At 35.0% G+C, this 72,089-nt stretch overlaps 2 protein-coding genes and 1 long non-coding RNA gene across 3 annotated transcripts; all 3 read right to left on the minus strand.

Moving 5' to 3' along the window:
• Nucleotides 1-130: 130 nt before the first annotated feature.
• On the minus strand, nucleotides 131-13,482 carry LOC121413206. The gene is made up of 3 exons (XM_041605960.1): nucleotides 11,423-13,482; nucleotides 2,820-3,008; nucleotides 131-2,575 (listed from the first exon to the last, which is right to left on the minus strand). Exons 1-2 carry the CDS (start codon nucleotides 13,439-13,441, stop codon nucleotides 2,991-2,993), a joined length of 2,037 nt encoding a protein of 678 aa, XP_041461894.1. The 5' UTR covers nucleotides 13,442-13,482; the 3' UTR covers nucleotides 131-2,575; nucleotides 2,820-2,990.
• Nucleotides 13,483-18,297: 4,815 nt separating this feature from the next.
• On the minus strand, nucleotides 18,298-23,817 carry LOC121412495. The gene is made up of 3 exons (XR_005969614.1): nucleotides 23,697-23,817; nucleotides 21,268-21,349; nucleotides 18,298-19,048 (listed from the first exon to the last, which is right to left on the minus strand). It is a non-coding gene; the product is annotated as an uncharacterized LOC121412495 (long non-coding RNA).
• Nucleotides 23,818-32,697: 8,880 nt separating this feature from the next.
• LOC121412411 lies at nucleotides 32,698-42,888 on the minus strand. The gene is made up of 5 exons (XM_041605221.1): nucleotides 42,216-42,888; nucleotides 41,235-41,444; nucleotides 34,781-34,830; nucleotides 33,615-33,754; nucleotides 32,698-32,828 (listed from the first exon to the last, which is right to left on the minus strand). The coding sequence occupies exons 2-5, from the start codon at nucleotides 41,409-41,411 to the stop codon at nucleotides 32,698-32,700; spliced, it is 498 nt and encodes a 165-aa protein (XP_041461155.1). The 5' UTR covers nucleotides 41,412-41,444; nucleotides 42,216-42,888.
• Between the last annotated feature and the right edge of the window lie 29,201 nt (nucleotides 42,889-72,089).

Genomic DNA, 72,089 nt, shown 5'->3' on the forward strand with positions numbered 1-72,089 from the left:
CCCTCATTACTGCATAACAAGTACAAATTAAATTAAATAAGTAAAATAATTGAACCAGGATAAATTTCTTTATAACTGTATGCTCCATTTCTTGAAATGAGCACTCAGCTTATTCTTTTTTTGAGCTATCTTATATTCTACATTTTGTTTTGTTTTGTGACTCTTCCCCTAACAAAGGAATATCTAAGGGTGCAACAAACTCATTAAAAAATTCCATATCATTCTGAGAAACTTTTGAAGAATACAAATTCTCATAAAAAGTATAAATTTCATGTAAAACTTTTTTAGGATTGACCACAATTGAACTACTATTAGTTTTCAATTGACAAATATTCTTTTTTCATAGCTACGCTTTTCCAAATTACAGAAGTACTTAGAGGTCCTCTCCCCATACTCTGCCCATGTCCCCTGCCTTTAAAACTCCATACAGTTTCTGCAATTCATCTTTATCAGTACAGACACCAATTTTTTCTTTTAGGGAAGAAATATTTTCAGTAATTTGGATTTGTTCTTAATCTTTTCTTTATGTTTTCTGCTGCAGTATTCAATACAGAGCCCCACAATGGTATATTTGAAAGCATCCCAGGTAGTGTGTGGATTACAATCTGAATCAGCATGTAATTCTTTAAATTCCTTAATTTTGTCTTTAATCATGGTACAAAATTCACTATGTTTCAAATATGATGTATTTAACTTCCAATAACCATTGCCTTTCGGAATTTCATTTAGTATAATATTTAAATTCACCATACAGTGGTCTGAGCATATACCAGTTACAATATTAGAATCTTTCACACAAGTCAACAAATCACTGGACACAAAAATATAATCCAATCTAGAGGAAACTAATGGACTTCTCTGGTGTCGTGTGAAAACCTTATCTCGACTGTGGTCTCTTCTCCAAACATCAACAAGGCTTAATTCCTCGACACACATGTTAAAACGACTTTTAGCCTGAATAATATGGTGAACAGGACAGGAGCCCTCGTAGTGCAAAGGACCTACTGTGATATTCAAGTCACCTGCTAATACAATCCTTGAGTTACCTACATCATCTACTTTTGCAAACATATTGACAAACAACTATGGTAAATCCTTGTTTGCACCATATACATTGACCAATATAAGATCGATATCTTTTACACTCATATGAAGGATAAGAAACCTTCCTTCCAGGTCAGAAAATGATGATAAAGATATTCTCAAAGAAGACTTAAATAAAATAGCTACTCCTCTGCTATTTGTTGTATAACTACTGAACATAGCCTGTCCAACCCATTGGGGGCGCCATAACATTTCATCACTTTAACTTGAGTGTGTTTCCTGAAGAAAAATTATACCATATTTGGATTATAAATTACTTTTTTCCTTTTAAAACCATCTTGAAGGCCTCTACAATTAAAATTGTTAAGGCGTAATGACATTAAAAGCAAGCATACAGTGAAACTCTTGATAAACCTTTATATCAAAGTCTTGAAGCAAAATAAACCTACTACATTGGAAGACCACACTCCACAACAAGCATACACACACACACAAACACATCATCATCATCATCATCTGTACGGGAGAGTAGGTAATCCTGTGGATCTCCCAGTCGTAAACACTTGATGCATAATTAAAAGTCTAAACAGTATAGTGCGGGCGTGGATGTCAGACAATTTCAAAATGTTTGCTTGACCAAAAAGAATCTAATCCATGTTTGAACGAGTTGATACTGGAGGACATTACTAGTGTTGCAGGCAAACTATTCCAAGCTTGGATCACTCTTTTACTGAAAAAGCTACTGCGGACGTTCAACCGACAGTGAGTTGTGAACAGTTTGAAGGGATGACCTCTTGTTCCCTGGTACTGGGACCTAATGAAGAGAGACTCTGGGTTGATTCTGTCTATACCATGCAATATTTTAAATACTTGTATCATGTCCCCTCGTTCTCTGCGGTAATGTAAGGAGTACAGATTCAGTTTAACAAGTGTTTCACTGTAGGATAAGGAGCTAAATCCTGGAAATAGCCTTGTAGCTCTACGTTGAACAGATTCAATCCTTTTGTCATCAGTGATGAATCTAGGGCTCCAGACAACACTACAATACTCCAAATGTGGTTGAACAAGAGCCTTGTATAGGGGCAGGAATATATCCGGTTTAATGTTCACAAATGCACGTTTGATGATGCCCAACATTTGGTTAGCTTTTTGAATAGATGCAGATACATGTTGGTGAAATGTGAGTTCACTATCAATAAGAACACCAAGATCCCTCTCACAGTTGCCATCAACCAGTGAACGATTGTCCATAGAGTATGAATGATGCATATTGTTATTTCCTATATGAAGAGTCTTACATTTATCAGAGTTCAGAGGAAGCTGCCATGAGAGTGACAATTTCTCAATGCCATTCAAATCATCTTGAAGTGATTGACTACAGTCAGAGTTTGGTACTCTGGCATATATCTTAGCGTCGTCAGCATATAATAGTGTAGAGCTTGAAGTAACATTTGGCAGATCATTTACATACATAAGAGGGTCGGCCCGAGTACACTACCCTGCGGTATGCCACTAAGTACTTGTGTCCAATCTGATTTACGATCGAAAGAAAATAACTATTAATAATGAAGCTGAAAATGAAATTCCAATTACAAACTCTCACATCATTAAAAATTCTGTTACATATTTTGTGTAAATTAAATTTCAATATTAGCACCACAATTATAAAACTAAATGTACTAAAATGGTAAAAGCTATGTACAAGATTTTGAACTGTAACTTTTTTATAAGTCACATTGTGTTTGTCAATAAAGTCTACAAAAAAATCAACATACCTTTTATGAACTTGGATGCGCTGATAAATTCTGGAAAGAATCCTTATGCGGCACCAGTCCATAATGGAAACCTCAAGGGGCCTGGGAAGGGAGACCTGGGAAGTGAGATTCACTTCCCTCAGCAAAGGTTGACCATCTTTGACTCTCTGGATTACAGTAGAAGAGAGTCCCTCAGCCAGGAGCCAAGAACTGATAATATAATATCATAATATAGTTGGGTTCTTCACAATAACTGAATAAATGAATAACTGAATATTAATAAAAGAAATTTAAATCATGATATTCAATTTATACCCACAAAAAATATGGCCACATCAAAATTATCATCAAGCATATCCATGTTTCATCATGATATGGTCAATAGTACTTTAAAAGTGTATAACTCTGTATTTAACGAATGAATATAAAAACAAACTCTCAAAATCTCAAAATCCTTCTTTTTTGCTTGATATTGTTTAATCCTTCTATTATCATTTACACTAATCAATATTAAAAAAAAACATACATCTATATTATTAGCATGCAAAGCTGTAAAATGTTCATGGTAATTTATCAAATCTTGAAAATATCATACATATACATATTTATTTTAAATCCCATTTTGTGAATCATCTTCATAAATCTTTTTCAATATTACAAATCATAAAACGATGAATAGAAATGTAATTTATGTTACGCCATTTTTTTATGAATGCAAACAAAGTATATTTCATGAAAATTACATTGTCTTATAATGGAGAACAGTTATAAAAGATGAATAGAAATGTAATTGTAACAAATTACTAATACTTACGGAATGTTAAGACATTTTCTTTCTGAATGCAATCAAAGTACTGTATATTTCATGCAAATTACATGGTCTTATAATGGAATACAGCTGTTTCTTAAAATTTTCAAACATGATCATTTAGTAAAATACATGTATGTACATGTATTATTACTGTATATAAAGATTCATTCATTATAATCTATGATCGTTCAATATGTGAAAATTTTAGATTACATCACCTATGATTTGTGTATATTTTTATCACAAATAAAACAAATTGCAAAAATTTGAAAAATACAGTTGTATCGATGGATGGTCTGATGACAATGTTATTTAAAATGTCTTTAAAATCATCATCTTTTGTGCATCACAGATTACAAATTATTGTTGCCAATTAAACAAGGAATATAATTACCCCTTCGTAGATGCCCATCAGTCAATTATCTTTCATCTTGGAATATTTATCTTATTTAATATACTAAAACATTACTTTAATTCCTTCATGATAACTATAATACATTGGTATGATTTCCGTTTTCAATGAATCCAATCCTATACTATAAACATGATCTATCAATGTTCCATTTTCTGTTGTAGCATTCACAACATGTTGTGTGTAACCATGTAAACACATTAACTGGTGTATTTTTGAAGTTCCTTTTAATAAATCTTCATTAAAATCGCCTGTAATAATACATTTTGTGGTTTGTTTACTTAGTTTGTCTAATAAAGTACGTAAACTTTCACAAAACGATGTTATATTGTAAGATGGAGGTCGATATACCACTGAAATAACAATTGAAATTGGATCAGTAATAACAGTTGCAATAAATTCTAAATTATCTATACATATATCTAATCTACTTGAAGTTTGCTTTTTAGTGTAAATTCCAACACCACCATGTGATTGGTCTTTAAATTTGTTTAATATACCAGATTCATTGTATGAATGATGGCGTGGCTGATGATAAAATTTAAAATCCTGTATATTAACATCACAGATGTCGTCATCATTAATCCACGTTTCAGTCAAACAAATGATGTCTGCATTCATAAATTGACACTGTGACTGAAGATCTATGAAATGTTGTTTTAATCCTTGTATATTGTGTAAAATCAATGTAAAGTTATAGTTATCATCATTTTCATTCTCAACGTTTTCAATGAATACTTTCATGTTTTTCATTCTTTCTTTGATTTCAGGATTACAATGTATATTTTGTGGTTTGAAATTCTCCAATGTAAGTCCAGATAATGAAGAAACACGACTAAGGCCTACATATGCTTGTCCAGAGTCAAATATTCTTTTCAATGATACAACAGCTTTGTCTAACGTCAAACCCTGTACTTTATGTATTGTACATGCGTAAGCAAGTTTAAGTGGAAACTGTTTCCTTGCATATTTTTTACCCAAAAATTCTTCACATCGTTCAATAGAATGAATACCAACATTTTCTCTGTCAAAGTGTACTTTGATGCAAATTGTTTTAGAATTTGATTTGATTATTTCAGTAACATTTCCAAAACACCCATTTGTAAGACCTTTGCTAACATCAATATTTTTAAGTAACATGACCCTTGCATTAACAGCAATCCACAAATAATTAGGTAGCTGGCTTTTACAACGTGTGACGGGATTTTCACGAATTTTACTTCCATTCTTTGCATCTTTCTCAGTGTCTTCTGCTTTTAAACAAATTACATTAGCACATTTTTTATGCAATAATTTCTTATTCCATTCATCTACTTCTTTGTTACATGAATAAATGTGCAAAGCATCCTCACATTCTTCACCTGTTTCACAAGATTTTAGCATTGATAAGTCTCTATCATTAAGAACATCATCACGTTCTTTTATACGTAATCTATTCAATAAAAGCGCAAATTCTGTATCATCCTTTTGTCTCATTATCTGTTGTAGTTCTATTTTTTTGAAATTATCATTCCATAATACCCCTTGAAGACTATCTTTATATAAAGGATTTCCAAACACAGGTGGTAACTGATACATATCTCCAACAGCAATTACAGATACACCACCAAAAGGAGTTTCATCTCGAGATTGTTTGATTTGTCGTAGACGACTATGAATATAATACAGTAACTTCTGGTCTACCATTGATACCTCATCAATAATAAGAATTTGCAACTGTGCCAGTTTATTTCGGAGAGCACTTATTTTCTCTTCACTTAGCGGCTGATAAGGCATTTGAGCTCTAATTGGAATTGACAAGATACTGTGAATAGTATGACCATTGATATTATAAGCTGCTACACCTGTAGGGGCTATTTTTAACACTGAAATATCGTCAGGATAATGTAACATTCTGGCCAGTATACGAGTAGATTCATAATAAAGACATTTGACTAGATGACTCTTTCCTGTTCCAGCACCACCAGTAATAAATACATGAAAAGGTTCTATCATTTTTCCATTAACTTTATTTAAACACCATTCTCGTATTTTATAAAAGACAAGCATTTGTGTTTCATTCAAATTTCTTATCATACAATGTCTTTCTGTTTTAGATATTTTTGATGACCGTAATTCTAAACTGTAATTTTCTGATTTAGAATCATTTTTCAAATCAGGAATATCAAGATTTTCATCACAATCTTCCAGATCTATGTTTTGTTTTGGATGCTCAAGGCGTTCTACTTCACTTTCAGGACATAAAAGACTCCAGGCATCTTCCTGTACACCAAATTCTTCTAAATGTGCTTGAGCTTGATCTATTGATTCAGCATTTATTTCAAATTTCTTTCGATTTGTGCAGACAATCAAACTAACTTTTTGTACTGAGCCGTGTATCTTCACAACACCTGTTTCATAGAAATTCTGATATGACTCAAAACCTGGAGGCTTTAGATGTTCATCATCATAGTGTGGAAAAAAGAGCTGTAAGATGCTAAGGAAATACTTTTCAGGTGAAACAACAACAGAAAATCGAGGGTATCTTACAACTGCATCTTTTCCACGTGTACGTTTTTGAACATATCCCAAATTTTCATCCAATTTAAAGATATTTTCTTTGCATGTATTTGTAATTTGTGATTTTGTTAAAATTCGATATTCCGAACAAAACGTTGCAAGACACATGGCACTAAATCTTTTGGTTTTAGGTCTGGCTTTATATCTGTCAAGTTTGCTTGGCATCCAGATATTATCTTCATCATCATCACATTCTGGTCTGTTATTAATGACACTTAATGGTAAACTCATTCTAACTGGATCAGGTCCAACAGGTATGAATTCTACTTTTCTAGAGCTCTCTTTTAATCGAAGACTACAAACACGATAGACACTTTCTTGAGCGGACACTTCGCGATTATGCATGTAAGCTTGACCTAGTTTTTTCATACTTTGTTTTGCATCTGTATTTCCTTCTTCCATTTCCGATAAGGTATGACTCAAAAGCATTCCCATTTCACGTTCGGCCTTAGACATATAAGACACAATGTAAGCTACACAGGCATATGCATTAGTAACATATTGCAAATCCATATTTGCATTCCAAGCTCTAAGTAATTGTGGATTATATTGATTTACCCATACATCTTGTGGTTCTCTTTGGATGATCACACTTTCCTGTGAAGCAATCTCGTTGTGTGCACTTTCAAACTGGTTTTGTGTTATACCCAATTTTTCAAAAACACTGTTATATTCAGTCCCACCAGATAATGCATCTTTTACACTATTCAATAATTGTTTTGCATCTTCTATCCTCCTTGTTTTTTCAGATTTTTTCCCCTCGGTCTCATTGTTATTTTTTTGTTTTGTTTTTTTATCTTTCACTTCTGTATCCTCAACAGGTTTTATGATAAAGGTTTTCTCTGAAGGTGGCCTTGGAAAATTAAACCTACATGTAGTTCCTTTCTTTTTGCATGATTTAGAATGTTTTTTACTATGCTGTTGTACAGAGCTAACTATTTCATACAGTTCTGGATCTTCTTCCTTATCAGGTTTCCGGCAAGAAATGTATTTATCTATAAATTGTATAACATCATCGTCTTTATCAATTCCTAATTGCGGTGCTTGTTCTACCCACATCAATAAATGTACGTGACTACTTCCGCGACTCTGAAACTCGATTCTTGTAATATAGTCTATGCAACGACCTACTGGTGCAGCTGTAGACATAATGACTTTATTCATAAAAATATGGAATCTATGATCAAACATTCGTGCAACGGTTACTGGATTTGATCTTATAAGTTTACACTTATCTGCCCAATCTAATTCACTCAATTTTCTTGAGTCTCCAATCTGACATAAGAAAGTATTTAATAATTCTGGCCATCTCATATCTGCACATGAAAATGAAGCAAACCATGTAGGTTTTCCAAGTTGCCTTACCATTGCCAATACATCTTTTTGTGTCTTTTGCCAGTAAGGAGGTGTTCCACGAATTTGTTTTAAAAATTTATATCCTTTGTCTGCTTTTAAAATATTCTGAATTTTTTCTGCATCTTTCAAATCCTTGGCAGTTATCGGTGAAAGGTTATCTTTGGTATTCTTACTTTGTCTCAATGCAATAGAAACTTGCGACAAAACTTGTTGAATTTCATAAATATACTGTGCATAAAAGATAAAGTCTGTATTTTGTGCGAACCTGTTATCAACATGCATTAGTCGATTGTGTAAATATCGTCCCAATGTTAGCTTTTCATTTCTTTTATCATGAAAAGTAGGCTGACCTTGAGGAAACAATACAGGAAAACATTTGGCCTCATTGGTTTCATCTTGCAATACTGATACAGGGCTTTTTCCTTCACATGGAGCACAACATATTATATCGTCAAAATACTGATCTAAAATTTCCTGTCCAATGTCAGCTGGTTGCAAACATGAATTTAAGTGAATCCCATTTAATCTTTCTTCAACATCATCATCATCTTCATCATTTGGTTTATTATTGACTGAAACACTGTTTTCTTTCTTTTTTCCATGTGAACTTTCAACATCTTTTGGGAAGTATTCATCTAAACAATCCAAAATTCTTCTCCTAAATTTCTTTAAATTAGATATATCACACACTGATGATACTTCTTCACTTTCATTTTCTTCTTCATTCTTTTCCATTGAATTTTCCCATTCATCATTAACTAAAACATCACGATAATACTTATTATTCATTTTCAAATAACTTAATGCATTCAATAATTTCGATTTATCTACAAACTTATACTCATAATAACTTTTAAAAGACAACTTCCTTTTCAACTTTACACGTATCAGCTGATCTTCTGTCTCATGTCTAGGCAATATCTGTACAGTTTGAATGGTATTTGAAGGAACACAAACAACTGGGCCATGAACTCCATTTTGACCACCTTTCGGCAATGACATCATTTTCATGAAAGGAATATTAAGTGCAATCAAGTGTTGCTCTAGAGTGTTTAAATTAGCCAGTTCTTCTGGAATGTCATGTAAATGCAAATTATTAGTATGTGCTTCTGCCGGGACCTTTCCACATTGTAACTTTCTATGACAAGTGTAACATATCCACAGGGATGATCTCACTGATTGGCCTATCTGGCATTCCAGTCGACATGTTGAGTTGCAAACATGCAAATACTTTTCACTGATACATGTCTGTAATTTATATTTACTTTTATTGCATTTCATAACTTGGTTTTCAAAAAGAAGTTTAAGGCACACACAGCAAACATATTCTGGGCCATGACTTATAATCTTCTGAAATTCTTGCAAAACATTGTCAAACTGAGACATTTCCAATTCTTTCTTTACATTTCTCTTAATGTTGTGTTTTTTTACTTGTTCTCTATAGCTATTGTTTTTTTGGTACTTACTTTTTAAACTCAGCAATTTTCTTTGTTTAAAACTATAATCTTTCTGATATTTATTTCTCATTGTATTTTTGTGTGGCTGCTGGAACTGTTCATCAGACTGATATTTATTTCTTATTTTATTTTTGTATGACTGCTGGAACTGTTCATCAGACTGATATTTATTTCTTATTTTATTTTTGTGTGACTGCTGGAACTGTTCATCAGAATAATATTTATTTCTTATTTTATTTTTGTGTGACTGCTGGAAGTGTTCATCAGACTGATATTTATTTCTTATCTTATTTTTGTGTGACTGCTTAAACTGTTCATCAGAGTGATATTTACTTTTCATAGTATTTTTCATCCTACTCTTCTGTGACTGCTTAAACTGTTCATCAGAGTGATATTTACTTTTCATAGTATTTTTCATCCTACTCTTCTGTGATTGCTTAAACTGTTCATCAGAGTGATATTTACTTCTCATGGTATTTCTCATCTTACTCTTCTGTGATTGCTTAAGTTCTTCATTTGTCTGATAGCATTTTCTTGTTGTTTCTTTCCTATTTTCACGAAATACTTTATTTAATCTATACTTTTCATTCAACAAATTGTAAAGTGTTATTCGATAAACTGAATCAGTATGATATTTTTTGTTGCAATCATAAGTCATTTTTGGCCTTTTTCCAGCATCCTCATATTTTTTCGTTATCTTCAAATCCTCATAATTAAGAAGCTTTTCTATATCCATATCTTTTTTTTTCTTAAAACTCCGCTCTTCTCTTTTTTGTTTCTTTTTTATATCCTTCTTTACACTATAACTTCTCTTACTTCTACGTCTTTTCATTGATAAATCAGATATTTTAACATTGTTTACTCTAGCATATTTTCTTTCTTTGTCATTTGCACTGCTACTTATATTTGTGGTTTCATTACATGAAAAACTAGAATCACATGATTGCACTGACATAACAACATCATAATGGATGCCATGAGTATTTCTTAAATAAACACCATACGTAGTTGTTTCTTTTCCTATTTGAACATTTTTACCAGAAAATACACTCCACTTTAACCGGTCTTCATCATATACATAAATGTCAGTTTCAATCAAATTAGCTAAAACCATAATTTCCATTTCAGTTGCCCATGTACCATTTTCCTCCATATCATTACTTGACACATAGTGTGAAATACTAGAGTAACCCATTCTCAAGAATCCAACAAACCTATCTTCATTTTCTATGAGATGTGTATAAAGGATAGCTTGTCTAATGATAAGATGATATTCCTCACTTCCTGTCAATGCAAATGATATAGCACGATAAAAACAGTTTCCATCATCTTCAATATCTTTTACATCTTTTGGTTGCTCTAGAGGTACCCATTTTTCATAAGCATAATTTTCTAAACTAGCAACAAAATGTGGAATATTTATTATCTCACAACATTTTTTTTTCTGTTTACCAACAAGAGGCTTGAACCACAATATACTTTGACTTTCTTCAATTATCATTAAATCATCATTCGTATCATAATCAATTTCACCAATGGTTGATAAATCAGTTTCATTAAGTTTTGCAAATCTTGAATTATGAATTTGTGTGTGAAAATTGTCATTGCATTTCAAGCCACTTTCAGGATTAGTCAATTTGCGTTTTGTACCTAAAATACTGTTAGAGTTCTCTATTTTAGTCATAATTTTCAACTTTTTATAGTCATTGCTGTCAACACTATCTTTCAAGTTTGGCTCATTTTCATTTACATGCATTATTTCTTCATCGTGTAAATTATTATTAACTGTTTCATTAGAGTCCTCAGTGAAATATACATTATAGTTATGAAATACTTCTTGTGCAAATATCCTTCCATCTAATCTTTCAGTTTCATCTAAGCAATCAGATTCCATGTTAAATTCAGATGATCCATAATTTCTTTGACTATTTGTATTTGAAGGACCTTCAATCAATGAATCTTTTAATTGAAAACAACCATTCATTGTTTCATTTTTATTTGACAATGCTTTTGCACATATACTAGTTACCTCATATTCAGTTCGTGAAGAACATTTCAATGTTTTTGCCAGCCTCATGCAATGATTATAAACACCTTGCCAACTTGGAGTTTGAAGCACTACACTATAGCCATCATCAACGAGTAAGCCTCTTGTGTTTCTTGAATGTGAATCAAATATAAAGAAACAATCATAACTAGATATGACAATAAAAGTATTTCCAGAAAATGTCACAAAACATGCATCAGAGTCACTACTCAATTCTTGTTCAAGTGCCTGTTTCAACGGCATTGAAATAGATTCTTCCATTGTTGTTTCATCTCCTAACAATCCAGGTATTGATTCACGTCGTTTTATCTCAAACAATTCATCATATGCCTCTAAGTGTTCAAGTAGATCAGAAATTAATAAATATTCTTGTTCACGTGCTACATAATACCTTATGTAACGATAGAGTTCATCACCATTGGCCAGAATTTTATCTAAATCTTTATTGTCCCAATCATTAGCATTTTTCATTTTGCTATACAACAAAGCAGACAATGAATTGGCAACACATTGCTTTCCTGCTGAATCACCAAATCTCATGTCACCTTGATGAAATGTTCCTTGTGCAACTGGTTTTATTTGCATATTTACTGTTGTGTTTATATCTTTCATTGTTGCTATGTTCTTTGATAAATCACTACTGACAGAAGTAACGGATTCAACTACATTAAAATGAACATTTCTTGTGTACTGTATATAAATGCCTTTATGAGATGTAACAACATTTATTCTTCCCGGTTTCCTTGCAGAGTACAACTGCCAACATGGTACTTGATCATTGTAAGAATAGATATCGGTATCAATCAAATTTGCCAATGCACTCATTTCAGTGTCTGTAGCCCAAGTTCCATTTTCCATTATTCTATTTTTCAAAACATATTCTCTGACAGTTCTGAACTCACTTCTCAATGTACTCTTAAACTTATCATTGGTCTGTAATAAATGGTTCACAGTAAGATTCCTTAAAAACACATGATGACATTCAGTTCCAGAAATAGCATATGAAATTGCACGAAAGAAACAGTTGCCATCCTCATCTATTGTTTTAATGTGTGAAGGAATTCCAATGTACTCATTGGTATTGCACTTTGCATGGAAGCTTCTGTCTGTATAGGGAATATTCAATTTTCTACAAATGGCTTGTTTGTCAGTTATCTCAAGAGGTAAAAATTTAAAATATTTGTCTGGCCTATCACACATTCCAAGATCTGATACAAACTCTACTTCGTCTCTCGATTCATTGTACAAAGGATGCATATCATCTTCTTTTCTTTCCTGAGCAATTGCTGCTTTCATATGAGATTCAAAGGAATTTTGTGCAAAAGAATCATCAGTAGACTCATCTCCTGCATTCAAAATTGCATTGTCTGTATTTTTATTCAATCCTGCATCTGGGACAATTTCAACGCGACATGTTTCATCATGTACAAGCTGTGTATCAATAGGCTGACATGACCTTTCACTTTCAAATGAACTGCTCAGTAAATCATCATCTTCAACACTTGTGTCTGATTCAGATTCTATGTAATTTCTCCCACGATTGCGTTTGATTGCGTCAATGTCACTATCGCTCTCATTCTCTTCAAGATCAATCTGTAATTTGACATGGCTTACTCCATCTGGGATGTTCACGGTTTCTGAACTAGTCATGTGTTCTTTTGAAATTCCATCTGCTGGACATGCACTCTCATTTGAAAATATGTTTGAATGATTATTGTCGTTTCTGTCTGTCAATTCTCCTTTATCTTTGCCTACTGTGATTGATCTACCAGAACTGTTCGACTGATTACACACTGGTTCTTTGTCACAATTTGCATCATTCTTAATCGTATCCATGTTAAATTGTTTTGTGATCTCTTTCTTCGGCAACTTTGAAACATCAGGGCAATCATCATCATGTACCCTTTGATTCACTTTTGTAAACTGACCTTTCATGTTCCTTTTTCGACCTCTTCCTCTTTTACCTCCTGCATAGACCCTGTATCGTCTCAAATCCTGCATCTTTTCCAGAATGTTGCAAGTTCTTTGATTACAGCGTTGATCAGAATCTGGTTTTGACAATGGAGACAAATTAGCAGTTACGTCAGCGTATGATTGATTATGCATTCTTTTCATTTCTTCACAGGCTTCATTGTAAACCTTCATAGAATGTAGAGATTGCACACTGCAAGCATAAATGCTCAATAGATTTTCTGCATAGGATTGCAAACTGACATCTTTTTCTTTCATCTTCTGCTTCACCTTACACTCTTTTTCATGTACTGTGTTTTTTCTCTTATGACTCCCATAAAACGTCTTGAATGCTTTGCCAATGTAGGTTACACCTGGTTCCAACAATGCACCATTAACTGATCTTCTCTTTCTTCTGTCCTGTTCGTTTTCTTCATCTGAGTGTGTTCTTCCTTCTGTTTTTCTTGCCATCAATTTTGTTCTTTTGCATTTCACTTTTACCCAATTATCGTCAAGTTCTTCATTGAGCAAGTTTTGATCTTTGACATGAGACAGATTGTCTGTTACACCATTTTCACATCTGTTGCATTGCTCTGCAAACACTGTGCTCTTTTTTACTTTAACATACCTCTTTTTTGCTCTCCTTACTTGTCTTGTCTGTTTAAAGACTTCCATGTTCTCATCATCATTGTCATCATTATCATCTCCTGACATGAGAGGTTCATATCTGTTGTAATGAGATGGAATACCTACTTTGTCAAATATTCGATCACCAATGTTGCTATGACCACAGCTTGAGCAAATCCAAATCAATCTCTGGTCAGTAAGTTTATCATTATTCAAGTTTCCCTCACATGTCACATGGAAATGGTTTGTACAAGACTCGCATGTTACATAGTTGTCACTTTTATTGATCTTATCCATGCAATGATAACATTCATCAACATCTGTGTTTATCATCGATGTGTAACTGGAAAGCATGCCTAGAATCTCATGAACAATAGAGCTGAATTGAGTGGAAGCCATTTTCAATCTCTTTATCTCAATAGGCATAAAATGCACAATATTAAAAGTTTAGTCTAACTATAGTTATATTCAAACAAATGCCTCGATTTGTTTTGGATGTACAAGAAGATAATACAGAGATTTCAAATACGAATCTTTGTATTTATTCTGCAATATATCTCTTCAAAGTGCAATACTTTATTAAAAACTGTTAGTTCCCCAACAATTTTTCAATTCTGTTTTCTAATGAACGAGACTCTTAAGTGGACTCTGTCACTCTTGATGCAAAATTATTTATCCCCTTTTCACACTTGTCTCCCTTTCTAGATTATTCTTCTTTTTTATTGTTTCTTGATTATGATTCTCTTTGATGGTACTCTCTTGGTTTTGGTGGTTCTCTTTGATAGTGCTCTTGCTTTTAGAATTCAGTTATGGTATTTCTCAATATCAATTCAGTTCAAGGTTTTGTATGCAAATCCAAGGTCTCACTTTTTCACACTTAATTGTCTCCTTTTTAAGATTCTTCTTTTTTTATTTGTTTCTTGATTCTGATTCTCTTTGATGGTACTCTCTTCGTTTTGGTGGTTCTCTTTGATAGTGCTCTTGCTTTTAGAATTCAGTTATGGTATTTCTCAATTTCAATTCAGTTCAAGGTTTCGTATGCAAATCCAAGGTCTCACTTTTTTACACTTGATTGTCTCCTTTTTTAGATTATTCTTTTTTATTGTTTCTTGATTCTGATTCTCTTTGATGGTACTCTCTTGGTTTTGGTGGTTCTCTTTGATAGTGATCTTGCTTTTAGAATTCAGTTATGGTATTTCTCAATTTGAATTCAGTTCAGTTTCGAATGGAAACTGAAGGTTAGTACGTTCAGGGTCTGAACAGTCTTCCAGACACACCAGCTAACGCTATGAGTGGTTAGTGGATACGTCTGACTGTCAGATACATAAAACTTTAAACAAAGACAAGACAAACGATTAGTGTTAGTTTGCTCGGGTCTGAACAGTCTCCGGACACACCAGCTAACATTCAGTGGTTAGTGGATACGTCTGACTGTTGCAGATACAAAACTCACAATCACTGCAACAAGACTACATACATTCAATACAAGTCCTTGCTTCTAAAAACAACCAAACCAAAATCATAAGTTATTATAAAACAAATTACCATAAAACCCCTGTAAGGGGAAGAGGGAGGGGGGACTACTGCTACTGAAACATTGACACTACGCTAAAAAAAATCAGTAAATTACACAATGCATAACGTCCATAAGATATGTGAGTATACTCCTTGTATTTGTACTGCAATATCTCTCTTCAAATTGCAATACAGGTACTTTATCAAAAACTTTCAGTTCCCTTTTGAAAATCTCTATTTTGTCAATGAAGCAGACTTATAAGTGGACTCTGTCAGTCTGAATATAAAATTGTTTATCCCCTTTTCACACTTAAAGGTTTATTATAATGTTATTTTCCTTGTAATGAAAGTCACTTAATACAGACACTGAATATCTTATCCAAATTTTTAAAACTATTTTCTCTATCAACAAACTTGAGTTTATTACTTTAGATATTAGCTATATTAACATGTTTCATACTGTCAATGAAACTACTTAACCCTAAATAGACTGGGCTATTTCGACGCCTAAAAAGACTAGGGGGGGGGCTGATTCAGCCCCCCCCTTATGATCTTGGCTGTTGATCACGCGATCGCGACCAAAATTGGCAGACGCGTTACCCATGGCATTATCTACAAAACTATAACATCAAATTCTGCAAAAATCTCATGTTTCATTAATTATGCTAATTTATGCGTAAAATCATAAGTTTGCTGTAACTAATAAAATAATGCCCCTGAAATGCTAATTTTTGTTTCACTTACTCTAGATAGGCATCTGATCACATTTATTTTTAAAAAAATTCAACATCACATTTATTTTCTTATGTATTCTATTGTGGTTAAAAACACTATTTGCATTGGATTTGTACACAAATTCACGTTTTTGAGTAATTTTGGGTGTGCATGTACTTACGAAATGTTAAATAATTTCCGAATTGCGTACCCGGGGTCACAATTTTGGTCTCAAAAGTTGCGCGAGACTTGAAAGTAAAAAGTCAATGAGTGACGCGGTCAAAAAATTTTGTGCGGCGGATTTATCGCGAAAAATGTCAAGGGGGGGCTGAATCAGCCCCCCCCCCAGTCTTTTTAGGGTTAAGCCTACTTGTTTTTCCTAACCCTTGTTCTTCCTAACCCTTATACTTCAATTTATCTACTTTTGTTTAAAGGGAAAATCTGTGATTAAATATTTTCTTTCCAACCACTCAAGCCAACTTGTATTTTTTGTACCTTGATCTCTTTAATACTTCAAATTTCTTTGTTTATCTCAAAAACTCTGTAAAGGATAAAATACCCTCTCTGCAACTTCTCAACCCACTTGTATTTCTGAACCTTATTCTCTTCAATTTTCCTCATTTTTTTTTAAATGTGTGTAACTTATCAAAGTCACTTCCTTTTCTCTAAACTCTGTAACTTCTCAACTTTACTCTGTTACTTCAACTTTTCTCACGCTTTTGAAATCAATCAACCTTACTTTATTAAATAAAAGAATTTGTTATGAAATATCCTCTATCAAAGTTCTCAAACCCACTTGTATTTCTCAATCTTTTCTCTGGCTTTAATTTTCCTCACAAATACAAAATTTACTAAGTTCCGTTTTTTTTATTGAATTATTCTAAAAACTTTCTAATCAAATATTTTCTTTCCAACCACTTAACCTCACTTGTATTTACAATATTTCCTCTTACTTTAATTTTCCTCAATCTTTTTGTTATTTATCACAGATTTTTTAACAAAAATTTTCCTCACCTAACTTCATAATGTATAATTTAACCCTATAGAGCCTGCACTATTTTGAAATTGTACAGCCAAGGGGGGGGGGGGGGACCTCAGATCTCGGCTGTTTTGCGACCAATTGCAACCAAATTCAGTGTGGGGGTGTCTCATTATGTATTTTACAAGAATGGGTTGTCAAATTTGTCATATTTATTATTTTTTATTTATCTAATTAATTATGCAAATTTTTTCAAGGAATTTTCATTTTTTTTGTAGTTTTCCCCCCATTTTGGAGAAAATGCAATGGAATCAAGCATGTTAGTAGCCAGTCATGTAATCTAAAAGACAGCTCACTCAACTGTATTGTAATTGTATAATTATTAGATTATAATAGTAATTCATAATGCGCATTTGATAATTTTCCTCGAAATTCTGAATTTCACATATTACTATATCTGGGCATAAATTTTTCTTTTATAATAGTGTACTGAAGAAAGGTGATATTTACTTTAAATTTTAACATTATATCATCAAAAAGTGAAGATACTTATGCAAATTAGAGATAAATGAATATTCATTAGCAGCCAGAAAGTTCAATGGTTCAAAGTAATTTATTAGATGGATAATATTCTTGTTTCCTTCCATGTTTCAAATTTCTTATGTATTTCTTTGTTTTTAATTTATTATGTATTTCTTTGTTTTCAAATCTCTATTTTTTATTTTTTTTTAAATCTAGAATAGTTGGTGATAGCCCAAAAGAAAGTTATGTGAGGAAAAACAGAAAAAAAAACAGTCATCTGACAACACTTCTTGTAAAACCCATACATTGTACACACAAAAGTCGATGGAAATTGCCATTTTCGGTGACATTGGTCATGAATATGTGCTATATCTTCACAAGTGTACCCCTGATTTTCGCAAACAGGATCTTAAAATGTGCGTGAGATGTGAAAGAAAAAAGTCATGAAATTTCAGCATATTATTTTTTTTGCATTTAGAAATTATCACGAAAAATGTTGAGGGGGGGGCCTTTAGGCCCCCAAGGGCTATATAGAGTTAAGAGCCAACCCCCCCCCCCCTTTTTTGAAGCTCTGAAACTTCGAAACCTTACTCTTTTACATCAATCTTCCTCACTGTTTGTAATTAAAAGGTTACACCTATTTAAAAAAACCTCTCTGTAATCAAATATGCTCTTTTAAACTACTCTAGGTTACTCATCCTCTTCACTTCAATTTTACTTACTCTTTTGTAATTTTTCAAACTCTATTCTTTTTATTTTAAGTTAAAAGACTCTATAATCAAATATCTTCTATCCAACTACTCTACTTCTTTCTTTCTCACTTTTTTCTTTTTGGTCTTTGAATTTATGTCACTTAAAGCATGTAATTTATATATCACTAGAGATAAAGTTGCTTCCTTATTTTACCGGTATTCAATGCAGTCTTGACAGTACACTATTTCATTCAGTATTTCATTTCACTTCAGTATTGACAGCCTTGCCAGTACTTCTTTCATTATTTACAGCCCTATCAGTATTTCTTTCATGCCAGAACCAGGCAAGGTTAGTGATTTCCACATAAACTTCTACACAGAATGATTCCTGAGTGTCCTTAACACTAGACTGCCATGTACTAGAAAACACAAAGAATAGAAAATTACAAACACAAGAAAGTCACAAAACAGTACTACAAGGACAGAAGAATTGTTAGTTTCACTTGTGTTTTATCACAAATTGCACAAATTGTGCTAGATGCACCCAACAAAACCATAGAGAAAGAAAACATACACTGTTCTTTCAAAAGTCTTGAGCATTGACAGAACCTGCAAAAATACAAAACAAGAAAGATTTATTTAACAAGAATACAATCATTAATGAATCAACTTTCACTACAGCTGCACAATATTGTGATAACATCACAATATTTAACATCAAAACTTAAATAAATTAACAATATTGCGATACAACATGTCTAATGACAATGTAAAGAAATACCAAATATCATTAGGTTTGTGATAACATTTCCTCAAATTGTCATCAATCATCATCCCTTATTCAACTCATCAGCTTCCAAACTAAATAAGGCCATAAAACTGTCAGTCCTACCCAATTGCTTTTGACTTTTCAGTGCACTTGTCAATGTATTATACAGAGTTAAAAAAATTTACTATGTAACTTTCATATATTCATGAGCCACAATATAATGTAGGCAGTGATTACATGCAGCCACACGCATGTGTCTTTACCAGCCAGCCACACGCGTGTGGTCATATCCAATTGAAAGCGGGCCCGATACAGCCACAAGCCACCCTTAGAAGAACTGGACGTTACATCAGTACGTACTGTATATAGCTACACTATGAGATTCCAGCCTATGCAGAATTGCAATCAAATTGGACTCATTCAGGCTCAATCGTTTCTCTAAATTGCTTTGATTTCATTCTCAGTCGTCTTCTCTCCTTCCCTTTTTATTCTTGTTTGAAAAGTACGCCAAGTTTAGCACCAAATTACGCCAGAACTTCTTCAATTTTAGCTTTACTTTTTGTGTCTCACTTTCTTCAGTTCGCGGCAATGACTCGTGTAAGCACTATATACACACGAATCCTGGAAGTAGATTGTGTGTGCTGCAGTACGAGTTGTCATGAAGCAAGCCAGACATGAAAAATAAAACTGAAGTTAAAGAAGTTCTGGTGTAATTTGCTGCCGAACAGGCAAGTGTTTCCAACAAGAACAAGGCAAGAGCGATTTTGTGTCTCACCCACATGTGAAAATAACCAGAAATATCGTGATTTGCGAGGGCACACAACAGAATTGTATCGAAACTTCATGGTGAAATGACTGTGATGATAACACTTGTCATAAGAGCCTTGCACATAAACTTTAATGTTGACCTGAAAATGAACTTTGACCTTACCATGTGACCCTCAACTACACCATAACATGCAGGTCTCCTAAGTCCATCTACCATCCAAGTTTGGTTGAAAAGTGACTACCAGTTGCGAAGTTAGGTATCACAAGGGTGTCTTACAAGTATGTAAACTTTAACATTAACCTCAAAATGACCTTTGACCTTACCATGTGACCTCTGACTCCAGCCTGACATGCAAGTCCCCCAAGTCCATCCACCATCCAAGTTTCATTGAAAAGTGACATACGGTTGCGAAGTTAGGTGTCATAATGGAGTCTTGCAAGTAAACTTTAACGTTGACATAAAAATGACCTTTGACCTTATCGTGTGACCTCTGACTGCCGCATAACTTGCAGATCCCCCAAGTCCATCTACTATCCATGTTTGATTGAAAAGAGACTTACAGTTGCGAAGTTAGGTGTCACAAGGGTGTCTTACAAGTATGTAAACTTTAACGTTAACCTGAAAATGACCTTTGACCTTACCATGTGACCTCTGACTGCACCCTGACATGCAAGTCCCCTAAGTCCATCTACCATCCAAGTTTGGTTGAAAAGTGACTACCAGTTGCGAAGGTGTCACAAGGATGTCTTACAAGTATGTAAACTTTAACTTTGACCTGAAAATGACCTTTGACCTTACCATGTGACCTCTGACTGCAGCCTGACATGCAAGTCCCCCAAGTCCATCCACCATCCAAGTTTTGTTGAAAAGCGACATACGGTTGCGAAGTTAGGTGTCATAAGAGTGTCTTGCATGTAAACTTTAACGTTGACCTGAAAATGACCTTTCACCTTACCATGTGACCTCTCAGTGCAGCATAACATGCAGGTCCCCCAAGTCCATCTACTATCAAAGTTTGGTTGAAAAGGGACTTACGGTTATGGAGTTATGTGTCATTAAGTTTTATGACAGACGACGGTTGGACACCTGACAGATGACGGACGACATTTGGATCCCTAAGTCTCGCCTTCATCTCTGGTGGGTGAGACAATAAAAGGAAAGGAGAGAAGACGACCACAGACAAATCATGTGCATCAAATTATACTACTTTAATGAACTGCTAAAAAAACATTTAGAAACATTTTTAATCACCAAGTAGGCCTAGATCAACTTATATTAAAATATACTTACACACAAATGAGGCTGCAATTGACAAAAACTGAAACTTGGCTTTGAAGAAGTCTTCGATTTAAACTCAACTGATGTAAACTGTCTTAAGAAAAGTAAAACATAAAATATGAATTAAATATTTGCATAATAATTAAGCACCTCAGTAAAATCAATAAAAGACATTTTTGAAAGCACCGGAACTCCTCCTCACACTCCCTTCATACATTGTATATCAAGAGATTCAGCTAATCTTTCCTCTACAACATGCTGATATGAGCGGAATCACAATAAAAATTCAACTCATTCAGGCTCATTTCATTGTTCTCTAAATCGTTTCACTTTAATCCTCAGGCTCAGTCATCTTCTCTCCTTCCCTATCTATTTTGGTTAACATTGCATGCCTGTTCAGCAGCAAATTACGCCACAGCTTGTTGCACTTCAGCTTTAGTTTTTGTGTCTCGCTTTCTTCGTGACAACTCATACTTCAACATGCATAAATTACATTACAGTAGTACACATAACCGGGACTTGTGTGTACATTACATGTTTCTGCATACACAATTAGTATGAGTCATCACAGAACACACACACACAGACACAAAAACCTGAGCAAAGGTAGCTACCTAGACAGTACTCTAGTGAGCTACCTCAGCTCAGGCTCTGATACTTAAGGCTAAAACTAGTTCTGGCTCAGTAGCCTACTAAGTAGGTCTAGCAAGCCAGCTAAGTCTAGCTGCTATTTAGGCCTATCTCTCAAACTTGACCCTCAGCTCAAGGGCAATCCTGTATTTTAGGGGTCTAAATTATTTTAGGTTGCTAACTTCAGTTCAGGCAACACCTCCACGACCGCTGTTAACAGTACTTCAGTAGAGCGTACATTCGTGCCAGGTATCGCAGGCCGTTTATTATTTCTTCATTCTACATGTATAACCCCCCCTCCCCCGCCATGACAAGTAACACTGATAACCATTGGTTTGATATACCATTTGGCCTATACTCTTCATCCTTCACCCATAAGTGCTCAGATATACCCTCTATTATGCCCCAAATAATAAAACCCTCTAGACCAACGCGTGCTGCATGCCATTATATCTTCATTGAATACCCCCCCCCCCCCAGCATGTACGTACTCACTACTGAACTACCGTTAACAACAGTCCTGGAGCTGTTGCCTGAAGCACAGCAACAAATTGTGTACAACGGATAGCGGAGCGTGAACGTACCGGTCATGTGCATTTTTGCTTATGACATGACATCATCCAGCCACTGCCGAGAACCAATTTATGAATGAAAATATAGTAAGCATGTGCAGTGCAAGCCTTTTATTACCCCACACAGAATTCCACCAAAACAAGTGTGCAATTCTCTAATCACCTCGTACCAAAATCAACCTAGAATTTCTCTTTCGCGTATTTTATATGAATTATGAAAGGTATTCTCGGAGGATCCATTTTCTCACCGATACCGCACAGGTAAGAGAATTTCGATTACTTTTTGCTTTTCCGTCAAAATCTTACAAATTAGTGTCTATATGTCATCGTATTCATTGAAATTTGTAAAGTCTATCGCAACGTGCACAAAGTCAATTGGCTTCCGGGTTTCGGAGTGTTGCGTGAATATGCATCAAATTGCAGAGTTTCGATAATTTTGTATTGATACCGGAGCGATCTGATCACGAACCAAGACCATTTACTGCGTGCACATCGTGACCGGATATCGTTATCACTATCGATACTTCCGCATGCAGTGTGAAGCAATTATTTTTCGGACCACGTGATCATGACGTGTCTGCGCGATTGACCAATCAGCGGTCTTCGAATCGCTGTGCAGAGACAATCTATCCGTTGTACACAGTCTATGGACAATTGTTCGTTGTGTGAAGTTAGCAATCTAAAATAAGTTAGACCCCTAAAATACAGGATTGCCAGCTCAAGGGTAACCAACATAAGTTCTCTACACCGTTCTCCAAACAAGTTCTCTTTTGACTTTGGCACCACATAGATAGTTTGTACGTCTCTACAACGCTATCAAATTACATGCGCTATGACACTGCTAAAGTGCCATGAGTGCTATGCAACACCCCCGTGATTCAACAGAATACGTTATTCATAATGAATATTCATTTCTAGCTCCGGTAATCGGAATTCATCGCTTACCGGAGTTCCCTGGGTTAATCATGCAGATGCCCTTGCCATACCGTACTGCCTGATCTAGGCTAGGGCCTAGGCCTACGTAGTACCGGGTACGTGCCTGCATGCCGTGGCCGTCATGCCTCATGCCCGTGTAGAAATACGACCAATATTTCACAGCATTTCGAGCAAAACAACTTCAACGACTTTCAAAAGCGATATACGAACACACTTATCCAAATCTATATTTGAAACTATTACAAATAAATGTAAAAACTTTTTGAAATAAACATTAAAAATTTACGACTCAACACCACTCACCTCAGATCTCTAAGCTAACTGAAGAATCCTCTCAATTCCCAGGATATCGTACTTTTCAACACACCAACTACAAAGGAAAAAAATATGCATCCAAAATTTGAGCTGACCGTATTCCTTTCAGGTATTATTTAACATACTTTTTTCAAAGGTATCACGCCGCATTTTTGTGAGAAAAGGACGCATGTCAAGTTAACACATTTTACGCGTATTCTTTATTACTCTTTCTCAAATCATCATTTCACATTCCAGTTTTCTTTGTCTTTATCTCGGCCACTCTATCTCTACATTCTTCCTCTATTTCCCCCCAAATTTCAGTATGCTATACATATCTGACTCTATTTTTTTCCTCATATATGCGTTACACAAACACACACACATGCACACAAACACCAAAACACATAAAGCATGTCATTATTATGCACTGACATTCTACAAAACGGTAATTTTGAAGGTGAAAATGACCTAAAAAATATCTCAGTTAAAATCAAACGGCAACCTCTCCATCCATATATTTACCTAGTCCATCAAAGATGAAGTTGTTCACATGTGACATGACACATCCTTGTTGCATTGCTAATACGAGGATCTCGATAGCATTAATTATTCCAATATTCAAATGCTCATAACTTTCTCATTATTTGTCCCATTTTTCTCAAACTTCCTTTGTTCTTCTTTGATTTTTCTGTTTCAACAGAAGCCTACTTGTTCCAAAGGCTTCATTCCCTTTAAATATCATGTACATGTTCATATATCAAACACCTTAACCAAATTAAATAACTATAGAATGTGATATAATTATGGAAATGACTTTGAGATTTTACAAATGTTATAATAAAAATGGAAGTGAATGTAAGCTCTAAAAACCTGAAATCAACCATAGAACACCACACAAAACACACAATTAAAAATGTTCCCATCAGACCTCAAATAATTCTCGTTTATAGACTGATTTACACATATACTCAAACTTTATGCATGCAGTTTTAACAAAGGTTGATCCTGACAACCGAAAAGCTTGTCCAACCTTTGCCCAACACAGCAACAACTCAAATAATCAGAGTGGATTCCAAGTATTGTATTATCACTGTCAGGCACATGTAAATTAAATAACTTCTTCCCAAGTCCCAAGGAAAGGAACATCCATAATTTGAATATATCAGTGAAACAGTCTATTTGTGTGATATGTACTTCAAATAACTCTTACAAATCATATTTTATAAACACTCATATTATACAAATATATGATTTTAATTATTCATCGATTTCACAAAAAAGTCAAACAATAATCATCTGACATTAAACAGTCAATTATCATTAATTACACCAAAATCAAGACAAAACAAGCCAAAATCAATTTTGTGTCTCGCACACTATTCAAAACAATCAGAAAAACCGTAATTTCCGAGAGCACACAACAAAATCATATCGAAACTTCAATGTGAATTGACTTAGATGAAATAACCATTCTCATAAGAGTCTTGCAACAATTCCAGAGTTACAATGCTAAAAGAAAAACATGTCACTGTCACTTTGATTTTTGACCTCTGCACCTCAAAATCAATTTGATAATCAATATAATTTCTGAGATCTGCCCTAGTGTCATTCACACCAAATTATAATGAACCTAAGTTAAGGTACTGCCAGTCATGGAAAGTTTATTGACCTTTCACCTTATTCAAATTCAACTCATATTCAAACTTGACATGTGCATTCAGGAGATGGTAAATTTGGTGATCCAACCTCGAAGATATAAAAAGTTATTATGTGTACAATACAGCACAGTGCTTTCTTTCTTTGTTCTTCTTTGATTTTTCTGTTTCAACAGAAGCCTACTTGTTCCAAAGGCTTCATTCCCTTTAAATATTATGTACATGTTCATATATCAAACACCTTTAAAGAACCAAATTAAATAACTATAGAATGTGATATAATTATGGAAATGACTTTCAGATTTTACAAAAGTTATAATAAAAATGGAAGTGAATGTAAGCTCTAAAAACCTGGCATCATGATTTAATTCCATTTTGATATAAATTCAAACTTACTGACTAGTTATCAACCATAGAACACCACACAAAACACACAATTAAAAATGTTCCCATCAGACCTCAAATAATTCTTGTTTATAGACTGATTTACACATATACTCAAACTTTATGCATGCAGTTTTAACAAAGGTTGATCCTGACAACCGAAAAGCTTGCCCAACGTTTGCCCAACACAGCAACAACTCAAATAATCAGAGTGGATTCCAAGTATTGTATTATCACTGTCAGGCACATGTAAATTAAATAACTTCTTCCCAAGTCCCAAGGAAAGGAAAATCCATAATTTGAATATCAGTGCACAGTCTATTTGTGTGATATGTACTTCAAATAACTCTTACAAATCATATTTTATAAACACTCATATTATACAAATGTATGATTTTAATTATTCATCGATTTCACAAAAAAGTCAAACAATAATCATCTGACATTAAACAGTCAATTATCATTAATTACACCAAAATCAAGACAAAACAAGCCAAAATCAATTTTGTGTCTCGCACACTATTCAAAACAATCAGAAAAACCGTAATTTCCGAGAGCATACAACAAAATCATATCGAAACTTCAATGTGAATTGACTTAGATGAAATAACCATTCTCATAAGAGTCTTGCAACAATTCCAGAGTTACAATGCTAAAAGAAAAACATGTCACTGTCACCTTGATTTTTGACCTCTGCACCTCAAAATCAATTTGATAATCAATATAATTTCTGAGATCCGCCCTAGTGTCATTCACACCAAATTATAATGAACCTAAGTTAAGGTAGTGCCAGTCATGGAAAGTTTATTGACCTTTCACCTTATTCAAATTCAACTCATATTCAAACTTGACATGTGCATTCAGGAGATGGTAAATTTGGTGATCCAACCTCGAAGATATAAAAAGTTATTATGTGTACAATACAGCACAGTGCTTTCTTTCTTTGTTCTTCTTTGATTTTTTTTCTTTCAACAGAAGCCTACTTGTTCCAAAGGCTTCATTCCCTTTAAATATTATGTACATGTTCATATATCAAACACCTTTAAAGAACCAAATTAAATAACTATAGAATGTGATATAATTATGGAAATGACTTTCAGATTTTACAAAAGTTATAATAAAAATGGAAGTGAATGTAAGCTCTAAAAACCTGGCATCATGATTTAATTCCATTTTGATATAAATTCAAACTTACTGACTAGTTATCAACCATAGAACACCACACAAAACACACAATTAAAAATGTTCCCATCAGACCTCAAATAATTCTTGTTTATAGACTGATTTACACATATACTCAAACTTTATGCATGCAGTTTTAACAAAGGTTGATCCTGACAACCGAAAAGCTTGCCCAACGTTAGCCCGACACAGCAACAACTCAAATAATCAGAGTGGATTCCAAGTATTGTATTATCACTGTCAGGCACATGTAAATTAAATAACTTCTTCCCAAGTCCCAAGGAAAGGAACATCCATAATTTGAATATATCAGTGAAACAGTCTATTTGTGTGATATGTACTTCAAATAACTCTTACAAATCATATTTTATAAACACTCATATTATACAAATGTATGATTTTAATTATTCATCGATTTCACAAAAAAGTCAAACAATAATCATCTGACATTAAACAGTCAATTATCATTAATTACACCAAAATCAAGACAAAACAAGCCAAAATCAATTTTGTGTCTCGCACACTATTCAAAACAATCAGAAAAACCGTAATTTCCGAGAGCATACAACAAAATCATATCGAAACTTCAATGTGAATTGACTTAGATGAAATAACCATTCTCATAAGAGTCTTGCAACGATTCCACAGTTACAATGCTAAAAGAAAAACATGTCACTGTCACCTTGATTTTTGACCTCTGCACCTCAAAATCAATTTGATAATCAATATAATTTCTGAGATCCGCCCTAGTGACATTCACACCAAATCATAATGAACCTAAGTTAAGGTAGTGCCAGTCATGGAAAGTTTATTGACCTTTCACCTTATTCAAATTCAACTCATATTCAAACTTGACATGTGCATTCAGGAGATGGTAAATTTGGTGATCCAACCTCGAAGATATAAAAAGTTATTATGTGTACAATACAGCACAGTGCTTTCTTTCTTTGTTCTTCTTTGATTTTTTTCTTTCAACAGAAGCCTACTTGTTCCAAAGGCTTCATTCCCTTTAAATATTATGTACATGTTCATATATCAAACACCTTTAAAGAACCAAATTAAATAACTATAGAATGTGATATAATTATGGAAATGACTTTCACATTTTACAAAAGTTATAATAAAAATGGAAGTGAATGTAAGCTCTAAAAACCTGGCATCATGATTTAATTCCATTTTGATATAAATTCAAACTTACTGACTAGTTATCAACCATAGAACACCACACAAAACACACAATTAAAAATGTTCCCATCAGACCTCAAATAATTCTTGTTTATAGACTGATTTACACATATACTCAAACTTTATGCATGCAGTTTTAACAAAGGTTGATCCTGACAACCGAAAAGCTTGCCCAACGTTTGCCCGACACAGCAACAACTCAAATAATCAGAGTGGATTCCAAGTATTGTATTATCACTGTCAGGCACATGTAAATTAAATAACTTCTTCCCAAGTCCCAAGGAAAGGAACATCCATAATTTGAATATATCAGTGAAACAGTCTATTTGTGTGATATGTACTTCAATCTTACAAATCATATTTTATAAACACTCATATTATACAAATATATGATTTTAATTATTCATCGATTTCACAAAAAAGTCAAACAATAATCATCTGACATTAAACAGTCAATTATCATTAATTACACCAAAATCAAGACAAAACAAGCCAAAATCAATTTTGTGTCTCGCACACTATTCAAAACAATCAGAAAAACCGTAATTTCCGAGAGCATACAACAAAATCATATCGAAACTTCAATGTGAATTGACTTAGATGAAATAACCATTCTCATAAGAGTCTTGCAACGATTCCACAGTTACAATGCTAAAAGAAAAACATGTCACTGTCACCTTGATTTTTGACCTCTGCACCTCAAAATCAATTTAATATTCAATATAATTTCTGAGATCCGCCCTAGTGTCATTCACACCAAATTATAATGAACCTAAGTTAAGGTAGTGCCAGTCATGGAAAGTTTATTGACCTTTCACCTTATTCAAATTCAACTCATATTCAAACTTCACATGTGCATTCAGGAGATGGTAAATTTGGTGATCCAACCTCGAAGATATAAGAAATTATTATGTGTACAATACAGCACAGTGCTAGCCATAGAAAGTTCACTGATCTTTCAACTTTGACCTTATTCAAATTTGACTCATATTCCAACTTGGCTGTGCCTTGAGGATATGGACCTCTGGTATAAATTTAGTGATCCTACTTCAAACATATACAAAGTTATAAATTGTACAACACAGCACAGTGCAAGTTATGAAAAGTTCATTGCCCTTTGACCTTATTCAAATTCGACTCATATTCGAACTTGACCTGTGCTTTTACAAGATGGACCTCTAGTACGAATTTGGTGATCCCATCTCAAAGCTATAGAAAGTTATTGGGTGTACAACACAATTGTTGATGATGATCCCGACACCAGAAATAATGATACCTATGTCTCACTCCGCTATACAGATGAGACAAAAACTAACAAATGGACAGATGGATGAAAGAGCACAAAGCGTGATACCATAACACATCCTGTAGGCAGGTGTATAAAAATACAATTTGATGCAACGCTATAAAAAATAACCTTCCACTATTTCAATAACTTCATTATTACACAGAGCATATAAAAAAGTTAACACCTTGAAAAAGGTCTTAGAATTAAAATATATACAACATGTGGGTAATTTTTTCACTTAAATTTTGGGTATAAATCTCATCTATCTGATGAAAATAACAGTTTTGAGAAAATGTTACACTTGAGTGAGCACTGTCCATTTTTGTAAAGCTCACAGAAGTCTGTTTGCACCAAAATGCTCATTTTCTTGCTGTGTCAAAGAGAAAGGGCAAAATCAAACTTACCCTGCGAAACTTTATTATTATTATTTATTCAACAAATATACAAAAATAAGTTTCAGTATAAACAATACAAAATAAGAAATATCAACCATTCAAACAGCAGAGACAAAAAAAAGTTAACTTAATTATTGTGGCATGAAGCCTCCTGTCCCAATTCCAATGGTTGATTTACAATATATATTAATAACTAAATAATAATAAAACTCTCATGATTATAAAGGCAAGTATCATGCGATTAATAAAATATATAAATAAATTTAGTAACATTTCTCATACATTTCCCTTGCACTTTTAATCAATTAAAATAAAACAGATACATTAAAACATTTTGTAACAATTTTGCCACCTAAATTAAAATTTTAACATTTACTAAGCACAATATTTACCCTTTTTGTGCTAGCTGGATGTAACAACATAACTCAATCTGAATAAAAATTTATAACACACATCTCCAGCATTTTTTACAAAGTTTTTATCATTTAAAGTGGTTTAAATTTCATTTTTCATTAAATACTTGATTCTCTACAGTTTTCACAATGATGAACCATTTTAAAATGAAAATCAAGTCAAAGCCTTTTTATGTAAATCACAGCTCAGTATAAAGGAAATATCGTCTCAATGGCCTCGACATGTGGGAGAGTCAGGTGGGGCACAATGCACTCTTTAAAGGGGAATGAAAACTTTGGAACAAATAGGCTTGTGTAGAAACAGAAAAATCAAAGAATAAGAATAAAGAAAGTTTGAGAAAAATCGGACAATAAGTGAGAAAGTCATGAGCATTTAAATATTGCAATCACTAATGCTATGGCGATCCTCCCATTGGCAATGCAACAAGGATGTGTGATGTCACTGATGAACAACTTTCCTTTTGGTGGACTATAAAATACCCTCAAAATGTCTCTTTTTGCTTTTTCTTATGATGATACAAACTCTATCCATGATGTATTTTAAAAAAATATGTATTACATGCCCTCATGTAGAAAGAACACATGATCTATGGATAGATGTGATAAAAGAAGCAATTCAAGTGAAATATATACTAAAGTAATGGGGAGAGTTGTTCATCAGTGACATCACACATCCTTGTCGCATTGCCAATGGGAGGATCTCCATAGCATTAGAGATTGCAATATTTAAATACTCATAACTTTCTCATTTATTGTCCGATTTTTCTCAAACTTTTGTTGATCTGTTTCTTTGATTTTTCTGTTTTCACACAAGCTATCTTGTTCCAATGGTTTCATTCTCCTTTCAAGTGTTTTGGGCAAAGAAACAAGTTTTAAAACGTAAGATATCTCAAAATCAAATTTACTACCTAAATTACATCCAAATTTTGTTGAAAATTGACTTATGGTTGTGGACTTAGGTGTCATAAGACAATGTTGCATGCAAAATTTAACATTGACCTCAAAATGACTTTTGACCTTATCATGTGACCTCTGACGCCAGCATGACATGCAGGTCTCCCAATTCTATTTAGTTTGGTTGAAAAACGACTTACAGTTCCGCAGTTAGGTGTCATTAAGTGGGTGAAACAATAACAAATCAGAGTCAATGCACGTCAAATCAACCAATTTTCTGACAATTTGTCACCCGACCCTCTTTCATTTTCTTTAAACTCACACCAAATGTTTCCCAAAGTGTCTGACGGAAAAATCTGAAAGATTTTGCCTCAAGGTCAAATGGTTGCTAAGATGCGGCCTCCAATAGCAACAAATGCGCACACAATAAAATCATTTTAAATAAAATTGCCTATTTTTGATGGACTAGTACAGAAAAGTTTCATTGATCAGTTTTCATTTTAAGTAAATTGGAACAACCTTTTGGTCTAAACATGCAGAGTATACTATAGCACGGACCTGTCAACCGGATTTCGCACATGAGGTCACGAAAAATGGCATTAAGCATCCGTGTCAATGATTTCAGAAGCATGTTTAGAGGCTCATAAATCCAAAACTAAATTAGCTGAGAACCAAATATTATACACATTTATAGACTTTCAGATACTAAACAGAATTACAAACAAGTGGAATGCCTCTGGCTGTCTCATGCAGTTCAATATGGCAGCAGTGCTACCTCGCAGAAGATATTCAGTGATACATGGTTACTCTTATATCCACTTTTTATAAACTAGACCAATAAACTTGCAGAGATATGATGGTAATTCAACAGATACCCCCAATCGGCCAAAGTTCATTGACTCTAAATGACCTTTGACCTTAATCATGAGACCTGAAACTTGCACAAAATGTTCAGTGATACCTGATTACTATTATGTCCATGTTTCATAAATCAGATCCATAAACTTTCAAAGTTATGATGGGAATTCAACAGATACCCCGAATTCGGCCAAAGTTCATTGACCCTAAATGACCTTTGACCTTGCTCATGTGACATAAAACTCACGCAGGATGTTCAGTGATGATTCATTAACCTATGTCCAAGTTTCATGAACTTGGTCCATGTATTTTTTAAGTTATGATGACATTTCAAAAACTTAACCTTTTACATTACAGTATACTCTGCATGTTTAGACCAAAGTTTTCTTAAAATGAAGACTAATCAATCAAGCATTGCTCCAGTAGTCAATCAAAAAATAGGCAATTTTATTTAAAATAATTTTGTTGCGTGTCCATAGGTTGCTATGAGAGGTTGTATCTTGACAATGATTAGACCTTGGGGCAAAATATTTCAGATTTTTCCGTCAGACACTTGGGGCAACATTTGATGCCAGTTTAAAGAAAATGAAAGAGGGTCAGGTGACAAGCATTGGTTGATTTGACATGGATTGACCCATCAACAAAACAAAATATAACATCACCAATAAAAACACATTAGTGCAAAACATGTGACAACCATAAACACCAAAGTCCTCCATTCTCCACCACAGCTTCTCTATGAACCACCACAGCCTATTCATCAACTGCATCAACCTCTCCATCAGCAGGAGCAGCCACCCCAGCAGTCTCTCCATGAGCCTCTGCATTAGCAACTCCAGCAGTCCCTGCAGCCACATCAGCCTCTTGACCAGCCATTTCAACCTCTCAACCATCTGCATCATATCAATAAAATAAGAAAGCATAAATAAACTTGCACAAAATGTTCAGTGATGCTTCATTACTATTATGTCCATGTTTCATGAATCAGATCCCTAAACTTTCAAAGTTATGATGGGAATTCAACAGATACCCCCAATTCGGCCAAAGTTCATTGACCCTAAATGACCTTTTACCTTGGTCATGTGACCTGAAACTCAAGCAGGATGTTCAGTAATACTTGATTAACCTTATGTCCAAGTTTCATGAACTAGGTCCATACACTTTCTAAGTTTTCATGTCATTTCAAAAACTTAACCTTAGGTTGGAATTTGATGTTGACACCACCACCATTTGGAAAGCAGTGCCTACATGTATAGTCTTACTCTCCTATGCACAAATGACAAAAACACATGGACATTTCGACACAACACAAACAGGCACAAGCATAGACAACCTGAAAACATTATGCCTGTGGCATCTTTCGTGCAGAAACATAAAAACAAAAACAACCAAAACCAAGTTAACCCCATACTGTAAGTCCCTTGACTACACAAATACATTTCAGTTAAACTTGTTCACCTACATAATTTTCTATTAAACTTTAATAAAATCCAACAACTCATACTTCACTTAGCACACAAAGAAGAACTTCCAAACAAATGTGCACATGTCTCACCAAACATACAATTATCTAGACAAAAAGACAAACATACATCTAGACACAAACAAACTGATAAACAAATAACCCCAAAGCAATATACACAACCATAAAATACAACACTATTCCATACCATTCACAAGTTCCACTGACACGATCTTGTCCCCATCTCGTTCAATCACTATAGCCACTGGAAAATCACTGAACCGAACACCATAGTCTTTCTCCAGCACAAGACATTCCCCACCTTCAATTAACAGCTCCATGGGATATCTGCAAATCAAATATTAAATCAACAAAGTCAAAAATATTTATACTACAAACATATTTCCTTCAATCACTCAGATGTACATGTATCCCCTCGCACTGACAGCAATTTTACTATATCCTTATGTTTCAAAGAGAGGTAAAAGAATGTATTGCATTAAAATTACATCACTTAAAATCTGAAAATCTGCAAAATGAATGACAACTCAAATATAACCTTTGACTCTGTAAAAGACTGGAGGCAGCACCACCAAAAAATAATAAGTGTCTCTAGATATTTATACCAAGATACAGTTTGATACAATATTTCATAAAAATCTCTCCTCAAATGTAGTTAGACTACATACAACAATGTCACCAAAATAATACATTTTACCCTGTAAAAGATGAAACACTGCAAGTACCAACACAAAAAACAATTTAACATACAGCAATTCAATACAATATTCAGCAAACATTCAACCTTAAAAATCACATGTACTTAACCAAATTAATATATACCTAAGACTTTAATTTATCTAATTTTTACATCCACTTTTATTACAAAATGAATTAAATTGAATTTTAATACAATTCAAACAAAAACATTTAATAAAACAAACCCATTTCAAATGAATAAATCATTTGCATTACAATTTTTCTCAAAAAATTACTTAATATTCCAGTATTTGAGATACAGATGTGTACAACAATTTAACCAGATAAAATTACAAACTGACATATGAAACTCCTATAACTTAAACTAAAATAACTCACTAAAACCTACATATTCTACATTCACTATCCAACACAAATGACTACACCACTCCTAAATATCTTGATGCTAAATAATAAAGATAACTTTGTAACTTTCATAAAAAAATGTTAATAGCAATAAATGAAGTATTCTGTCATGTAAATGCAGACACAGTTTCAACATAAATACAAGCTCTTTTGGTAAATGACTTTAATATGTTTATGAACTTGGACGAACTATACCCACTTCTGATATATAATACTGTACATATTTATTACCAAAAATTACATACTTACACATTTAACTCGGATGCTGCTTCCACCACACAAGTCCAATACCTGTTCCGCTATAAAAAACCAAAAAGAAACAAAGTATAAGTTACACTCAATGACACAACAGATTCCCACTAACATAACAAAATTTCAACATCACACATCACAAACTCTCATACCGTACACCATACGGTGTGTAGTGCCACTTTCAGTCTGCCAAAATTAAAAGATATAAATTCCTTTATAAAACAATGTTAAAATACAAAGACACAACATTCCAAACTGTATACTAAAAACACAACAATAAATAACAAATAATCCATTAATCCAACCATACAATGTAAACTCAACCAAAAAAATATTTTACCTAAGCCAATTACCACAATTTATAAGCAAAATTTATAAAAGTAGAAATGTCCATTGCCATGCAATGCAAATATATCCCCCCGACACTGGCAGCAGTTTTTACTGTGTACAGTACTTGTTTTTCATGCAGAGGTAAAAAAAATGCTTTTTATTACAAGCATATCAATTAAAATACTTCTAATCTACAAATATGCCAAAAAAGGTGATAATACAAAGAATTCAACACAACTAAAGAACAGAAATGGCAACTGAATGTTTAAAGGGGAAGTTCACCCTGAAGAAAACTTTGTTTCAAAAATAGAAAAAATAGTAAACAAGTGGAATGCCTCTGGCCATCTCACCTGCATCACGCGGTTCAATATAACAGCACTATTGACTTTGAATACTACTCTAACTCGCACAAGATGTTCAGTGATACATGGTTACTCTTATGTCCACTTTTTATGAACTAGACCAATAAACTTACAGAGATATGATGGTTATTCAACAAAAAACCCCAACATGGCCAAAGTTCATTGACCTTACATGACCTGTGACCTTGATCATGTGACCTGAAACTCGCACAGGATGTTCAGTGATATAGATTACTCTTATGTACAAGTTTCATGAATCAGATGCATAAACTTTCAAAGTTATGATGGTAATTCAACAGATACACCCAGTTCAGCCAAAGTTCATTGACCTTTGACCTTGATCATGTGACCTGAAATGCGCACAGGATGTTCAGAGATACTTGATTACTATAATGTCCAAGTTTAATGAAGTAGACCAATAAACTTTCAAAGTTATGATGGTAATTCAACAGATACCCCCAATTCGGCCAAAGTTCATTGACCCTAAATGACCTTTGACCTTAATCATGAGACCTGAAACTTGCACAAAATGTTCAGTGATGCTTGATTACTATTATGTCCAAGTTTCATGAATCAGATCCATAAACTTTCAAAGTTATGATGGGAATTCAACAGATATCCCCAATTCGGCCAAAGTTCATTGACCCTAAATGACCTTTGACCTTGCTCATGTGACGTGAAACTCGTGCAGGATCTTCAGTGATACTTGATTAACCTTATGTCCAAGTTTCATGAACTAGGTCCATACATTTTCTAAGTTATGACATTTCAAAAACTTAACCTCAGGTTAAGATTTCAATGTTGATCCCTCCAACATGGTCTAAGGTCATTGACCCTAAATGACCTTTGACCTTGGTCATGTGACATGAAACTCTAATAGGATGTTCAGTAATACTTGATCAACCTTATGGCCAAGTTTTATTAACTAGGTCCATATATTTTCTAAGTTATGACGTCATTTCAAAAACTTAACCTCAGGTTAAGATTTGATGTTGACGCCGCCACTGTCAGAAAAGCGGCGCCTATACAGTGCGTATCAAAAAAAAAACAGGACAGATTTGAAAAGTCTATAAAATTTTTGTTTGAAATTATGATGTCTATATTTTGGTGCTATAGGTGTCCTAAGGTCTTATCTTTAAAATGCAATTTAAAAAAATAAATTTTGTTCATGCTTGAGCAAACACAGGACGTTTTTGTTGGTAGTTGAAAAAGAGGCTTGCACCAGAATTGCAGAATTTAAATAATATGTTGATCTGACTTCTTGCTAATCAGGAGAGTTCCTCTGGACCTTTTCATTATTTGTGCCACAATTTTCGAATTATGCTGTCAAATCTTATTTACAAATTTATTTATTTACTTGAATTACATTGTTTTTTTTTCATTTAAACTTCTCTTACCTTTGAATTTCCCTTCATAAGTAACTGAGAAAAAAATATTTTTTGGCAACCCAAGCAAGTGATTTGCATTATTAATTGGAAAAACTTGTGATTATTCAAATCCTTTTATTATATGAAAAAATTATGTTATGTACCTTATAAAAAGACATGAATCTATTTTTCAAGGGGTCATTGATTCTTTGATGTTAAATTGCTTGACAGGAAACACAGGAAGGGATTCATGTCTTTCAATGACAATGGTGTATTGCATCAATTTTCAAGGAGGTAGATATGGCAGATCAGGTAAAATGTATTAAAAAGTTGTGAACGAGCAAAGTGAGCATGCAAATATTCCTACTTTTTTATCATAATATCAAACTTTGTGATAGATTTTGACATAATATTCAGAAAATCATATCATATTTTACTTTCTATCTTTCCTTTTATTTCCTGTCCACTTTTTTCTTTGTCTTCATTTTTTTTAATTGAGGGGGGGGGGCGCATCCCGAGCCCCCGCCCATCTGTGTGGCACTGTTCAAAGGGGACAATAAAGCTTGTAGCACACAAAGAAAGGATTTGAAAAAAAAATCCACCTTCTCCCATACTTCGTTTGAAAATTGTTTTAGCTTGAAAAAGGAATATTCAAAGCTAACAGAGAGCATGTTAAAAAGAAACAACAGACCAATTTAAGTAAATGAATAGATCTGAAAATGAATTTTGACCCTATGATTTGAAAATTATGACAAAGATAATGAAAAGGATAAAAGGAAGTCTGCTAATTAGCAAGAAGTCCGATCATCATATTTATAATTTTATGCCATTTTGGCGCAAACCTCCTTTGTAACCCCTGACAAAAACATTCCGTGTTCGCTCAAGCATGAACGAAACAAATTTGTTTTAATAGCATTTGAAAGATAAGAGCTTAGAGCACCTATTAACACCAAAATATAGACATCATAATTTGAAACAAAAATTTTATAGACTTTTCAAATCTGTCCCATGTTTTTTTATACACACTGTAGTCTCACTCTGCTTCGCAGGTGAGACAAAAATATTAGTGAAGGTTTGATGAAAATCTGTTAGAGTAAGAAAGTTATTAGAGATCAAAGTTTTGCATTTGTGATGTCATAAACAAGCACCTGCCCCATGTGTTATGTCATATAAAATGCATGAATTTCAATTTTTTTATGGTTCCTGATGACTTAATTTTTTTTCTATTCATCATCGGGTGTGAAATGATTTGTCTATTGATATACAAAAGGTACAACAAAAACCATTACCAATTATCTGAGAAAATGACATTTCATTGATTTTTTACCATTCGCTATCTAGGAATGCTGCTCGCATATGACATCAGAAATCAAATAATTAAAATTCTGATAACTTTTTAATTACTTGATGAATTTTTTTCAAACCTGCAATATTTTTTATTATTTTTTCTGCTATTTTTACAATAAAGTATTTGTCAGGGTGAACTTCCCCTTTAATATGAGTTATAACTTGAATAAAGAGATGTGGTTAAGTACTTAAGAGATACGTCTTACTTAAAGAAATAAACCAAACCAAAATATCAATTATGACCCTATCAAAGACAAAACTGAACACAACACACCATAAATAAAACACATGTAAATAGTGTCAAGATACTCCTTCAAACAGAACTTCATTAAAATCCCCCAAAAATTCAGCTGTTTCAGCGCAAATAATAATTCAATGTTCAACCAAAATTACCTTTGACCCTACAAAAAAAAAACAATGGTGAGCATCAACGAAAACTATCAGTGTATACATTGCACCCAAATACACCTTCATATTATAAATCAATAGAAGTATTTCTAACAATATGTCCAGAGTAACAACTGCACTTGAAATGATTTTACATAAAAACGCCCTATGTAATTTTATCACCAAATAAACACCTTAACAATATTCCCATCATGCCACACATTTCTTATTGAAAAATATTACAATTCATTGCCCACATATCCATTTTGGTGTTATTTTAACAGCAACATCAACTGATATTATCTATTTATTTCTATCACTGGAACCAATAATTTAATTGTTCAAGATTTCATACACTTTGACTTCAACTATCTAATAATAGTTTAAATCAACTTTTATCAAATATGTTACTCTGTTTACAAATAAAAAAAAAGTTTGAACAAATTTGAATAATCCGTTTCCACAATTTTGAATTTCTCAAAATTTAGTAAATCCAACATGTAGATTTCATTAACTTCACAAATCTACCAGAATCTGTGATGCAATTGTATTAACTCTCCATTGATTATGTACATGTACTAAGATTTGCACCCTTTTCTCACATTCATCAAACATACATGTTATAGACTTTACAATATTGTACTTCCTCACTATGACATAGCTACAACAATTCTCCAGCATTTCACAATTTCTGTCTAATAGTTTATAACATAGCAAAAGTGATTTTGTGTCTCACCCACATATGAAAATAACCAAAAATATCGTGATTCGCGAGGATATGCAACAGAATTGTATTGAAATTTCATTGTAATATGACTGGGATTGAATAACACTTGCATTAAGAGCCTTGCACATAAATTTTAATGTTGACCAGAAAATGACCTTTGACCTTACCATGTGACCTCTGACTGCAGCCTTAGATCCAAGACCCCAAGTCCATCTACCATCCAAGTTTGGTTGAAAAGCAACTTACGGTTGCGCAGTTAAAAGTCATAAAAAAGTCTTGCATGTAAACTTTAACGTTGACCTTACAATGTGACTTCCGACTGCAGTATATCATCCAGGTCCCCAAAGTCCATCTACCTTCCAAGTCTGGTTGAAAAGCGACTTACATCTACGGTCGCAGAATTAGGTGTCATAAGAGAGTCTTGCATGTAAACTTTAATGTTGACCTGGAAATGACCTTTGACCTTACAATGTGACCTCCGACTGCAGCATATCATGCAGGTCCCAAAAGTCCATCTACCATCCAAGTTTGGTTGAAAAGTGACCTACAGTTGCGGAGTTGGGTGTCATAAGAGAATCTTACAACATGTAAACTTCAATGTTGACGTGAAAATGACCTTACCATGTGACCTCCAACTGCAGCATAGCATGCAGGTTCCCCAACTTCATCTACCATCCATATTTGGTTAAAAAACAACTTACGATTGTGCAGTTACATGTATGTATCATTAGATTTGTGACAGACGGACAACGAACAAACGACAGACAACAGATGACATTTGGATACCTAAGTCTCGCCTTCACGTCTGGTGGGCAAGACAAAAAGTAAATTTTGTCATATGCTCTGTACATCTACATACAGTAACCAATAAAAAATTCACCAAAATCACATAACAGATGCTCGTCAAGTTGCCAACCAACGGAACTCCATAATAAGATTTTAATACAACTTCAACATGTAACTACAAATGATTACTGGATCTGAACAATATCTAGTTAAACATTTCAACCCATGCCCCCCACCCTCCAAACACCATGCTGACCATGCTTAACATTTCAATTATTTTACCTATCAAAAATCACCATTCTGCAAACTTTTTATAACATTATGACAAAGCTTTTTATATAACATCAAAATTTTAACACTTCCACCAATAACCCCTTCCCAAACAGCCCCCATTGAGGCCATGTCTACCAAATGAACAACTTTAAACCCCACTCAAAATTGATTTTTGCAAGTCTGGTTCAAATATAAACACGCTTTCTCAAAATGTAAAAAATTTGAATTTTCGCTCTTACATGTAGCAGCCTCTCACCTTCAGCCCCCATGGACACCATGTGTACCATTTCAAAAATTATGCATCTGCTACCCATAACAATTATTCCTCTCAACCTTTAATGAAATTTGATTAAAACATAACATTTTCCTTAGACCACCATTCTTAAAACTGTTAATTCCTCAGGGGCTCATCAAAGGAATCTTTAAAACTTTACTTTTCACAGTATTAATCTACACACAATAAACTTAACTAATTTTTTTAGATCTGGAAAAGATGTTTAAACTTTACATACTTCTGACCCTTCAAAACTCAATCCCTGTACACCCATTCAAATAATGTGTACCATTTCAACAATTGTAAATCCCCACCCCTTAAGATGATTCCTACCAACTTTGAATGAAATGTGATCATGACATTTGAAAAAGATGAAAATATAAAAAGTTAACACCAACAAACCAACCCCAAAATGGCAACTTAGCTGACATATACATGACCACTCTCCATAAAAAGCACAAATCTCAAACCCAAAACTTATAGTCAACAAAAACCCATAACTAATCCACCACACAAAAAGTACCACACCTGATTAGTAGTAACTCACAAACCCAAAATACATTTTAGCTACATAAAAAATTATACCAATTCATCTTACCTCAATACATGTTGACTTTACAGAATTTAATCTCTTCTTTTTCGAGGACCTCTCTAAGCCTACAGTAACAGGACCGATTGTCACCTCCTCACCGCTGAGTATTTTCAATCCTGACTTCTCTCCCCACAAACAGACACTCACATGGCCACTCGTGTCGGAGATCTCAATCTCCCGCATCCGTTTATCGTCATTTCCTCTGATTTCACTGACCTAAAAATATAAACAATAAATGCACAAAAAATTATTAAACATATTTTCAAAAATACAATAAATAAAACATTAAAACATACATATTCCTCGAACAACATAAAATAAATATTCAAAACATCTCAACACACAAAGAAAACACATTCTTACTAACCATAACATACACACTCCGAACATAAATGTGATAGACCCTGTTTCCAGTAAAAAAAGAAGAAAAACAAAGGCCATGAAAACCATAGCTGACTCAACAAAGCCATGTCCAACCTCACTCTAAACATAAACTTATCCAACTACATTACCACATGTGGTCCTAAAAGTCAATTTAATAAAAAAAAGGCATGCAGTATCATTACATAAATGCCACTACCACACAAACAGTCAAAAATACAAGTAAACTTTACAGTTCATCCTGAACAAGGTACATAAATTGTAATATGAATAGTTTAAAACTACACCACTGAACTCACCACAAAAACACTAAAATATCACACATTTATGTAATAAGTTTTTACTAGAATACTACTCCAAATATATGTTCAAAATTTCTAACACAAATCAGTTTTACACTAAATTACAAACATTTCCTGTTTATCTACACATTACTTTCACAATTTCCAATGACAAACCAAAATATTTATTTACAAATACATCTAACTCTTCATCATACAATAACACACATAAAATATAATAATCAGTAAAAAAATACACAACCACCCACAAAAATTTTTTAAATCAAATTATATATACTATAGATCCCATACAATATATACTTACACTTTCAACTGTCCCCTTGACACTTAGTCTTCGCTTAAGTGGTGATGTCTTTACCACCTCCACAGGAACCAAAGATGGATGATTGTATTCGTGTAGGACTTCACTGGGCAATGGAAATTTCTTCCCTACAGCATAAACCTAATAACAAGAAACCAACACATAGAGTCTACAATAAACAATCTATAGTGACTTCAAATAAGTTTCCACTTAGATGAAACTGCATCAATGCCATGAATTTTTGTCTAACACATCACCAAATTTCATTCATTAAACCAAAATTTGCACTGTTATGACAGAATATTACAATAAATGACTTCTCAAATGCTGCACCGAGACATGAACAGTGATTTTAGACAAACTACATGTACATTCTTTCATAAAACAGTATATCCCTAAACCCATTAAAGTAAAAGGAAAAAAAGAATATTTACATGACCAAACATGGATTGATCCTCCAAAAGAGGAAAAGTCATTTCTGAGATAAGTATCAGAAGTCAAGATCAAGATATTATTATGACAGGTATAGAGAAGCTAATAATGAACTTCAGAGTCTTACACGACAGCTCAACAATGATCATGAGAATGATCTCATCAGTAACATGAATGATGGGAGTCCCATTCAATCAGACCAAGAAAACACAGAGGCTTTCAACACATACTTCACTTGTGTCTTTATCACTGAAGATGTCAATTACCTACCTGATCTAACACAAAAATATGCCCAAAATTCAAGTTTTTGAGCGCTCTGGTGAATACAAAAATTATTACCACATTGATAAATAAATTAAAAATGTATGGAAATTAGTAATTTTGGTCACAAAAAATGATATTTTAATGATTTTTTAAAGTGTGTGCTCTATACAGCATTGGCATACCAAAGTTCTACCTGTAGATTCTCCACAGGACAGATGGTAGCAGTGAACAAGTAAGACCAAAATCCAATTGAAACCAGTTGGATTTCCAACTGGTTTCAATTGGTTTCAATTGGTTTTAACTGGAATTTAACAATTTCCAGTTGAAACCAATTGAAACCAGTTGGGCAACTGGAAATCCTAACTGGAACCAATTGGGCAACTGGAAATCCTAACTGGAACCAGTTGGGCAACTGAAAATCCTAACTGGAACCAGTTGGGTAAATGGATATGACTTCCAACTGGAAATGATTTCTAACTGGAACCAGTTGGGTAACTGGAAATCCTAACTGGAACCAGTTGGGCAACTGGAAATCCTAACTGGAACCAGTTGGGTAACTGGAAATGACTTCCAACTGGAAATGATTTCTAACTGGAACCAGTATTGGAACCAGTTGGGTAACTGGAAATCCTAACTGGATCCAGTTGGGTAACTGGAAATGATTTCCAATTGGTTTCCAATTGGAAATTTTCCAGTTACCCAACTGGATCCAATTGAAACCAGTTAATTTGCATATTTTCTGCCAGTGTGCACGGATTAATGTTTTATGAGATTCATCACAATTTACAATGTATCTATTTAATTTTTTTCAATTTGAAGTTCCACACTTTTTTCAGATAAGTGTTTCCAATACTTAGCAGTGAAAGCCATGTTCATAAATATTATAGCTTATAATTAAAACAGATTCAAAGATAATTAGTACACCACTAACTGTTACCAAATTACATCAAATAATAATACATATATTTGAAGAACTCCAATATGAATATATACCTATGAAAGTCTGTATTTTATCAATGCCCTTTACATTGGTATTAATAGACAAATAACACTGCTTCTGTGTTGGCATGAGCAATAGTTAGTGCAAATGCTAATTAATTTGTAACTAATTAAGTTCATTCCAACTGGAAGTTCCAATTGGATCCAGTTGGAAACAAATTGGTTTCAACTGGTTCCAGTTGAAAACCAGTTGCCTCCAATTCGTTTCAACTGGAACCAATTGAAACCAGTTGCCTCCAATTGCATTCAACTGATTTTAATAGGGAAATTGGAACAACTGGAACCAATTGAAACCAATAGCCAACTGGTTGCAGTTGCCCAATTGGTTTTAACTGGAACCAGTTGGCAACTGGTTTTCAATTGGAACCAGTTGTTCCAATTTCCCTATTGAAACCAGTTGGCCAACTGGTTTCAATTGGTTTTGCTCTAATTGGTTTCAACTGGACAGTGGAGTGGAACCTGCACGAACTTCACTCAAACTTCAAAGTACATATTAAATAAAGGCCCACACTAACCTTACACTTCTCTGTCAAGTGATAAGAAGAAGTACTAACAGTAGCACAACTTGAAGTTGATGATGAAGTTGATTTGTGACCACGTACCGCAAAAAAACTTCCCTTTTGCAGCTTCTGCAGCACCTTCAGTTCACAATCAAACTCTGGTTTTTTCGGACATGTCATCTCCATCACTCCGACGCCACCCTCCTCGATGACTGCCAATCTCGCGAACTGGAACACTTTACCCTCTCCTAACAGTGCCCGTCTGTCCTCAAAGGGTTCCACCACGTACCAATTTGTTGTAAACACCTCCTTTCTACTCGCCATAGTCAATAGACTTAACTTAAAATCAGAAATTTCAAACAAATGTCAAACGTTAACAACCTTGACACAGTATGGCCGGACAAACTCAACCACGTGCGCTGCAAGTTGGTTAGTTGATCGAGTAACTAACATAGTGTACAAATATAGTGTGGAGGTGGCGCTATCCATCGATATCCGATGATTTCCGCCAGGCTAAACGAGAGGGATTCCACCTTCCCCTGTACAGCTCTCGACATTCGATTTGGCTTCCTATGGAAGCTTAAAAGTGCCACCGAGATGTTGAGATAATTACCTCGGCAAGTCAACATCTTGATAGCAAAAGATAAGATGACGAGATCCCACATCTCATCATGTCGACATCTTTTAGAAGAGATGATGAGATGACAAGATCCCGGATCTCATCATGTTGACATCTTGTAGAAGAGATGATGAGATGACAAGATCCCGGATCTCATCGTGTCAACATCTTTCAGAAGAAATGATGAGATGACAAGATCCTGGATCTCATCATGTTGACATCTTGTAGAAGAGATGATGACATGACAAGATCCCGGATCTCATCATGTTGACATCTTGTAGAAGAGATGAGATGACAAGATCCCGGAACTCATCATGTTAACATCTTTTAGAAGAGATGATGAGATGACAAGATCTTGGATCTCGTCATGTCTGACATCTTGTAGAAGAGATGATGAGATGACAACATCCAGGATCTCATCATGTCAACATCGTGTAGAAGAGATGATGAGATGACAAGATCTTCGATCCATGATCATGTCATCTAATCATCTCTTCTTAAAGATGTCAACATGATGAGATCCGGGATCTTGTCATCTCATCATCTCTTCTACAAGATGTCAACATGATGACATCCAGGATCTTGTCATCTCATCATCTCTTCTACAAGATGTCAACATGATGAGATCCACGATCTTGTCATCTCATCATCTCTTCTACAAGATGTCAACATGATGAGATCCAGGATCTTGTCATCTCATCATCTCTTATACAAGATGTCAACATGATGAGATCCAGGATCTTGTCATCTCATCATCTCTTCTTAAAGATCTTGACATGATGAGATCCGGGATCTTGTTATCTCATCATCTCTTCTACAAGATGTCAACATGATGAGATCCGGGATCTTGTCATCTCATCATCTCTTCTACAAGATGTCAACATGATGAGATCCGGGATCTTGTCATCTCATCATCTCTTCTACAAAATGTCAACATGATGAGATCCAGGATCTTGTCATCTCATCATCTCTTCTACAACATGTCAACATGATGAGATCCAGGATCTTGTCATCTCATCATCTCTTCTTAAAGATGTTGACATGATGAGATCCGGGATCTCGTTATCTCATCATCTCTTTTACAAGATGTCAACATGATGAGATCCGGGATCTTGTCATCTCATCATCTCTTCTACAAGTCACATGTCAACATGATCAGATCCGGGATCTTGTCATCTCATCATCTCTTCTAAAAGATGTCGACATGATGAGATCTGCGATCTCGTCATCTTATCTTTTGCTATCAAGATGTCGACTTCCCGAGATAATTATCTCAACATCTCGGTGGCACTTTTAAGCTTCCATAGCTTCCACTTTGTGCGAGATTTAGATTAACCGACGAAAGGCGTTGTGTAGTATTCAAATCTTATGAGTATTTTGTTTAAACATCATTTGTTAGATTTAACAGTTAGTACGTGCTTGTGTTTTCCTTTCATGGATGTGCGTGTTAAATTATTTGTTTTGATAATGTGTCTTTCAAAAGCATTTATAAAACGCTATACTCCATACCTTTGGTTTATTAAAAAACCGAGAGAAACAGAAGAAGAAAGAAAATGGTACCTGGAATTCCCAATAGAATCTCCAAATATAAATGTTTTGTTGTCTTTTTTTTTATTCTGTTTTTCCCCCTCCTCCCTATCTAAATATATACATTTCTACATTATAATGCGACGTACTACTACAAAGTCAGCAACCTAAAAATAAGCCTGAATATATGTATATACACACAACAAAATAATAACCATATAACTCATATACGTATATTCACATGTATTAGTACATGTATATATATGTATGTTTATATATCCTTTAGAGTTGGTTATATTTTACTATAGGCCATATATGGGCAAAAACATGCCTATTGCAAATTCACTGTAGCTCTTTAAATAGTCCATTGACCCCCAATTTTTTTTCATATATCGATAGAGTATGAGTTGTAGATTTGATTTCATGTCACCATTGTCCCTAAATTATATCGTGACGTCATCAAATAGGCTCCCAAACTAAAAATTTCATTTTTTTCAAAAATGACGTCATCAAATTTAGGCAAATTTGGCTGTAACTTCTCGAATATAGATCGTTTTTCGCCCACATTTCAATATGTTGTAGTTTATAATGTACTCTTTCTCCTTAGTCACATGAATATTCGTTTTGAGAAACGCATCATTGTAAAAAACAGCGATGAAAAGAGCCATGTCATTTTTCCTCATTTTGCGTGTAATCTCTATGGGACATAACTTTTTCCCAAAACTAGATTCGACATTCCTCTATTTCGTGAGCCATATCTCCATTTTTTCTTGTCAGCTTTCCTTGAGCTTTTAACATGTTGTAGCTGAGATTCTGGGCTATCGGAAGTGTGCCCTTCATTTTTTGATCAGATGCCGGGATCATGCCCGTATATCGCTTGCAAAATTTGAATTGTAATTCTCAAACTTGCTTACGTGTAATCTCTATGGGGATTATGCTAGCTCTCAGTGGATAACGCATTTGACGTGTTCGTCCGTATTGCTGACGTGTAGGTCCGTGTTGCTGACGTGGTGGTCCGTGTAGCTGACGTGTAGGTCCGTGTTGCTGACGTATTGGTCCGTGTTGACGACGTGCTCTGCCGGCATGATCCGTGTAGATCCGTGTGAAGCTGCCGTGTTGATGCCGTGTTCACAGTCATCTGGGGCAAAACTATCCCGGACCTCCCCGGACCATGCCGGCATTGCCGTGTTGATCCGTGAGGTATAATCATCTATCTTGTATGTATCTGTTTGAAGATGTATGTATGACGATTGTCATCACCACATCAATAATCACATTTAGTAATGGTCAAAACTTATTCTTAGGATGTCTACGATCAAGATTATCAATGATATCTAAATGATTTATTTCATACATCAGCCGACACTGAATGACAAATCATGACAGACCACCTAATTCGTCCGCATGACGAATTAAATTCTAGTTTCTTTCTTTATTCTTGGCACCTATGTTTGTCGCCAACTTTTCTCGAAATTGGCTGAATCAATTTTGCTGATTTTTTCGTCATACATAGACTCTATCATAGAGACGGCAAAATAAGCTTTTCAAGGTCATATGGTCATGATGACGTCATCTACGCGCCATTTTGTAAAATTCTTCATTTGATCATATCTTCATTATCAATTATCAAAAATTAACAATATTTACATGACATTAACTTCATGTTAAGGGTCAACTGTCAATGTCATCAAAGGTCATGTAGAGGTCATGACGCGCGCGTACGCGCGCGTCAAAGGTAAAAAAAATCGTCCAAATGACCTATAAAATTTTTTGGGTACGTTTCAGGTCATTTTAAGCATTTCAAAAATTTGCGCGCGCGCACATATGCGCGCGCGTTTCCGCGCGTTACACCTTAACACAACGCAGAAAAACCGTTTCTTTTAATATCATTGCATTGCTAATAAAATTCTGAGCAATTTGATACCTTGATCAACCTTCTACAACCATTAATATAGAAATTAACACCCATTAAAGTTTGCAGCACGTGTGCGCGCGAGCTCTCACTATAGGCCGTATATGGGCAAAAACATGCCTATTGTAAATTCACTGTAGCTCTTTAAAAAGTCCGTTGACCCCCAATTTTTTTTTCATATATCGATAGAGTATGAGTTGTAGATTCGATTTCATGTCACCATTGTCCCTAAATTATATCGTGACGTCATCAAATAGGCGCCCAAACTAAAAATTTTATTTTTTTCAAAAATGACGTCATCAAATTTATGCAAATTTGGCTGTAACTTCTCGAATATAGATCATTTTTCGCCCAGATTTCAATATGTTGTAGTTTATAATGTACTCTTTCTCCTCAGTTAACATGAATATTCGTTTTGAGAAACGCATCATTGCGTAAAACAGCGATGAAAAGAGGCATGTCATTTTTCCTCATTTTGCGTGTAATCTCTATGGGACATGACTTTTTCCCAAAACTAGATTCGACATTCCTCTATTTCGTGAGCCATATCTCCATTATTTCTTGTCAGATTTCCTTGAGCTTTTAACATGTTGTAGCTGAGATTCTGGGCTATCGGAAATGTGCCCTTCATTTTTTGATCAGATGCCGGGATCATGCCCGTATTTCAATTGCAAAATTGGAATTGTAATTCTCAAAATTGCTTACGTGTAATCTCTATGGGGAATATCGTGGCTCAATGGATAACGCATTTGACTTGCTTTCTCGAGGGCGGAGGTTCGATTCCTGGGGTAGAAAAGATGATTTTTTTTTCTCTTTTTTTTTCTTTTTGCCACCTCTTACATGATCCTTTATGATAATTAAAAGGCATGAAAGTTAAAATTTAGCAAGATAAAACAGATTATAATTGTTTTTTTCATATCACATGTATTTTGTGTGTAATCTCTATGGGACATGACTTTTTCTCAAAACTAGATTCGACATTCCTCTATTTCGTGAGCCATATCTCCATTTCTTCTTGTCAGTTTTGCCGGAGCTTTTAATATGTTATAGCTGAGATTCTGGGCTTTCGGTAATGTGCCCTCCACTTTTTGATCAGATGCCGGGATCATGCCCGTTTTTCACTTGCAATATTGGAATTGTAATTCTCAAAATTGCTTACGTGTAAAGTCTATGGGAAACATTAATAATCACATTGAGCAATGGTCAAAATTTATTCTTAGGATGTCTAGAATGAAGATTATCAATCATATCTAAATTATTCATTTTATGCATTAGCCGACTCTGAATGAAAAATCATGACAGACCACCTAATTCGTCCGCATGACGAATTAAATTCTAGTTTATTAGGTGGTCTGTCTACGACAGATCACCTATTGATTTCGTCAGAATTTTCTTTATTTCTTTATTTCTTTATTCTTGGCACCTATGTTTGTCGCCAACTTTTCTCGAAATTGGCTGAATCAATTTTGCTGATTTTTTCGTCATATATAGAATCTATCATAGAGACGGCAAAATAAGCTTTTCAAGGTCATATGGTCATGATGACGTCATCTACGCGCCATTTTGTAAAATTCTTCATTTGATCATATCTTCATTATCATTTATTAAAAATTGACAATATTTACATGACATTAACTTCATGTCAAGGGTCAACTGTCAATGTCATCAAAGGTCATGTAGAGGTCATGACGCGCGCGTACGCGCGCGTCAAAGGTAAAAAAATCGTCCAAATGACCTATAAAATTTTTTGGGTACGTTTCAGGTCATTTTAAGCATTTCAAAAATTTGCGCGCGCGCACATATGCGCGCGCGTTTCCGCGTGTTACACCTTAACACAACGCAGAAAAACCGTTTCTTTTAATATCATTGCATTGCTAATAAAATTATGAGCAATTTGATACCTTGATCAACCTTCTACAACCATTAATAACGAAATTAACACCCGTTAAACTTTGCAGCACGTGTGCGCGCGAGCTCTCACTATAGGCCATATATGGGCAAAAACATGCCTATTGTAAATTCACTGCAGCTCTTTAAAAAGTCCGTTGACCCCCAATTTTTTTTTCATATATCGATAGAGTATTAGTTGTAGATTTGATTTCATGTCACCATTGTCCCTAAATTATATCGTGACGTCATCAAATAGGCGCCCAAACTAAAAATTTCATTTTTTTCAAAAATGACGTCATCAAATTTATGCAAATTTGGCTGTAACTTCTCGAATATAGATCATTTTTCAATATATTGTAGTTTAGAATGTACTCTTTCTCCTCAGTTAACATGAATATTCGTTTTGAGAAACGCATCATTGCGTAAAACAGCGATGAAAAGAGGCATGTCATTTTTCCTCATTTTGCGTGTAATCTCTATGGGACATGACTTTTTCCCAAAACTAGATTCGACATTCCTCTATTTCGTGAGCCATATCTCCATTTTTTCTAGTCAGCTTTCCTTGAGCTTTTAACATGTTGTAGCTGAGATTCTGGGCTATCGGAAGTGTACCCTTCATTTTTGATCAGATGCCGGGATCATGCCCGTATTTCACTTGCAAAATTCGAATTGTAATTCTCAAAATTGCTTACGTGTAATCTCTATGGGGAATATCGTGGCTCAATGGATAACGCATTTGACTTGCTTTCTCGAGGGCGGAGGTTCGATTCCTGGGGTAGAAAATATGATTTTTTTTTTCATTTTTTTTTCTTTTTGCCACCTCTTACATGATCTTTTATGATAATTAAAAGGTATGAAAGTTAAAATTTAGCAAGATAAAACAGATTATAATTGTTTTTTTTCATATCACATGTATTTTGTGTGTAATCTCTATGGGACATGACTTTTTCTCAAAACTAGATTCGACATTCCTCTATTTCGTGAGCCATATCTCCATTTCTTCTTGTCAGTTTTGCCGGAGCTTTTAATATGTTATAGCTGAGATTCTGGGCTATCGGTAATGTGCCCTCCACTTTTTGATCAGATGCCGGGATCATGCCCGTTTTTCACTTGCAATATTGGAATTGTAATTCTCAAAATTGCTTACGTGTAAAGTCTATGGGAAACATTAATAATCACATTGAGCAATGGTCAAAATTTATTCTTAGGATGTCTAGAATCAAGATTATCAATCATATCTAAATTATTCATTTTATACATTAGCCGACTCTGAATGAAAAATCATGACAGACCACCTAATTCGTCCGCATGACGAATTAAATTCTAGTTTATTTATTTATTTATTTTTACGGATTTTCTTGTCGCCAAGTTATCTCAAAATAGACTTGATCAATTTCATTGAATTTCATGTCATCTATAGGATCTGTCATGGACACGTCAAAATAAGCTTTTCAAGGTCATCACGTCATGATGACGTCATCTAGGCGCCATTTTGTAAAATCACATTATCAATCACATCTCCATTATCAATTATCAAAAATCAATCAAATTTACATCACATCAACTTCAGGTCAAGGGTCATTAGGTCATGTCATCAAAGGTCACCTGGAGGTCACGACGCGCGCGTACGCGCGCGTCAAAATTTAAAAATGCTCAAAATCATTTTTTGACCAAACGAGAGTACGTTTTAGGTCATTCTAAGCATTTCAAAAATTTGCGCGCGCGCACGCATGCGTGCGCGTTTCCGCGCGTAACGCCTAAACGCAACACAAAATCACCGTTTTTTTTTACATCATTTTATTTATAATAAAATTCTGAACAATTTGATACCTTGATCAACCTTCTACGACCATTAATAACGAAATTAACACCCGTTAAAGTTTGCAGCACGTGTGCGCGCGAGCTCTCACTATAGGCCATATATGGGCAAAAACATGCCTATTGTAAATTCACTGTAGCTCTTTAAATAATCCGTTGACCCCCATTTTTTTTTTCATATATCGATAGAGTATGAGTTGTAGATTTGATTTCAGGTCATCAATGTCCCTAAATTATATCGTGACGTCATCAAAATGGCGCCTAAACTAAAAATTTCATTTTTTCAAAAATGACGTCATCAAATTTATGCAAATTTGGTTGTAACTTCTCGAATATAGATCGTTTTTCGCCCAGATTTCGATATGTTGTAGTTTAGAATGTACTCTTTCTCCTCAGTTAACATGATTATTCGTTTTGAGAAACGCATCATTGCGTAAAACAGCGATGAAAAGAGGCATGTCATTTTTCCTCATTTTGCGTGTAATCTCTATGGGACATGACTTTTTCTCAAAACCAGATTCGACATTCCTCTATTTCGTGAGCCATATCTCCATTTTTTCTTGTCAGTTTTCTTTAAGCTTTTAGTATGTTGTAGCTGAGATTCTAAGCTTTCGGAAGTGTTCACTTTATTTTTTGATCAGATGCCGGGATCATGCCCGTATTTCACTTGCAAAATTGGACTTGTAATTCTCAAAATTGCTTACGTGTATTCTCTATGGGGAATATCGTGGCTTTGACTGCTTTCTAAAGGGCGCGGGTTCGAGTCCTGGGGTGAACAAGATGAATTTTTTTTCACTTTTTTTTTTCTTTTTGCCACTTCTTACATGATCCTTTATGATAATTAAAAGGTATAAAAGTTTAAATTTAGCAAGATAAAACAGATTATAATTGCTTTTTTCATATCACATGTATTTTGCGTGTAATCTCTATGGGACATGACTTTTTCTCAAAACTAGATTCGACATTCCTCTATTTCGTGAGCCATATCTCTATTGTTTCTTGTCAGTTTTCCCTGAGCTTTTAGTATGTTGTAGCTGAGATTCTAAGCTTTCGGAAGTGTGCCCTCCATTTTTTGATCAGATGCCGGGATCATGCCCGTATTTCGCTTGCAAAATTTGAATTGTAATTCTCAAACTTGCTTACGTGTATTCTCTATGGGAAATATCGTGGCTTTGACTACTTTCTAAAGGGCGCGGGTTCGAGTCCTGGGGTGAACAAGATGAATTTTTTTTCACTTTTTTTTCTTTTTGCCGCTTCTTAAATGATCCTTTATGATAATTTAAAGGTATAAAAGTTTAAATTTAGCAAGATAAAACAGATTATAATTACTTTTTTCATATCACATGTATTTTGCGTGTAATCTCTATGGGACATGACCTTTTCTCAAAACTAGATTCGACATTCCTCTATTTCGTGAGCTATATCTCCATTGTTTCTTGTCAGTTTTCCCTGAATTTTTAGTATGTTGTAGCCGAGATTCTAAGCTTTCGAAAATATGCCCTCCATTTTTTGATCAGATGCCGGGATCATGCCCGTATTTCGCTTACAAAATTGGAATTGTAATTCTCAAATTTGCTTACGTGTAATCTCTATGGGGAATATGCTAGCTCAATGGATAACGCATTTGACGTGTTCGTCCGTATTGCTGACGTGTAGGTCCGTGTTGCTGACGTGGTGGTCCGTGTAGCTGACGTGTAGGTCCGTGTTGCTGACGTATTGATCCGTGTTGACGACGTGCTCTGCCGGCATGATCCGTGTAGATCCGTGTGAAGCTGCCGTGTTGATGCCGTTCACAGTCATCTGGGGCAAAACTATCCCGGACCTCCCCGGATCATGCCGGCATTGCCGTGTTGATCCGTGAGGTATAATCTTCTATGTATCTGTTTGAAGATGTATGTCTGACGATTGTCATCACCACATCAATAATCACATTTAGTAATGGTCAAAACTTATTCTTAGGATGTCTACGATCAAGATTATCAATGATATCTAAATGATTTATTTCATACATCAGCCGACACTGAATGACAAATCATGACAGACCACCTAATTCGTCCGCATGACGAATTAAATTCTAGTTAGGTGGTCTGTCTACGACAGATCACCTATTGATTTCGTCAGAATTTTCTTTATTTCTTTATTTCTTTATTCTTGGCACCTATGTTTGTCGCCAACTTTTCTCGAAATTGGCTGAATCAATTTTGCTGATTTTTTCGTCATATATAGAATCTATCATAGAGACGGCAAAATAAGCTTTTCAAGGTCATATGGTCATGATGACGTCATCTACGCGCCATTTTGTAAAATTCTTCATTTGATCATATCTTCATTATCAATTATCAAAAATTAACAATATTGACATGACATTAACTTCATGTCAAGGGTCAACTGTCAATGTCATCAAAGGTCATGTAAAGGTCATGACGCGCGCGTACGCGCGCGTCAAAGGTAAAAAAATCGTCCAAATGACCTATAAAATTTTTTGGGTACGTTTCAGGTCATTTTAAGCATTTCAAAAATTTGCGCGCGCGCACGTATGCGCGCGCGTTTCCGCGCGTTACACCTTAACGCAACGCAGAAAAACCGTTTCTTTTAATATCATTGCATTGCTAATAAAATTCTGAGCAATTTGATACCTTGGTCAACCTTCTACAACCATTAATATAGAAATTAACACCCATTAAAGTTTGCAGCACGTGTGCGCGCGAGCTCTCACTATAGGCCATATATGGGCAAAAACATGCCTATTGTAAATTCACTGTAGCTCTTTAAAAAGTCCGTTGACCCCCAATTTTTTTTTGATATATCGATAGAGTATGAGTTGTAGATTTGATTTCATGTCACCATTGTCCCTAAATTATATCGTGACGTCATCAAATAGGCGCCCAAACTAAAAATTTCATTTTTTTCAAAAATGACGTCATCAAATTTATGCAAATTTGGCTGTAACTTCTCGAATATAGATCATTTTTCGCCCAGATTTTAATAAGGTGTAGTTTAGAATGTACACTTTCTCCTCAGTTAACATGAATATTCGTTTTGAGAAACGCATCATTGCGTAAAACAGCGATGAAAAGAGGCATGTCATTTTTCCTCATTTTGCGTGTAATCTCTATGGGACATGACTTTTTCCCAAAACTAGATTCGACATTCCTCTATTTCGTGAGCCATATCTCCATTTTTTCTTGTCAGCTTTCCTTGAGCTTTTAACATGATGTAGCTGAGATTCTGGGCTATCGGAAGTGTGCCCTTCATTTTTTGATCAGATGCCGGGATCATGCCCGTATTTCACTTGCAAAATTGGAATTGTAATTCTCAAAATTGCTTACGTGTAATCTCTATGGGGAATATCGTGGCTCAATGGATAACGCATTTGACTTGCTTTCTCGAGGGCGGAGGTTCGATTCCTGGGGTAGAATAGATTTTTTTTTTCATTTTTTTTCTTTTTGCCACCTCTTACATGATCCTTTATGATAATTAAAAGGTATGAAAGTTAAAATTTAGCAAGATAAAACAGATTATAATTGTTTTTTTCATATCACATGTATTTTGTGTGTAATCTCTATGGGACATGACTTTTTCTCAAAACTAGATTCGACATTCCTCTATTTCGTGAGCCATATCTCCATTTCTTCTTGTCAGTTTTGCCGGAGCTTTTAATATGTTATAGCTGAGATTCTGGGCTTTCGGTAATGTGCCCTCCACTTTTTGATCAGATGCCGGGATCATGCCCGTTTTTCACTTGCAATATTGGAATTGTAATTCTCAAAATTGCTTACGTGTAAAGTCTATGGGAAACATTAATAATCACATTGAGCAATGGTCAAAATTTATTCTTAGGATGTCTAGAATCAAGATTATCAATCATATCTAAATTATTCATTTTATACATTAGCCGACTCTGAATGAAAAATCATGACAGACCACCTAATTCGTCCGCATGACGAATTAAATTCTAGTTAGGTGGTCTGTCATTTATGACAGATCACCTCTTAATTTCGTCAGAATTTTCTTTTTATTTATTTATTTTTAACGATTTTTTTGTCGCCAAGTTATCTCAAAATCGACTTGATCAATTTCATTGAATTTCACGTCATTTATAGGATCTGTCATGGACACGTCAGAATAAGCTTTTCGAGGTCAACAGGTCATGATGACGTCATCTAGGCGCCATTTTGTTAAATCACATTATCAATCACATCTCCATTATCAATTATCAAAAATCAATCAAATTTACATCACATCAACTTCAAGTCAAGAGTCATCAATACATGTCATCAAAAGTCACCTGGAGGTCACGACGCGCGCGTACGCGCGCGTCAAAATTTAAAAATGCTCAAAATCACTTTTTGACCGAACAAGAGTACGTTTTAGGTCATTTTAAGCATTTCAAAAATTTGCGCGCGCGCACGCATGCGTGCGCGTTTCCGCGCGTAACACCTTAACGCAAAGTAGAAACACCGTTTTTTTTACATCATTGCATTGATAATAAAATTCTGAACAATTTGGTACCTTGATCAACCTTCTACGACCATTAAAAACGAAATTAACACCCGTTAAAGTTTGCAGCACGTGTGCGCGCGAGCTCTCACTATAGGCCATATATGGGCAAAAACATGCCTATTAAAAATTCACTGTAGCTCTTTAAATAGTCCGTTGACCCCCAATTTTTTTTTCATATATCGATAGAGTATGAGTTGTAGATTTGATTTCATGTCACCATTGTCCCTAAATTATATCGTGACGTCATCAAAATGGCGCCTAAACTAAAAATTTCATTTTTTCAAAAATGACGTCATCAAATTTATGCAAATTTGGTTGTAACTTCTCGAATATAGATCGTTTTTCGCCCAGATTTCGATATGTTGTAGTTTAGAATGTACTCTTTCTCCTCAGTTAACATGATTATTCGTTTTGAGAAACGCATCATTGCGTAAAACAGCGATGAAAAGAGGCATGTCATTTTTCCTCATTTTGCGTGTAATCTCTATGGGACATGACTTTTTCTCAAAACCAGATTCGACATTCCTCTATTTCGTGAGCCATATCTCCATTTTTTCTTGTCAGTTTTCTTTAAGCTTTTAGTATGTTGTAGCTGAGATTCTAAGCTTTCGGAAGTGTGCACTTTATTTTTTGATCAGATGCCGGGATCATGCCCGTATTTCACTTGCAAAATTGGACTTGTAATTCTCAAAATTGCTTACGTGTATTCTCTATGGGGAATATCGTGGCTTTGACTGCTTTCTAAAGGGCGCGGGTTCGAGTCCTGGGGTGAACAAGATGAATTTTTTTTCACTTTTTTTTTTCTTTTTGCCACTTCTTACATGATCCTTTATGATAATTAAAAGGTATAAAAGTTTAAATTTAGCAAGATAAAACAGATTATAATTGCTTTTTTCATATCACATGTATTTTGCGTGTAATCTCTATGGGACATGACTTTTTCTCAAAACTAGATTCGACATTCCTCTATTTCGTGAGCCATATCTCTATTGTTTCTTGTCAGTTTTCCCTGAGCTTTTAGTATGTTGTAGCTGAGATTCTAAGCTTTCGGAAGTGTGCCCTCCATTTTTTGATCAGATGCCGGGATCATGCCCGTATTTCGCTTGCAAAATTTGAATTGTAATTCTCAAACTTGCTTACGTGTATTCTCTATGGGAAATATCGTGGCTTTGACTACTTTCTAAAGGGCGCGGGTTCGAGTCCTGGGGTGAACAAGATGAATTTTTTTTCACTTTTTTTTCTTTTTGCCGCTTCTTACATGATCCTTTATGATAATTTAAAGGTATAAAAGTTTAAATTTAGCAAGATAAAACAGATTATAATTACTTTTTTCATATCACATGTATTTTGCGTGTAATCTCTATGGGACATGACCTTTTCTCAAAACTAGATTCGACATTCCTCTATTTCGTGAGCTATATCTCCATTGTTTCTTGTCAGTTTTCCCTGAATTTTTAGTATGTTGTAGCCGAGATTCTAAGCTTTCGAAAATATGCCCTCCATTTTTTGATCAGATGCCGGGATCATGCCCGTATTTCGCTTACAAAATTGGAATTGTAATTCTCAAATTTGCTTACGTGTAATCTCTATGGGGAATATGCTAGCTCAATGGATAACGCATTTGACGTGTTCGTCCGTATTGCTGACGTGTAGGTCCGTGTTGCTGACGTGGTGGTCCGTGTAGCTGACGTGTAGGTCCGTGTTGCTGACGTATTGATCCGTGTTGACGACGTGCTCTGCCGGCATGATCCGTGTAGATCCGTGTGAAGCTGCCGTGTTGATGCCGTGTTCACAGTCATCTGGGGCAAAACTATCCCGGACCTCCCCGGATCATGCCGGCATTGCCGTGTTGATCCGTGAGGTATAATCTTCTATGTATCTGTTTGAAGATGTATGTCTGACGATTGTCATCACCACATCAATAATCACATTTAGTAATGGTCAAAACTTATTCTTAGGATGTCTACGATCAAGATTATCAATGATATCTAAATGATTTATTTCATACATCAGCCGACACTGAATGACAAATCATGACAGACCACCTAATTCGTCCGCATGACGAATTAAATTCTAGTTAGGTGGTCTGTCTACGACAGATCACCTATTGATTTCGTCAGAATTTTCTTTATTTCTTTATTTCTTTATTCTTGGCACCTATGTTTGTCGCCAACTTTTCTCGAAATTGGCTGAATCAATTTTGCTGATTTTTTCGTCATATATAGAATCTATCATAGAGACGGCAAAATAAGCTTTTCAAGGTCATATGGTCATGATGACGTCATCTACGCGCCATTTTGTAAAATTCTTCATTTGATCATATCTTCATTATCAATTATCAAAAATTAACAATATTGACATGACATTAACTTCATGTCAAGGGTCAACTGTCAATGTCATCAAAGGTCATGTAAAGGTCATGACGCGCGCGTACGCGCGCGTCAAAGGTAAAAAAATCGTCCAAATGACCTATAAAATTTTTTGGGTACGTTTCAGGTCATTTTAAGCATTTCAAAAATTTGCGCGCGCGCACGTATGCGCGCGCGTTTCCGCGCGTTACACCTTAACGCAACGCAGAAAAACCGTTTCTTTTAATATCATTGCATTGCTAATAAAATTCTGAGCAATTTGATACCTTGGTCAACCTTCTACAACCATTAATATAGAAATTAACACCCATTAAAGTTTGCAGCACGTGTGCGCGCGAGCTCTCACTATAGGCCATATATGGGCAAAAACATGCCTATTGTAAATTCACTGTAGCTCTTTAAAAAGTCCGTTGACCCCCAATTTTTTTTTGATATATCGATAGAGTATGAGTTGTAGATTTGATTTCATGTCACCATTGTCCCTAAATTATATCGTGACGTCATCAAATAGGCGCCCAAACTAAAAATTTCATTTTTTTCAAAAATGACGTCATCAAATTTATGCAAATTTGGCTGTAACTTCTCGAATATAGATCATTTTTCGCCCAGATTTTAATATGGTGTAGTTTAGAATGTACACTTTCTCCTCAGTTAACATGAATATTCGTTTTGAGAAACGCATCATTGCGTAAAACAGCGATGAAAAGAGGCATGTCATTTTTCCTCATTTTGCGTGTAATCTCTATGGGACATGACTTTTTCCCAAAACTAGATTCGACATTCCTCTATTTCGTGAGCCATATCTCCATTTTTTCTTGTCAGCTTTCCTTGAGCTTTTAACATGATGTAGCTGAGATTCTGGGCTATCGGAAGTGTGCCCTTCATTTTTTGATCAGATGCCGGGATCATGCCCGTATTTCACTTGCAAAATTGGAATTGTAATTCTCAAAATTGCTTACGTGTAATCTCTATGGGGAATATCGTGGCTCAATGGATAACGCATTTGACTTGCTTTCTCGAGGGCGGAGGTTCGATTCCTGGGGTAGAATAGATGATTTTTTTTTCATTTTTTTTCTTTTTGCCACCTCTTACATGATCCTTTATGATAATTAAAAGGTATGAAAGTTAAAATTTAGCAAGATAAAACAGATTATAATTGTTTTTTTCATATCACATGTATTTTGTGTGTAATCTCTATGGGACATGACTTTTTCTCAAAACTAGATTCGACATTCCTCTATTTCGTGAGCCATATCTCCATTTCTTCTTGTCAGTTTTGCCGGAGCTTTTAATATGTTATAGCTGAGATTCTGGGCTTTCGGTAGTGTGCCCTCCACTTTTTGATCAGATGCCGGGATCATGCCCGTTTTTCACTTGCAATATTGGAATTGTAATTCTCAAAATTGCTTACGTGTAAAGTCTATGGGAAACATTAATAATCACATTGAGCAATGGTCAAAATTTATTCTTAGGATGTCTAGAATCAAGATTATCAATCATATCTAAATTATTCATTTTATACATTAGCCGACTCTGAATGAAAAATCATGACAGACCACCTAATTCGTCCGCATGACGAATTAAATTCTAGTTAGGTGGTCTGTCATTTATGACAGATCACCTCTTAATTTCGTCAGAATTTTCTTTTTATTTATTTATTTTTAACGATTTTTTTGTCGCCAAGTTATCTCAAAATCGACTTGATCAATTTCATTGAATTTCATGTCATTTATAGGATCTGTCATGGACACGTCAGAATAAGCTTTTCGAGGTCAACAGGTCATGATGACGTCATCTAGGCGCCATTTTGTTAAATCACATTATCAATCACATCTCCATTATCAATTATCAAAAATCAATCAAATTTACATCACATCAACTTCAAGTCAAGAGTCATCAATACATGTCATCAAAAGTCACCTGGAGGTCACGACGCGCGCGTACGCGCGCGTCAAAATTTAAAAATGCTCAAAATCACTTTTTGACCGAACAAGAGTACGTTTTAGGTCATTTTAAGCATTTCAAAAATTTGCGCGCGCGCACGCATGCGTGCGCGTTTCCGCGCGTAACACCTTAACGCAAAGTAGAAACACCGTTTTTTTTACATCATTGCATTGATAATAAAATTCTGAACAATTTGGTACCTTGATCAACCTTCTACGACCATTAAAAACGAAATTAACACCCGTTAAAGTTTGCAGCACGTGTGCGCGCGAGCTCTCACTATAGGCCATATATGGGCAAAAACATGCCTATTAAAAATTCACTGTAGCTCTTTAAATAGTCCGTTGACCCCCAATTTTTTTTTCATATATCGATAGAGTATGAGTTGTAGATTTGATTTCATGTCACCATTGTCCCTAAATTATATCGTGACGTCATCAAAATGGCGCCTAAACTAAAAATTTCATTTTTTCAAAAATGACGTCATCAAATTTATGCAAATTTGGTTGTAACTTCTCGAATATAGATCGTTTTTCGCCCAGATTTCGATATGTTGTAGGTTAGAAGGTACTCTTTCTCCTCAGTTAGCATAAATATTCGTTTTGAGAAACGCATTATTGCGTAAAACAGCGATGAAAAGAGGCATGTCATTTTTCCTCATTTTGCGTGTAATCTCTATGGGACATGACTTTTTTTCAAAACCAGATTCGACATTCCTCTATTTCGTGAGCCATATCTCCATTATTTCTTGTCAGTTTTCTTTAAGCTTTTAGTATGTTGTAGCTGAGATTCTAAGCTTTCGCAAGTGTGCCCTTCATTTTTTGATCAGATGCCGAGGTCATGCCCGTATTTCACTTGCAAAATTGGACTTGTAATTCTCAAAATTGCTTACGTGTATTCTCTATGGGGAATATCGTGGCTTTGACTGCTTTCTAAAGGGCGCGGGTTCGAGTCCTGGGGTGAACAAGATGAATTTTTTTTTTCACTTTTTTTTTTCTTTTTGCCACTTCTTACATGATCCTTTATGATAATTTAAAGGTATAAAAGTTTAAATTTAGCAAGATAAAACAGATTATATTTACTTTTTTTCATATCACATGTATTTTGCGTGTAATCTCTATGGGACATGACCTTTTCTCAAAACTCGATTCGACATTCCTCTATTTCGTGAGCTATATCTCCATTGTTTCTTGTCAGTTTTCCCTGAGCTTTTAGTATGTTGTAGCCGAGATTCTAAGCTTTCGTCAAGATGCCCTCTATTTTTTTATCAGATGCCGTGATCATGCCCGTATTTCGCTTGCAAAATTGGAATTGTAATTCTCAAATTTGCTTACGTGTAATCTCTATGGGGAATATGCTAGCTCAATGGATAACGCATTTGACGTGTTCGTCCGTATTGCTGACGTGTAGGTCCGTGTTGCTGACGTGGTGGTCGATCCGTGTAGCTGACGTGTAGGTCCGTGTTGCTGACGTATTGGTCCGTGTTGACGACGTGCTCTGCCGGCATGATCCGTGTATATCCGTGTGAAGCTGTCGTGTTGATGCCGTGTTCACAGTCATCTGGGGCAAAACTATCCCGGACCTCCCCGGATCATGCCGGCATTGCCGTGTTGATCCGTGAGGTATAATCATCTATCTTGTACGTATCTGTTTGAAGATGTATGTCTGACGATTGTCATCACCACATCAATAATCACATTTAGTAATGGTCAAAACTTATTCTTAGGATGTCTACGATCAAGATTATCAATGATATCTAAATGATTTATTTCATACATCAGCCGACACTGAATGACAAATCATGACAGACCACCTAATTCGTCCGCATGACGAATTAAATTCTAGTTAGGTGGTCTGTCATTTATGACAGATCACCTCTTAATTTCGTCAGAATTTTCTTTTTATTTATTTTTAACGATTTTTTTGTCGCCAAGTTATCTCAAAATCGACTTGATCAATTTCATTGAATTTCATGTCATTTATAGGATCTGTCATGGACACGTCAGAATAAGCTTTTCAAGGTCAACAGGTCATGATGACGTCATCTAGGCGCCATTTTGTAAAATCACATTATCAATCACATCTCCATTATCAATTATCAAAAATCAATCAAATTAACATCACACTAAGTTCAGGTCAAGGGTCATCAAATCATGTCATCAAAGGTCACCTGAAGGTCAGGACGCGCGCGTACGCGTGCGTCAAAATTTCAAAATGCTCAAAATCACTTTTTGACCAAACGAGAGTATGTTTTAGGTCATTCTAAGCATTTCAAAATTTTGCGCGCGCGCACGGATGCGCGCGCACTTCCTCGCGTAACGCCTTAACGCAACGCAGAAACACCGTTTTTTTTACATCTTTGCATTGATAATAAAATTCTGAACAATTTGATACCTTGATCAACCTTCTAAGACCACTAATAACGAAATTAACACCCGTTAAAGTTTGCAGCACGTGTGCGCGCGAGCTCTCACTATAGGCCATATATGGGCGAAAACATGCCTATTGAAAATTCACTGTAGCTCTTTAAATAGTCCGTTGACCCCCAATTTTTTTTTCATATATCGATAGAGTATGAGTTGTACATTTGATTTCATGTCACCATTGTCCCTAAATTATATCGTGACGTCATCAAAATGGCGCCTAAACTAAAAATTTCATTTTTTCAAAAATGACGTCATCAAATTTATGCAAATTTGGTTGTAACTTCTCGAATATAGATCGTTTTTTCGCCCAGATTTCGATATGTTGTAGTTTAGAATGTACTCTTTCTCCTTAGTAAACATAAATATTCGTTTTGAGAAACGCATCATTGCGTAAAACAGCGATGAAAAGAGGAATGTCATTTTTCCTCATTTTGCGTGTAATCTCTATGGGACATGACTTTTTCTCAAAACCAGATTCGACATTCCTCTATTTCGTGAGCCATATCTCCATTTTTTCTTGTCAGTTTTCTTTAAGCTTTTAGTATGTTGTAGCTGAGATTCTAAGCTTTCGCAAGTGTGCCCTTCATTTTTTGATCAGATGCCGGGATCATGCCCGTATTTCACTTGCAAAATTGGACTTGTAATTCTCAAAATTGCTTACGTGTATTCTCTATGGGGAATATCGTGGCTTTGACTGCTTCTTAAAGGGCGCGGGTTCGAGTCCTGGGGTGAACAAGATGAATTTTTTTTTCACTTTTTTTTTTCTTTTTGCCACTTCTTACATGATCCTTTATGATAATTTAAAGGTATAAAAGTTTAAATTTAGCAAGATAAAACAGATTATAATTACTTTTTTTCATATCACATGTATTTTGCGTGTAATCTCTATGGGACATGACCTTTTCTCAAAACTAGATGCGACATTCCTCTATTTCGTGAGCCATATCTCCATTGTTTCTTGTCAGTTTTCCCTGAGCTTTTAGTATGTTGTAGCCGAGATTCTAAGCTTTCGAAAATATGCCCTCCATTTTTTGATCAGATGCCGGGATCATGCCCGTATTTCGCTTGCAAAATTTGAATTGTAATTCTCAAATTTGCTTACGTGTAATCTCTATGGGGAATATGCTAGCTCAATGGATAACGCATTTGACGTGTTCGTCCGTATTGCTGACGTGTAGGTCCGTGTTGCTGACGTGGTGGTCCGTGTAGCTGACGTGTAGGTCCGTGTTGCTGACGTATTGGTCCGTGTTGACGACGTGCTCTGCCGGCATGATCCGTGTAGATCCGTGTGAAGCTGCCGTGTTGATGCCGTGTTCACAGTCATCTGGGGCAAAACTATCCCGGACCTCCCCGGATCATGCCGGCATTGCCGTGTTGATCCGTGAGGTATAATCATCTATCTTGTATGTATCTGTTTGAAGATGTATGTCTGACGATTGTCATCACCACATCAATAATCACATTTAGCAATGGTCAAAACTTATTCTTAGGATGTCTACGATCAAGATTATCAATGATATCTAAATGATTTATTTCATACATCAGACGGCACTGAATGACAAATCATGACAGACCACCTAATTCGTCCGCATGACGAATTAAATTCTAGTTAGGTGGTCTGTCATTTATGACAGATCACCTTTTAATTTCGTCAGAATTTTCTTATTATTATTTTTATTTATTTATTTTTACGGATTTTTCTTGTCGCCAAGTTATCTCAAAATAGACTTGATCAATTTCATTGAATTTCATGTCATCTATAGGATCTGTCATGGACACGTCAAAATAAGCTTTTCAAGGTCATCACGTCATGATGACGTCATCTAGGCGCCATTTTGTAAAATCACATTATCAATCACATCTCCATTATCAATTATCAAAAATCAATCAAATTTACATCACATCAACTTCAGGTCAAGGGTCATTAGGTCATGTCATCAAAGGTCACCTGGAGGTCACGACGCGCGCGTACGCGCGCGTCAAAATTTAAAAATGCTCAAAATCACTTTTTGACCAAACGAGAGTACGTTTTAGGTCATTCTAAGCATTTCAAAAATTTGCGCGCGCGCACGCATGCGTGCGCGTTTCCGCGCGTAACACCTTAACACAACTCAGAAACACCGTTTTTTTACATCATTGCATTGATAATAAAATTTTGAACAATTTGATACCTTGATCAACCTTCTACGACCATTAATAACGAAATTAACACCCGTTAAACTTTGCAGCACGTGTGCGCGCGAGCTCTCACTATAGGCCATATATGGGCAAAAACATGCCTATTGCAAATTCACTGTAGCTCTTTAAATAGTCCATTGACCCCCAATTTTTTTTTCATATATCGATAGAGTATGAGTTGTAGATTTGATTTCATGTCACCATTGTCCCTAAATTATATCGTGACGTCATCAAAATAGAGCCTAAACTAAAAATTTCATTTTTTCAAAAATGACGTCATCAAATTTATGCAAATTTGGTTGTAACTTCTCGAATATAGATCGTTTTTCGCCCAGATTTCGATATGTTGTGGTTTAGAATGTACTCTTTTTCCTTAGTAAACATAAATTTTCGTTTTGAGAAACGCATCATTGCGTAAAACAGCGATGAAAAGAGGCATGTCATTTTTCCTCATTTTGCGTGTAATCTCTATGGGACATGACTTTTTCTCAAAACCAGATTCGACATTCCTCTATTTCGTGAGCCATATCTCCATTTTTTCTTGTCAGTTTTCTTTAAGCTTTTAGTATGTTGTAGCTGAGATTCTAAGCTTTCGCAGATGTGCCCTTCATTTTTTGATCAGATGCCGAGATCATGCCCGTATTTCACTTGCAAAATTGGACTTGTAATTCTCAAAATTGCTTACGTGTATTCTCTATGGGGAATATCGTGGCTTTGACTGCTTCCTAAAGGGCGCGGGTTCGAGTCCTGGGGTGAACAAGATAATTTTTTTTTCACTTTTTTTTTCTTTTTGCCACTTCTTACATGATCCTTTATGATAATTTAAAGGTATACAAGTTTAAATTTAGCAAGATAAAACAGATTATAATTACTTTTTTTCATATCACATGTATTGTCATACATCAAAGAGACCCTTTTACAGTGCTTTATCATCTCCCGTCTTTCACAAGCATTCTATCCATAATCAACATTCAGTTGTCATCATGAAGATCACATTGATCTGCATGAACATGGTAAGTGATCATGACGGCAATAACAAAGACAGACCACCTAATTCGTCCGCATGACGAATTAAATTCTAGTTTTTATTCTTTTTAATGGCAAGGTTTTTGTCGCCAAGTTATCTCGAGTTTGACAAAATTAATTTCATTGAAGTTTATACCATACATAGGGTCTCTTATGGAAACGTCAAAAATTTGCTTTTTGATGTCATCAGGTCATGATGACGTCATCTAGGCGCCATTTTGTAAAATCACATTATCAATCATATCTCCATTATCAATTATCAAAAATCAATCAAATTAACATCACATCAACTTCAGGTCAAGGGTCATCAGGTCATGTCATCAAAGGTCACCTGGAGGTCATGTGCGCGCGTATGCGCGCGCGTCAAAATTTAAAAATGCTCAAAATCACTTTTTGACCAAACGAGAGTACGTTTCAGGTCATTTTAAGCATTTCAAAAATTTGCGCGCGCGCACGTATGCGCGCGCGTTTTCCTCGCGTAACACCTTAACACAGTGCAAAAACACCGTTTTTTTTACATCATTTCATTGATAATAAAATTTTGAACAATTTGATAACTTGATCAACCTTCTACGACCATTAATAACGAAATCAACACCCGTTAAAGTTTGCAGCACGTGTGCGCGCGAGCTCTCACTATAGGCCATATATGGGCAAAAACATGCCTATTGTAAATTCACTGTAGCTCTTTAAATAGTCCATTGACCCCCAATTTTTTTTTCATATATCGATAGAGTATGAGTTGTAGATTTGATTTCATGTCATCAATGTCCCTAAATTATATCGTGACGTCATCAAAATGGCGCCTAAACTAAAAATTTCATTTTTTCAAAAATGACGTCATCAAATTTATGCAAATTTGGTTGTAACTTCTCGAATATAGATCGTTTTTCGCCCAGATTTCGATATGTTGTAGTTTAGAATGTACTCTTTCTCCTATATGACATAAATTTTCGTTTTGAGAAACGCATCATTGCGTAAAACAGCGATGAAAAGAGGCATGTCATTTTTCCTCATTTTGCGTGTAATCTCTATGGGACATGACTTTTTCTCAAAACCAGATTCGACATTCCTCTATTTCGTGAGCCATATCTCCATTTTTTCTTGTCAGTTTTCTTTAAGCTTTTAGTATGTTGTAGCTGAGATTCTAAGCTTTCGCAAATGTGCCTTCATTTTTTGATCAGATGCCGAGATCATGCCCGTATTTCACTTGCAAAATTGGACTTGTAATTCTCAAAATTGCTTACGTGTATTCTCTATGGGGAATATCGTGGCTTTGACTGCTTCTTAAAGGGCGCGGGTTCGAGTCCTGGGGTGGACAAGATGAATTTTTTTTTCACTTTTTTTTTCTTTTTGCCACTTCTTACATGATCCTTTATGATAATTTAAAGGTATAAAAGTTTAAATTTAGCAAGATAAAACAGATTATAATTACTTTTTTTCATATCACATGTATTTTGCGTGTAATCTCTATGGGACATGTCTTTTCTCAAAACTAGATTCGACATTCCTCTATTTCGTGAGCTATATCTCCATTGTTTCTTGTCAGTTTTCCCTGAATTTTTAGTATGTTGTAGCCGAGATTCTAAGCTTTCGAAAATATGCACTCCATTTTTTGATCAGATGCCGGGATCATGCCCGTATTTCGCTTGCAAAATTGGAATTGTAATTCTCAAATTTGCTTACGTGTAATCTCTATGGGGAATATGCTAGCTCAATGGATAACGCATTTGACGTGTTCGTCCGTATTGCTGACGTGTAGGTCCGTGTTGCTGACGTGGTGGTCCGTGTAGCTGACGTGTAGGTCCGTGTTGCTGACGTATTGATCCGTGTTGACGACGTGCTCTGCCGGCATGATCCGTGTAGATCCGTGTGAAGCTGCCGTGTTGATGCCATGTTCAGAGTCATCTGGGGCAAAACTATCCCGGACCTCCCCGGATCATGCCGGCATTGCCGTGTTGATCCGTGAGGTATAATCATCTATCTTGTATGTATCTGTTTGAAGATGTATGTCTGACGATTGTCATCACCACATCAATAATCACATTTAGTAATGGTCAAAACTTATTCTTAGGATGTCTACGATCAAGATTATCAATGATATCTAAATGATTTATTTCATACATCAGCCGACACTGAATGACAAATCATGACAGACCACCTAATTCGTCCGCATGACGAATTAAATTCTAGTTAGGTGGTCTGTCTATGACAGATCACCTATTGTTTTCGTCAGAATTTTCTTTCTTTATTTCTTTATTTCTTTCTTTATTCTTGGCACCTATGTTTGTCGCCAACTTTTCTCGAAATTGGCTGAATCAATTTTGCTGATTTTTTCGTCATATATAGAATCTATCATAGAGACCTCAAAATAAGCTTTTCAAGGTCATATGGTCATGATGACGTCATCTACGCGCCATTTTGTAAAATTCTTCATTTGATCATATCTTCATTATCAATTATCAAAACTTAACAATATTTACATGACATTAACTTCATGTCAAGGGTCAAATGTCAATGTCATCAAAGGTCATGTAGAGGTCATGACGCGCGCGTACGCGTGCGTCAAAGGTAAAAAAATTCTCCAAATGGCCTATAAAAATTTTTGAGTACGTTTCAGGTCATTTTAAGCATTTCAAAAATTTGCGCGCGCGCACGTACGCGCGCGCGTTTCCGCGCGTAACGCCTGAACGCAACACATAAACACCGTTTTTTTTACATCATTGCATTGATAATAAAATTTTGAACAATTTGATACCTTGATCAACCTTCTACGACCATTAATAACGAAATTAACACCCGTTAAAGTTTGCAGCACGTGTGCGCGCGAGCTCTCACTATAGGCCATATATGGGCAAAAACATGCCTTTTGAAAATTCACTGTAGCTCTTTAAATAGTCCGTTGACGCCAATTTTTTTTTTCATATATCGATAGAGTATGAGTTGTAGATTTCATTTCATGTCACCAATGTCCCTCAATTATATCGTGACGTCATCAAAATGGCGCCTAAACTAAAAATTTTAATTTTTTTAAAATCACGTCATCAAATTTATGCAAATTCGGTTTTAACTTCTCGAATATAGATCGTTTTTCGCCCAGATTTCGATATGTTGTAGTTTAGAATGTACTCTTTCTCCTCAGTTAACATGAATTTTCGTTTTGAGAAACGCATCATTGCGTAAAATAGCGATGAAAAGAGGCATGTCATTTTTCCTCATTTTGCGTGTAATCTCTATGGGACATGACTTTTTCTCATAACTAGATTCGACATTCCTCTATTTCGTGAGCCATATCTCCATTTTTTCTTGTCGGTTTTCCCTGAGCTTTTACCATGTAGTAGCTGAGATCGTACGCTTTCGGAAGTGTGCCCTCCATTTTTTGATCAGATGTCGGGATCATGCCCGTTTTTCACTTGCAAAATTGGTATTGTAATTCTCAGAATTGCTTACGTGTAATCTCTATGGGGAATATCGTAGCTCAATGGATAACGCATTTGACTTGCTTTCTCGAGGGCGGAGGTTCGAGTCCTGGGGTGAACAAGATGATTTTTTTTTTCAATTTTTTTTTCTTTTTGCCACCTCTTACATGATCCTTTATGATAATTAAAAGGCATAAAAGTTTAAATTTAGCAAGATAAAACAGATTATAATTGCTTTTTTTCATATAACATGCACTGTCATACATCAAAGAGACCCTTTTCACAGAGCTTTATCATCTCCCGTCTTTCACAAGTATTCCATCCATAATGAGCATTCCGTTGTCATCATGAAGATCATATTGACATGCATGAACATGGTAATAGTGATCATGATTGCGAGTATAAAGACAGACCACCTAATTCGTCCGCATGACGAATTAAATTCTAGTTAGGTGGTCTGTCTACGACAGATCACCTATTGTTTTCGTCAGAATTTTCTTTATTTATTCTTGGCACCTATGTTTGTCGCCAACTTTTCTCGGAATTGGCTGAATCAATTTGGCTGATTTTTTCGTCATATATAGAATCTATCATAGAGACGGCAAAATAAGCTTTTCAAGGTCATATGGTCATGATGACGTCATCTACGCGCCATTTTGTAAAATTCTTCATTTGATCATATCTTCAATATCAATTATCAAAAATTGACAATATTTACATGACATTAACTTCATGTCAAGGGTCAACTGTCAATGTCATCAAAGGTCATGTAGAGGTCATGACGCGCGCGTACGCGCGCGTCAAAGGTAAAAAAATCGTCCAAATGACCTATAAAATTTTTTGGGTACGTTTCAGGTCATTTTAAGCATTTCAAAAATTTGCGCGCGCGCACGTATGCGCGCGCGTTTCCGCGCGTTAAACCTTAACGCAACGCAGAAAAACCGTTTCTTTTAATATCATTGCATTGCTAATAAAATTCTGAGCAATTTGATACCTTGATCAACCTTCTACAACCATTAATAACGAAATTAACACCCATTAAGTTTGCAGCACGGGTGCGCGCGAGCTCTCACTATAGGCCATATATGGGCAAAAACATGCCTATTGTAAATTCACTGTAGCTCTTTAAAAAAACCGTTGACCCCCAACTTTTTTTTCATATATCGATAGAGTATGAGTTGTAGATTCGATTTCATGTCACCATTGTCCCTAAATTATATCGTGACGTCATGAAAATGGCGCCCAAACTAAAAATTTCATTTTTTCAAAAATGACGTCATCAAATTTATGCAAATTTGGCTGTAACTTCTCGAATATAGATCATTTTTCGCCCAAATTTCAATATGTTGTAGTTTATAATGTACTCTTTCTCCTAAGTTAACATGAATATTCGTTTTGAGAAACGCATCATTGCGTAAAACAGCGATGAAAAGAGGCATGTCATTTGTCCTCATTTTGCGTGTAATCTCTATGGGACATGACTTTTTCCCAAAACTAGATTCGACATTCCTCTATTTCGTGAGCCATATCTCCATTTTTTCTTGTCAGCTTTCCTTGAGCTTTTAACATGTTGTAGCTGAGATTCTGGGCTATCGGAAGTGTGCCCTTCATTTTTTGATCAGATGCCGGGATCATGCCCGTATTTCACTTGCAAAATTGGAATTGTAATTTTCAAAATTGCTTACGTGTAATCTCTATGGGGAATATCGTGGCTCAATGGATAACGCATTTGACTTGCTTTCTCGAGGGCGCGGCGGAGGTTCGATTCCTGGGGTAGAAAAGATGATTTTTTTTTTCATTTTTTTTTCTTTTTGCCACCTCTTACATGATCCTTTATGATAATTAAAAGGTATGAAAGTTAAAATTTAGCAAGATAAAACAGATTATAATTGTTTTTTTCATATCACATGTATTTTGTGTGTAATCTCTATGGGACATGACTTTTTCTCAACACTAGATTCGACATTCCTCTATTTCGTGAGCCATATCTCCATTTCTTCTTGTCAGTTTTGCCGGAGCTTTTAATATGTTATAGCTGAGATTCTGGGCTT

This window comes from Lytechinus variegatus, chromosome 4, assembly GCF_018143015.1.
Source record: "Lytechinus variegatus isolate NC3 chromosome 4, Lvar_3.0, whole genome shotgun sequence".
NCBI lineage: Eukaryota > Metazoa > Echinodermata > Echinoidea > Temnopleuroida > Toxopneustidae > Lytechinus > Lytechinus variegatus.

Bases quoted from the DNA above. Each gene is read 5' to 3' on its own strand.
- LOC121412411 (XM_041605221.1), bottom strand. From the start codon at position 41,411: ATGCGGGAGATTGAGATCTCCGACACGAGTGGCCATGTGAGTGTCTGT. The intron at 34,831-41,234 runs GTAAGATGAATT...GGTTTTTTATAG, and splicing joins TAAAGTCAACATGTATTGAG to CGGAACAGGTATTGGACTTG. The intron at 33,755-34,780 runs GTAAGTATGTAA...TTTGATTTGCAG, and splicing joins GCAGCATCCGAGTTAAATGT to ATATCCCATGGAGCTGTTAA.
- LOC121413206 (XM_041605960.1), bottom strand. From the start codon at position 13,441: ATGCAGGATTTGAGACGATACAGGGTCTATGCAGGAGGTAAAAGAGGA.